Source organism: Ovis canadensis, chromosome 5 (assembly GCF_042477335.2).
Source record: "Ovis canadensis isolate MfBH-ARS-UI-01 breed Bighorn chromosome 5, ARS-UI_OviCan_v2, whole genome shotgun sequence".
Classification (NCBI taxonomy): domain Eukaryota; kingdom Metazoa; phylum Chordata; class Mammalia; order Artiodactyla; family Bovidae; genus Ovis; species Ovis canadensis.
In genome coordinates, this window is record NC_091249.1 from 76,793,145 (window position 1) to 76,865,233 (window position 72,089).

The window sequence follows — 72,089 nt, forward strand, 5'->3', positions numbered from 1 at the left end:
ACTGTATGAATATAAAAACAAAAATTCTCAAGAAAACATTAACAAACTGAATTGAACAGCACATTATGGTATCATACACCAGGATCAAGAGGGATTTATCCCTGGGATGCATGCATGATTCAACATATGCAATGTGATATAAGCCATGCTGCTGCTGCTGCTAAGTCATGTCAGTCGTGTCTGACTCTGAAACCCCATAGATGGCAGCCCACCAGGCTCCTGTCCCTGGGATTCTCCAGGCAAGAACACTGGAGTGTGTTGCCATTTCCTTCTCCAGTGCACGAAAGTGAAAAGTGAAGTTGCTCAGTCGTGTCTGATTCTTCGTGACCCCATGGACTGTAGCCTACCAGGCTCCTCCATGCATGGGATTTCCCAGGCAAGATTACTGGAGTAGGTTGCCATTGCCTTCTCCAGATATAAGCCATATATAGGATTAAAGACAAAAAATCTTATCACAATAGATTAAGTGATACATTTGACAAAATTTAAAATCCGTTTATGAAAAAAACTCAACAAACTGGATATAGAAGTAACATACCTCAATATAATCAAGGTCATATATGGCAAATCCACAGTTAATATTATACTCAAGAATTAAAGTTTAAAAGCTTTGGCTTCAAGGCCAGGAACAAAACAAGGATGTCTACCCCCACCAATTCTATTCAACATAGTTCAGAAAGTCCTAGCTAAGTAATTAGGCAAGGAAAAGAAATAAAAGTTATCCAAATTGGAAAGGAAGAAGTAAAACTGCTGTTTGCTGATGACATCTTTTATATAGAAAATATTAAAGATTAGCAAAATATTATTAGAACAAATAAACTCAGTAAAGTTTCAGGATACAATATCAATATATAAAAATCAATTGTACTTCTATATTCTGACAATAAGATGTATGAAAAAGTAAAGAAAACAATCCTATTTATAATAGCATCAAAATAATAAAATACATAAGAATAAATTGATGAAAGTGAAAGAGGAGAGTGAAAAAGTTGGCTTAAAGCTCAACATTCAGAAAACGAAGATCATGGCGTCTGGTCCCATCACTTCATGGCAAATAGATGGGGAAACAGTGGAAACAGTATCAGACTTTATCTTTTTGGGCTCCAAAATCACTGCAGATAGTGACTGCGGCCATGAAATTAAAAGATGCTTACTCCTTGGAAGAAAAGTTATGACCAACCTAGACAGCATATTCAAAAGCAGAGACATTACTTTGCCAACAAAGGTCCGTTTAGTCAAGGATATGGTTTTCCAGTGGTCATGTGTGGATGCGAGAGTTGGACTATGAAGAAAGCCGAGTGCCGAAGAATTGATGTTTTTGAACTGTGGTGTTGGAGAAGACTCTTGAGAGTCCCTTGGACTGCAAGGAGATCAGCCCTGGGTGTTCTTTGGAAGGACTGATGCTAAAGCTGAAACTCCAGTATTTTGGCCACCTCATGAGAAGAGTTGACTCATTGGAAAAGACTCTGATGCCGGGAGGGATTGGGGGCAGGAGGAGAAGGGGACGACAGGGGATGAGATGGCTGGATGGCATCACCGTCTCGACAGATGTGAGTCTGAGTGAACTCTGAGAGATGGTGATGGACAGGGAGGCCTGGCGTGCTGCAATTCATGAAGTCACAAAGAGTTGGATATGACTGAACGAACTGAAGAATAAATTAAACCAAAGAAGTGAAAGATCTATATACTGATTAATAAAATTAAGAAGACATAAATAAATTAAAACATATCTCATGTTCATGGTTCAGAAAAGTTAATATTGTTAAAATGTCTATACTATCCAAAGTCACCTACAGATTCAATGCAATTTCTGTCGTAATTCCAATGACATATTTCACAAAAATAGAAAAAACAACCTTAAATTTTGTATGGACCCATAGAGGATTCCGAATAGCTAAAGCAATTCTGAGGAAGAAGAACAAGGCTAGAGGGATCACACTTCCTGATTTCAAACTGTACTTCAAAGCTATAGTAATCAAAGCTGTGTGAGGCTTGCATTAAAAGACATGTATACCAATGAGAGAGAATCAAGATCCCTGAAATAAACTCCCACATATATGATCAACTAATATTTGAAAATGGAGCCAAGAATACTCAGTGGTAAAGCACAGCCTCTTTAAAAAATGATGTTGGAAAACGTAGATAAATTCATGCAGAAAAATTAAATTGGATCCCTATCTTATATCAATTACCTAAATTAACTTAAAGTGAATGAAAGACATATATATAAGACTTGAAACCATAAACCTCTTAGAAGAAAACATAGGGATAAAAGCTTCTTGACATAGATTTTGCAACAATTTTTTGGATATGACATGAAAAGCATTTAGCAATAAAAGAAAAAATAAGTGGAATTACATCAAACTAAATGCACAGGAAAAGAAATAATCAATAGAGAATGGAAGAAAATATTTGTGTATCATATATCTAAAAAGGGATCAATATCCAAAATATATAAGCAACTCATACAACTCAAAAGTGTTAAACAAATAAATTAATGAAGGAGCAGTGTGATTAAAAATTGGGCAAAGGACTTAGTCACATTTTTCTGAAGTTGACACACAAATAGCTAATAAGTACATTAAAAGATATTCAACATCACTAATCATCAGGGAAATGCAAATCAAAACCACAATGAGATACCACCACATTCCTGTTAGAATATGGCTGTTTTCAAAAAGACAAGAGATTTAAAATGTTTGTGAGGACATAGAGAAAATGGAACTCTGGTGCACTGTTGGTGGGAATGTCAACTGATACAGCCTCTAAAGAAAATAATATAGAGTGGTCCCTCAAAAAATTAAAAATAACTCCCATATAATCCAGAAATCCTACTTTTAAGTGTTCTCTGAGTACTCTCACACCTATTTAGCTGCTTCAGTAGCCCCTGCCCTAAAGCTGTCCCTCACACGGTCCATATGACTTGCTCACATTCTTATATTTTGTAGCAGTATCACCTCCTCAATTAACACTCAGTTTAAAATGACGATTTTAAACATGACTTCCCTGCTTTGTTTTATAGTATAGTATATATAATCTGTCCAACATTTTACATATATTACTTGTTTCTATATCTATATAGGCAAGAATTTTTAAACTATGTTTTGTGTATTTTTATACTGCCAGTACCTTGAAAAATCCCTCCTAAAGGAAATCAACTCTGAATATTCATTGGAAGGATGGTGTTGAAATTCCAATAAATTGGCCATCTGATGTAGGGAGTCGACTCATTGGGAAAGACTCTGATGCTTGGAAAGACTGAAGGCAAAAGGAAAAGGGGGAAACAGAGGATGAGATGGTTAGACATCATTACCAACTCAATGGATATGATTCTGAACCAAATTCTGGGAGATAGTGGAGGAGAGAGGATCCTGGTGTGATGAGGTTGCAAAGAATCAGACAAGACTGAGTGACTGAACAACAAAGGACAATACCCGGAACATACTGGTGACTCAACAACTATTTGTTGACAACATGATTAATAGACAGCTTAAGCCTTTGTGGTTTTTTTTTTTTAGTAATGTTTCCTGTGTTTCTTAGTTCACATGAAGCATAAATGAATCATTTCAGCATTGCCTCTCTTGTGAGCAGAGTGCAGACCATTTTTTATCTTGTCTGCAGTAACCGAAAAGGAGGCAAATATATTTGAGAGTTACGTCCACAGCTCCCATTCTCGAAAAGCTCTTCAAGTAATGGGAAAGTCTTTAAGAGCTCTCAACCTAAGGTTTTTTCTATTCTTCACTGAAGTCAAAGGGGTTCATAACAGTCCTCCCACCTGAACTGAAGCAGATCATGTTATTACGTGTTGTTCACAGGGTCTAAAAACATGCTGTAGTGTGCATTTATGGATCTATGACAGAGCACGTAGGAGTAACAAGGTTGAGAGAAATACATCACAACAGTTTATTTTAATCCATGTGGCCATATGCTAAACATTAAAAAAAAAGAAAACTAATGCTATTTTAAATTTAAAAATAAATAATATCATTAAAGTAAATCAAACATATTGGGAAAACTCCTTTGTTTAAACTCAATCTCCCATTTCCTTGGAATAATGAAATACATTGAAATGATAATTCTGATCTAGGTAACAGTAATTTCATGCTTTGATTTGCTTACTCCACTCCAAATACATCACAATGATATGCAAAACACAAATGAACAAATATACAACAGGGTCCCAAAACAAGATAAAGAGAAATGGATTTGAAACAAAGCAAGAGAAGAACCAAAGCCATGAGCTGCTCTGGACCCATCATAGATGATGGTGGATGTAGTTCAGCTCTTGAGTGAAAGTAACAGTAGCTATAATGTCTCTTTGCAAGAAAGAACACATAGAATTAATCTTAGGGGATGATTTGTAATAGACTTCAAAATGTATACTATTGTATATTTATGATGTTCAAAATGTAGGTAAGTCACTTTTATTAACATACTAAAATGAATCACAACCATGGAATGAAAGAAATGAAATGAGAGGTAGGTATAAAAGAAGCAATTGGATATCTGTGCAGTGGCGAGTTTATGATTATAATCCTTTTTTGGCTCAGTGGACCGGATTCAGAATACACATGGCCAAGGCAGAAGGGAAAGGTCCCCTGGGTCAGGGAGCAAAGCAGGCAGTGGGAACTCTTTAAAGGTAGTGACCTAGAGGGAGGTTCACAGCTTCTAGCCAGAGCCTGGGATAAAAAATGTCTAATTCTGGAAGATCATTTTTCCCACAATATTCTGATAAAGGTTGCCAATTTTTAACTGGGAAAGCTTTGTCAGATCTAAGGGCCCAGGAGGCAAGGAACATAGATGTGTACTCAGTCTTGGGAACAAGGCCAAGCAGTGCACTAGCTTTGGATCTGACACCATCCTGACATCATGGAAGAGGCAGTAATTCTAAACTTCTAATTGTAAGCGTAAAAGATCACTGTGACCTCTTGCAAGGTAGAAGCTAAGAGGGTTTCCAAGTCTGCTTGGAAAGGAGCTGCCTAATGTGGACTTTGCATGGAAAGAAACTTTTTCAAGTGTGTTTTGTCACGCCACTGAGATTTCAGGATTTGTTTTCTTTATTGTTAGGTTGTGTTAATAATCAAATTAATATGACAACTATTTTTATTTGTTTAGTAAAACAAAAGTAACAAGGTAAAACTGTTAGTTAAAATATGCCATGGGTTCTTTCTTGGCCTGGAAAAGAATAGAAATCCTGAATAGCTATATAATTTTTATATATTTAAAAATTAAATTTTTTGTCAATGTAACAAAAGGCAGAGGAGAGGATAAGAAACACAGAAAAAAGATGGTAACCATGTGGTAGAAATAAGTCCAAATATATAAATAATTGTAGTGAATATAATGAAATTGAACTCACTGGTTAGAAGACAAAAGATAGCAATATATAGCAATGACCTATTTATAAGAAACACATCTGCAACACTCCTGAAATGAAGTTGAAATTAAAATGAGCTGGATAGCAATATTAAAAATGGGAATAACTTATAATACAGGGCAGATCTCATTAACAGGAATAAAGAGGAACACTACACGGTAATAAAAAGAATAATTCACTGAGCAGATATAAAACCCGTGAACTCTGAATGTTCACATCATTCTGGCATTAAAGTATGTGAAGTAAAATCCAACAGCATAAAAGGGAATTGACAAATCCACAATTGTATTGGGATATTTTAAAACACCTTTATGAGAAATTGACAGATGAAGGAGAAGAAAAAATTAGCAAGACTAAGAATCTTAAATGAATAAAAATAGGCATATATGTCTGTAAATCTACACATTTATCTCTACATCTGTTAAAGTAATACTCTAAGATATTCTCTTAAGAGTACAAGAATTATAACGATTTAAAGGAATTGAATGTAACTCCCTATTGCTTCTTACCATGTTGAATTTGAATTTTGAGTATCTTTTGAGCATCAAGAAATGAGAGCTATCATTCATCTTTGTATTTGCATTCTTGTTTTTTTAGTTGGTGGCAATGATAATGTAATGCATCATTTGCACTGCTTTCATTGTTTTTAGTAAATTTTTTTCTTGAAGTTCAGTTATATAAACATGAGTAGCATATGTATGCTTTGTTAGCAAAGTTCTAAGTGATCGGTGTTTAAAAATTAAAAGACTGCTACATGGAAAACTGTGGAAGAGAGACATTATGGAGTAATTTATTTGAAGATACTGTTCTACAGTTTTGGATAATTACATTTAACTTTTCAAGGAGTTGTGTTTGTTGAGATGTGTATTAATACAGTGGTTGTTTTGAGGAGGTGTGCCTCAGGGATGTTTTAAAATGCTTTCTACCAAAACAAATAGTAAATGCATATCTGTATTACAAACACTGGAATTAAATATTTCATAAGGTAGAAATGATTTTAAAGACAATACACTCATTCAGGCATGCATAAACTGGAGCAAAGTCACACATTTGGTTTCAGATTTCAAAGAAGTGCTATCATTTAATCTTCTTTGCCTTACAGGTATTAGTTAGGAATTATTCATGAAAGGGAAGCCCTCCTTATCAAAAAGCAAAGCAATACATTTTAGACACCTGAAATAAAACATTTTATAGACCGCTGAATCTGTAGGATTGACATATGAGAATACTAAATGAAAATTTGTGTCATGCAGCTAAAAAGTATTTATAAATCTATATGTTTAAGTTAATTTGTTACTAAACAAATAGAAAACAAATGCTTTTAAATTTCTAGTTTTTAATTTTAAGACCAACCCTAAGAACAGGAAGTTTACATTAAAGATTTGAAAATTTATAAGAGAGAAAACAAAGGAACAAAAGAGGGACTTTACAAAACTGGAAATTCATTCTTTTAAGATAGTCTAATAAAATACAACATTCTCTAACAAGACTAATTTATGAATTGATGTGGCTGGGGGAGGGAGCAGAGAAAGAGCACAAATAAATAAAATCGGAAAGGAGAAAAAAAAAAAGTATAACTTACTGGTATGCAGAAGGTAGAAGATACTAGAGAGCTGACAATGGACCAATTCCATGTTCACTGATGCCATGCTGATAGCTTGAAACCTACTGTGGCAAAGTATTTACGCCATAGAAACTGACTAATGCTGCAGATTAAAGTTGGGAGAAGGAAACGGCACCCCACCCCAGTACTCTTGCCGGGAAAATCCCATGGATGGAGGAGCCTGGTAGGCTACAGTCTATGGGGTCGCGAAGAATCAGACACGACTGAGCGATTTCCCTTTCCCTTGTCACTTTCATGCATTGGAGAAGGAAACGGCAACCCACTCCAGTGTTCTTGCCTGGAGAATACCAGGGATGGGGGAGCCTGGTGGGCTGCCGTCTATGGGGTCGCATAGAGTCGGACTTAGCAGCAGCAACAGATTAAAGTTACTTTGGGGGTTACAATTTACCAGCATACAGCAATTCAGAGAAGAATCTTTAATCATTATTAATGAATAATTTTATGTCAATAATTTTGAAAAGAAAACAGGATTGTTTTCTAGAAAACTATGAATAACCCAAACCAGTATGAACCAATGGGCACTGAAAAACTGAATACAAGTAAAAGTGTCCCTTCACAGGAGATCCAAAATCCATAGTTATTATGTCAAATTTTAAAAACATTTCAGAAAATAGAAGAGGAGGGGAACTACTCAATTCATTGTATGAGGTGCATATAACCTTAATTCTAAATAAGAAAAGGACAGTACAGAAAAGAATCACAAACCACTCTCCTAAGCACACAGATCAAAAAGACTAAAGAAAATAAATGTCTGCTGAATTTAAAAGCATATTATAATAAATACAATAAATATATAGACATATGTAGAATAAGTAGGCTTTGTCAAGATTGTAAGATTATTTAAAATAATAAAGTCTATAAAATATACCACTTAAATAGATACAGTAATCAAAATGTGATCATCTTATCAGAGACAGATCAAGCATTTGAGTCAAAAATTTTTTATGAAGAAAATAATTCTCATTTAAAAAACAGAAGATGATTTTCTTAGCCTGACAAAGGCTATCCATGAGAAAACTAGAGCAAATATATTTAGTGACTACATTTTAGATGCAATCCTGAAAATTAATAAAAAAAGATAAGGGTAGTCTCTATTTCTTCTCCTTAACATGTACCAGAGGATACAGCACATGAAACAAGAGAGAGAGAGAGAGAGAGAGAGAGAGAGAAGCAATACAGGCACTGAACAGATATTTGAACTAGATTAATAAATAAACTTCATGCAGAAGTCTACACGGCACTGTGTGACCCAACCTATGTACTTCAAGTTCCTTTCATTACACTCTCCTTTCTGCTCTGTCTTCTGGCTACATTTGCTTATTATGAGATTTTTATTTAGGGTCTTTAACACTTTTCCCCTTTTTCTAGAATGTTTTTCCCCACATTCTATTTATGACCAACTCCCTGGAATTTAGTCCCAGCTTTTTCATTATATGGGACTGGAATGCAAACATAGGAAGTCAAGAAATACCTGGAGAAACAGGCAAATTTGGCCTTGGAGTAAAAAACAAAGCAGGTCAAAGGCTAACAGAGTTTTGCCAAGAGAATGCACCAGTCATAGCAAACACCCTCTTCCTATTGGAAGAGAAGAATTTACACATGAACATCACCAGATGGTCAATGCCTAAATCAGACTGATATATTCTTTGAAGCCAAACATGGAGAAGTTCTATATAGTCAGTGAAAAGACTGTGAGCTCACTATGGCTCAGATCACGAACTCCTAACTGCCAAATTCAGACTTAAACTGAAGAAAGTAGGGAAAACCACTGGACCATTCATATATGACCTAAATCAAATCCCTTATAATCATACAATGGAAGTGAGAAATAGATTCAAGGGATTAGATTGGATAGACAGAGTGCCTGAAGAACTATGGACGGAGGTTCATGACATCTTACAGGAGGCAGTGATCAAGACCATCCCCAAGATAAAGAAATGCAAAAAGACAAAACGGTTGCCCGAGGAGGCCTTACAAATGGCTGAGAAAAGAAGAGAAGCGAAAGGCAACAGAGAAAAAGAAAAATATACTCATTTGAATGCAGAGTTCCAAAGAATAGCAAGAAGAGATAAGAAAGCCTTCCTCAGGGATCAAGGCCAAGAAATAGAAAAAAACAATAGAATGGGAAAGACTGGAGATCTCTTCAAGAAAATTAGATACCAAGACAACATTTCATGCAAAGATGGGCTCAATAAAGGACGGAAATGATATGGACCTAACAGAAGCAGAAGATATTAAGAAGAGGTAGCAGGAATAGACAGAACTATACATAAAGATCTTCATGACTCAGATAACCATGATGGTGTATTCACTCACCTATAGCCAGGCATCCTGGAATGCGAAGTCAAACTGGGCATTAGGAAACATTACTACGAACAAAGCTAGTGGAGGTGATGGAATTCCAGTTGAGCTCTTTCAAATCCTAGAAGATGATGCTGTGGAAGTGCTGCACTCAATATGCCAGCAAATTTGGAAAACTCAGCAGTGGCCACAGGACTGGAAAAGGTCAGTTTTCATTCCAATCCCTAAGAAAGGCAATGCCAAAGAATGTTCAAACTGCCATAAAATTGCACTCACCTCACATGCTAGCAAAGTAATGCTCAAAATTATCAAAGCCAGGTTTCAACAGTACATGAACCATGAACTTCCAGATGTTCAAGCTGGATTTAGAAAAGGCAGAGGGACCAGAGATCAAATTGCCAACATCTGCTGGATCATTGAAAAAGCAAGAGGGTTCCAGAAAAACATTGACTTTTGCTTTTTTGCTGTATTGACTATGCCAAAGCCTTTGACGGTGTGGATCACAACAAACTGTGGAAAATTCTTCAAGAGATGGGAATACCAGAGCACCTGATCTGCCTTTGAGAAATCTGTATGCAGGTCAAGAAGCAACAGTTAGAACTGGATATGGAAGAACATACTGGTTCCAAATTGAGAGAGGAGTACGTCAAGGCTGTATATTGTCACCTTGCCTGTTTAATTCATATGCAGAGTACATTATGCAAAATGCTGGATGGGATGGAGCATTAGCTAGAATCAAGATTTCTGGGAGAAATATCAATAACCTCAGATATGCAGATGACACCACCGTTATGGCACAAAGTGAAGAACTAAGGAGCCTCTTGATGAAAGTGAAAGAGGAGAGTGAAAAAGTCGGCTAAAAACTCAACATTCAGAAAACTAAGATCATCGCATCCAGTCCCATCACTTCATGGCAATAAATGGATAAACTATGGAAACTGAGAGAGACTATTTTTTTGGGCTCCAAAATCACTGCAGATAGTGACTGCAGCCGTGAAATTAAAAGACACTTGCTCCTTGGAAGAAAAGCTATGACCAACCTAGACAGCATATTTAAAAGCAGGGACATTATTTTGTCAACAAAGGTCCAACTAGTCAAAGCTATGGTTTTTCCAGTAGTCATATGTGGATGTGAGAGTTGGACTATAAAGAAAGCTGAGCACTAAAGAATTGATGCTTTTGAACTGTGGTGTTGGAGAAGACTCTCGAGAGTCCCTTGGACTGCAAGGAGATCCAACCAGTCCATCCTAAAGATATCAGTCCTGAATATTCATTGAAAGGTCTGATGCTGAATCTGAAACTCCAATACTTTGGCCACCTGATGCAAAAACCGACTCATTGGGAAATACCCTGATGCTGGAAAAGATTGAAGGCAGGAGGAGAAGGGGACGACAGAGGATGAGATGGTTGGATGGCATCACTGACTCAATGGACATGAGTTTGAATAAGCTCTGGGAGCTGGTGATGGACAGGGAAGTCTGGCGTGCTGCAATCCATGGGGTTGCAAAGAGTTGGACGTGACTGAGAGACTGAACTAAGCTGAACTTGCACCTGGCATAGCTGTTTATTTCTTTCTTTGTACTTTTCATAGTCTGTCATCCATGACTTAATTGTACATTCATTATTTATTACCTTCCCTTTTGTCTATTTGGGAAAGGTATAAAGTTTTTTTTGTTTTGTTTTGTTTACAGTCATATCTTTCAAGCTCAATACAGTGTATTGCAGAAAATATACTACTGTGTCATTTGCCAAAGAAATGATGAGTAAATCTATAAATACTGTGACACAGATACTAAAAACTTCTGGGTGGGGTACAGAATCTTCTTTCCTGGATATGTTTGAGAGATATTATCAAACTTTACTCCTCTTCTCTCTACTTTGATAGAAATCTTGCTTGGGATAGCTCATTTATTTTTCAGACAGCATGGTGTCATTATTTGGACATAGTATACTCTTCATTACAATCACAAATACCATTATATCTTGCTGAAAGGCTGACATTAAACCTAGGCCACCTAGGCTTGATCTGGAGGTACTCAATATTTCCTGTCAACTCAGAAGTATTTTTAGTGGGTGGCTTTCCATTAGCACCACAGCTTCCCAGACAGCACAGTGGTAAATAAACTGCCTGCAATGCAGGAGACCCAGGTTCTATCCCTGGGTTCCAAAGATCCCCTGGAGAAGGAAATGGCAACCCATTTCAGTATTCTTGACTGAACAATTCCATGGATAAAGGTCCAGGGCATCCAAAGAGTTGGAAATGACTGAGCATGCACATACACACTGACAACATCCTACTGATAATAGTAGAAAGGAAACATAAATATCCATATACGTGGACAGGTATGCACACACGTGCGTACTAAGTCGCTTCAGTTAGGCCCAACTCTTTGTGACCCCATGGACTGTTGCCTACCAGGCTCCCCTGTCCTTGGGATTCTCCAGGCAAGAATACTCACACACTCACTTAAAATGATCTAAATCTACTTCTTGTATATTTTAAAATTTAAACTAGGATAACATCTTTCCACTTACCTACAGAGCGCTGCTGCTGCTGCTGCTGCTGCTGCTAAGTCGCTTCAGTCATGTCCGACCCTGTGCGACCCCATAGACGGCAGCCCACAAGGCTCCTCTGTTCCTGGGATTCTCCAGGCAAGAAGACTGGAGTGGGTTGCCATTTCCTTCTCCAATGCATGCATGCTAAGTCGCTTCAGTCGCGTCCAACTCTGTGCGACCCTATGGACACAGCCCATCAGGCTCCTCCATCCACAGGATTCTCTAGGCAAGAATACTGGAGTGGGTCTAGATAATAGGTAATATAGTATCTAGAAAATAATATATAATATGTAAAATAATAAATATGCATATCATCTACATTACCTTTACTGTATATTGAATATCAATCCCATTTCAAACAATAGAGTTTTCTTTGGAAAGCTATTATTAAAATGATGATACCCTAGAATCAAGAAAATAAGGCAACCAACTGGAGTTAAATGCTCATTAAAAAAAAACTGGCCACTGAGCTCTGGAGAACTTAGATATCCTCCATGCAATGCCCTCTCCAGTGACCCTGTGATAAAAGTGTCAAATCATTAATACTTGTAAATCAATCGTGTCACTTAGCACTAATGAATTAAGAACCACTTCGTAAAGCCTGTCCAATTCCTGGCTAATGAAGTGACAGCTGACTTGACCAGGCCTGCTGAGGAGGTTGGCATCTTCAAACAGAAACTGACTCTTCAGGTTTTTCTCCTGTCATCTCTAATAAGACTCAGCATCAATGAATTTGGGGCAAACATAAGGGGAATCTACATGACGACATGCTTTGTTCCATTATATTTATTTTGTCTGCCACTTTCTGTGGAATTATAACTAGAGAAAGATCAAGGACTTCCTTCTATGTTCTCTGCTTTAAAGAAACACAGCTATTGGGGGCCACATGGAATAGAGGATTGGAAAGCCTAGAGGTCAGATACAGCACATCTGACATGTCTGGGCACTCACAAGACAGCTTGGCTACCCATTTGGCTACAAGGGTCATAAGAAAAAGCGCCTAGCAATGGACTTGCCCTATATCTTGCACACACTTAAGGGCAGATGTGGAAAATACTGGGACACTACTACTGGTTCTAGAAATCTTGTCAGAGGGACAGATATGAGAACAGGGGACAGAGGTGAACTCTGGTTTCAAGTTGGACCCTAATCATTCATGCCACATTCTATACATTTTGCTGTTATCATAGAGAAGCCTACAAATTTGCTTCTTTTAAGAAAGCCATAGGAAGGCTGCTGATGAAAATACCTTAAGTTATCTGCTGTGGTTAGTTCATGGTTTAACAAAATTACACTGAGTACGAAATTACATCCTGATGCAGGATGACCCTAAACACAATAGGATATGCTGATGTGAATGTTTGGGTTCTGGATTCAGAAGAGAACCACTTGGGTTTAACATCTCTGCTGCTGAGTCAGTTCTTACAAGCTGTTTAGTCTGAATCTTAATTCTTATTTTTCCTTTTTTATAATGCAAATACCAGACCTAGTTCATAGGATCATTGTAAAAATCAGATAATACAAAATATATAATCAGTATACTGCCTCACACTTAGCAAGGACTTTAAGGTTATTATATTATACTAACTGAAGTATTATAGAATCTATTCACTTCCAGTTATTTACCTCTTGCATCTTCATTTTTACTCAGGTTCCTGGGCTTAGTAACCCAGCAACTCTCACTTCAGCTAACAAAACAAACTCTCATTCACTTTCCTCCCACGGAACACTGAGCCTTCACATCTACCTTTGTGAATGTAACAAACAGGAAAACAATTCTTAATCCTATACATTACATGTGTAGAAAACCAGAGGAGGGGGAAAAAGCTCTGTCAGATAATGTTTTATACTGACCATGCTGGGTTCCTGGATTTGGGTTTTTAATTCAGTCCATAATTGACATTCCTGAAGCATATGTAAACAAATCTAAGGTATGACAGTATTTGCATTTTCCCTGTGTTATATTCAGTCATTCACTCAACAACTATTTGATTATATAGTAGAATCAAAGAATTGTGACACTAGAAAGGAGCTTAGAAATGATTACAATGCCTCTTTTTCAAGAAAGAGGTCCAAGGAGGTTAAGTGCCTTGTTTGTAATTCCAGTGTTCCACAGAAAACAAAGAAGAACAAAGCATCCTGCAAAGCAGTGTGGGGAAGAAATTGATGATCTGGAGCTTCCACGTCATCTCCAGGATCTTCAAAAGTTTAATGGGGAAATGACATGGATGCACAAATAACTGGAATGCAAGACAGAAAGCTGTAAATTGCTATGGGGATTTTAATAGAATAAGATGCTACTTCCAGATAGAAGAAATAGTTGAAGTAAAATATCATGTCTGTGCCATCTCAACATCCATTCCCCTTTATTCTGTTAGTAGAATTAGTATTTTGCTCCCAGGATTCATCCTCCATTACTCTTAGTCCCTGTTGTATAGATGGACATAACCTCACCCTCAGGACCAGGTTCAGCATATGACTTTGTCAATCAGAGTACCACATTCCCCAGCCACGGCAGTCACCTTAGAGATGGACACATGATCCATTGGCAGCCATGAGGACCCTACCCAGAACCTTTTTTGGACACAATAACAATAAATAAATTTTACAGATTTTCTCACTTTAGTAGAGCTGGTAAAGTAGTAGAAATTGGAACTATTGGAAGTTTGTTTTTTTTTTTTACTCCAAAAGGAGATCTTGATGAAAAATCTGTTCGGTACAAAAGAAATCAGAGCTAAGAGGTAGGAACATACAGATTTACTGACGATATCCTTTTAGCAGCTAGCAGTTATACCTTAAGTGAATGCAATGTCTGATCTTTTCACTTTTATGGTATAAATTAAACCAGTTTAATGTGGGATTTTAATTTATAACTGTGAACAGTGATATTTTAACTTGGTCTTGATAGACTGGCAGATATTAGATGTGTATGCATGAGAAAGAGTTAAAAGGTGGAGCTCTAGAAAGAGGGTAGAGATATGAAAAATACAGATTAGTCTGAGAAATACAAAGCATGATGTTGGTTGCAACTATAATGAGTGAAGGGACATAGTGAGAGAATGAGTTTGGAAATGCAGGATAGAATTATATTTGGGAAAGTCTTCAATCTTATACCAAAGAGCTGAGCTTAGAGTAGAAATAGGAAACACCACAGACTTTAAAGGAACTTTTGGCACAAGCAGAGCTGTTCTTTAGAAAAATAAGAAGGACATTGTCTCTAGGGTGGATTTATAGGGAAAGGATTTTTTCTCTTGGGTAGAGAAGGCCATGTGATAGACATGTTATTAATGTTCTTGAAAGTCTCTCTTCTTTTTTTCAGATGCAACACTACACTTATATTTCATTCTTGATATAAATTTGTGTTCTGTGAGTTGATTTGTTCCACTGATGTTTTCAATTGCTTAAATATCACTCTTGGTTCCTGGGAAATTCTGGGGGTGTCATTTCACGTTCATGAACATATGTTCACTTTCAGTGATTATTTATAAATTTAATCTCGTTTCCTTGAAATTATCTTCAACTCAACATTCCTCAAACCCATCACCATTATCTTAACATAATATAGGAAAAAATAATTATACCCATCACAAGCATGTCTACATTTTGGAATAAGTTTTCAATAATGATACCTTAAATTCTTATGTATTCTTTTACATTTTTTCATGGTGCCATAACAACCATTCCCTTATTTGATTTTCCACATATCTTATTAAATACCTAGGAAATCTTTGATCCTATTTTAGCCAATTAGATGACTACAGCCCAAAGATGCTAAGCTAGTTACTTACCAAGAAAAGACATGATTATTACAGGGCTAGGCTTTAACTCCAAATTTCAGACTCTACCCCAGAAATCTTTCCATAATTCCAACATAATTCTTCCAAGAAATTAGAGAGTTGAAAGAGGACTGTTCCATCGAAGTGAAAAATAAATTCACTTAGGAACATTTTATATGCTTTGGGATAAAATGTGATGATAAAATCTGTGAGAGCAAACCTTTTATCCTATAACCTTACCAGTGGTGCTTGAGGGTTAGGACTGACATACCCAAGTATTTATATTAAATATAGAAAGGCAGCTCATACCAGAGTCACCGGGTTGACATTGACCTAGAAAAGGAGGTCTGATCACCCTTCCCGCAACAGGAAACTCTTGCCACAGAGAAGTCTCAGAGCAACCAGAACAGTGTTGCTCAAGCTTCAAGAGAGGTCAGAAGCAATCATACAGAGTTCTTATTGATAGGGCCCACGTGGCGTCTCATTGATAAGATGGTTTGTTATGTCGACCTTGTAAACAAAAAATAAAATCACTGTGATCTATGAGACTGACCAAATTGCCCAAATGGCATCCTGTTATCTCACTGGTGCTTATCTTCTCAAAGCTACAAGACTACCGGATTCCAGACCTCTGGCTACGTGACCATCCCTTCAGAGAATTTTTCATTGGTGGGGCATAAGAATGACTCTGTCAGAAAGGGAGAACGCTGGTTCTCCTTAGGAGCCAGTCGCCCTCTCTTTTCCCTCTAATAAATTTCCTTTTCTTGCCTGACTGCCAGGCTCACTCTCTTTTTCTCTACACTTGCCTTGCACTTATAAAAATGCAAATTCCTCAGGCCTACCTTCAGAAATACTTTCACAGTGGGTGTGGATGGAGCCCTGTAGTCTGTTTCTAGCGCCTAAGTCATACTTGAGAACAAAAAGCTCCCTGAACCATACTATACAGGCAGGTTCTGAAGCCATGTCAGCATAGCAAGATTTGTACAGGAGTAGTGTGAAAAGCTGTTGCAACCTAGACATGCACACTACTGCCTGCTCAGAGTTCAGCAACAGAAACTGATGAGATTAGAGGTATGGAAAGTCACCTTAAACAATATTGACAACCAGATATGATATAACAATTTGAATAAGAAATGACTAACCTGAGTGGTCAGGTACAAAAGCGTAAGAAAATGGTCTGCCAGTAGCAAAAAGTAGCAGCAACCATCCAAGGAAATTAGGTCTCTGACTCACTCATGAGAACTCCCAGTTCCCATGGCAGGTTTATTCCTAAAAAGGAAATTAGCTGTGAAAGGGTCTGCTAAAATTTGCTATCACACATTTGAAATCAAATATGTAAATTTCTTATCTGGTTTATGCTGTTGAAGAGAAGTCTTGATTGTGTGTGTGTGTATGTGTGTGTGTATTTGGTTTCGCACATAGCCTTCTGTATAGAAAGGCTGTGATGTTAGGCAAGCTACATAGATACTTCAGCTCATGTAACCCTTTATCCATTTACAATGAGAAACACTGTAGGTATTCTGGAGCCTTTATCAGTTTCTATGATTGTGATAAATGATGAAAACACTCTTGAAAGCTGAGTCTCCACTGTATTTACTAACAAAAACAAGATTTCTAAACTTTCCAGCCTGAATCTTGTTTTGCTTGACAATTCCTCTTCCATTAAAGCACTATTTGTCAAACATTTTTTCATTATTACTGCTTAAATCAGCCTTTTAAACTAATTTGGGATTTTTTTTTCAACCTAACTGCTGCCCTATGAAATTTTAATGTCACAGATATGTTGCATATCAGTTTATATACTATATATATCTGCACTTTATGCATAAGGAGTAAATTATTTTGCCCTACCTTTCAAGGATCAACTTTTACCTCCTTGATGTCAATACTGTGCCAATTGAGAATAGAGGCTCTTGGGATATTGCCAACTTGCTTTCTGTCTTGCAATTAAACTTCAATGTTATACAAGAGATTTTTCAAAAATTCCAGTTTGGTTTCATATATCTGCACAATGATTTTAAAGGGTACTGTCAGAGTAATGCGGATCTCCAAGTGACTCAGTGATAAAGAATCTGTCTGCCAATGCAGGAGATATGGGTTTGATCCCTGGGTCAGAAAGATCCCCTGGAGAAGGAAATGGCAACCCACTCCAGTATTCTTGCATGGAAAATCCCATGGACAAAGGAGCCCGAGAGGCTACAGTCCATCGAGTCACAAAGAGTCAGACACAACTGAGCATGCACACGTGCATACATTACAGTGACACTGTAAAAAGAATTATGAAACTGCATTCATTTCCTTTGTGCAGAATAAACCATTTTCTACATTTACAAATGTGAACTTGAATAGGTGGGCTCATGGTTTAGGCAAATGAACTCATCTGCTCTAAGCTTGTCTCTCGGCTGAAAGTCAGTGGCAAAAGAGAAGCACCTCTTCTGTTTTGTTCCTAGTTCTCAGTCACTAGTATTCAGATACAAGAACTACACATGAGTCTTTCTGGACTTCCTGACTCGACTTTGGCAACACTTGTATTTATTAAACCTCTCCTTGTCCTTTTTCCTGGGACAAGTGTCTGTTGATTTCATCTGTGTCCCCAAACACAATGTGTCTATTCCTTTCTATTTTTACATCTGTTCCTTCTTTTGCCTGAAATGTTTTACTCCTTTCTATCCAAACAAGTTCAAGGCACATTTCTTTAGGTGGTTCCAGTCCATGGTAATCTATTTCTTCTTTCTCCTGGCAACATTTCTTACCTGTAATACTAATTTGGTATATATTTATGCACTCTGATATTCAGAATAGACTCCACAAATATACTGCAACAAACTGAGGCTGGAGGCTTTCTTTGCTCATGCCAGTCATCCATAGTCAAGTCGCTGCAATCCTACTGAACAATGAAGAAGCTCGAGAGACAGACTATGCTCAGGGATAACTATTTCTTTGGTAAACAAATAGAAGAATGCATCTGTCTAATGTGGATGTCTCTGTGAGTGCCGTATGAGCCCATAGCTTAGAGCCCAGTGGAACCTTAAATGAAAAGTCAGAGGAAAGTGAAGACCTAGGTGGGAGAGAAGCCTTAAGTCATGCCTGGCTCACATCTGAGCTCTGAACATCTGTGGATTTTTTTTATTATTATTAATGCTGAGTAATTTATTATAGGATTAAACCCATAAGTTTTCCTATATTTGAATTCTTAGAATTATTATTTCTTATTGGTCCCTTGGACATGGAAATATTTGCCAAGACAAAAGAAGACTTAGGTGAGCCCCAGTCACTGATTTCATATAAGTGAAAAAATGATGGGCTTTCAGCTCCATGTAAAGAAGATAGTTCTTACAGTAAATGCTGATCAAGGTCAGAGCACACTGCCTTTGGAGTTGTGTCCCATGCTACCAGAGGTATTGAAGAATACATCTGACAGCTTGGAAAGGAATTGTTAGAAGAAATTCAAACTTCAAATGGAGCAGGGGGAGACCAGATCATCATTAAGTTCTTCTCTAGCCCCAGGAGATTATAATTCAGATGGTTCATCCAGGGCTGCATGGATAATTCACTGACAGCATCATATTCAAACAGTATAGGCTATTCTCTGAAGTGCCCGATCCCTTTTCCTTCATGAGGACACAAGCTATACTCTCAAACCTTGCTACTTCCTGTGCTCAGTGACAATCAAAGGAATCATCATATTGCAGGGAAAAAAAAAAAGTCTTTTTACAATTACTGTTATTACTGCTGCTGCAAAGAAAAGCATTTAATTTCCACCCTTGTCCTACTCAAAAAAATTACTAAGATGCTCTTCCCAGGTGTGGGGTAGCTGTTTTGATTACAGGCTGTTTGAATATTACATTTCTTCCCAGACAGCTACTTTCTGCTGTAGGCAAATTGAGCTGTTTTCATATAAATACAGCCGATGCTTCAACAATGTTTTAATTACCAACTTGAATGGGTACTTGACTGGCTTGTTGTTTTTTTTTTTTTCCCCCCACATCAAAATCCTCTGAATGACCTCCCTGTTTCAGATAGACCCAGAGGAAGATCATTAAACACAAAGTTGATACATCTCCTAAAATTTCTATTATAATATTTATCATATACATTTCAAATTAAAATCTTTTGCAAGTGACCCCATGCTTCCCTGGTGGCTCAGATGGTAAAGCATCTGCCTGCAATGCGGGAGACCTGGGTTCGATTCCTGAGTCGGGAAGATCCCCTGGAGAAGGAAATGGCAATCCACTCCAGCACTCCTGCCTGGAAAATCCCATGGACGGAGCAGCCTGATAGGCTATGGTCCATGGGGTCGCAAAGAGTTGGACACGACTGAGCGACTTCACTTTCACTTTCCAAGCCTTTTCTTAGTGGAGAAACTTTCATAAAAATAACTAATGTCTGCTGAGCACATACTGTATGCTAGTTACACAATGCTTTCTATTTACTATATAATTTTATCCTCACAACTGATGAAATAGGAGTTATCATCTTCATAATCTCATTACATAATCTCATTACCTGATCTCTAAAAGATCAGGAGGTGATCCAAGAAGATACAGCTACAGGTAATGCAGCTAGGCTTCAAAACTATGCCTGCTCCTGCTGCTGTTAAGTCACTTCAGTCGTGTCCAACTCTGTGTGACCCCATAGATGGCAGCCCACCAGGCTACATTGTCCTTGGGATTCTCCAGGCAAGAACACTGGAGTGGGTTGCCATTTCCTTCTCCAATGCAAGAAAGTCAAAAGTGAAAGGGAAGTCGCTCAGTCGTGTCCAGCTCTTCACAACCGCATGGACTGCAGCCCACCAGGTTCCTCCATCCATGGGACTTTCCAGGCAAGAGTACTGGAGTGGGGTGCCATTGCCTTCCCCACAAAACTATGCCTACCTGATTCTAAAGCCTGAACTCTTCTCAACAATATTATGCTTTAAGTCAATGATCCTCCAGATGTGTTCCCTAAATCATCAGTATCAGCATTACCTGGGAACTTGTTAGCACTATAAATTCTCAGATACCACCCCACACTACTGAATCACTAACTCCACCTTCCAGGTGATTTTAGTGCACTTTGAGAACCCCTTCCCCTAAGACAATAATACATGTTCATTCTGTGTCAAGTATTATGATAGGCACCAGTAGATTCTAAGAGAATGGAAAAGATTGGCTTCTGCTGGAAAGTTTGATTTAAAAAGATTCAGTTCAGTTCAGTTCATTTCAGTTGCTCAGTCATGTCCGACTCTTTGTGACCAAATGAATTGCAGCCAGGCCTCCCTGTCCATCACCATCTCCCGGAGTTCACTCAGACTCATGTCCATTGAGTCAGTGATGCCATCCAGCCAGCTCATCCTCTGTCATCCCCTTCTCCTCCTGCCCCCAATCTCTCCCAGCATCAGAGTCTTTTCCAATGAGTCAACTCTTTGCATGAGGTGGCCAAATTACTGGAGTTTTAGCTTTAGCATCATTCCTTCCAAAGAAATCCCAGGGTTGATCTCCTTCAGAATGGACTGGTTGGATCTCCTTGCAGTCCAAGGAACTCTCAAGAGTCTTCTCCAACACCACAGTTCAAAAGCATCAATTCTTCGGTGCTCAGCCTTCTTCACAGTCCAACTCTCACATCCATACATGACCACAGGAAAAACCATAGCCTTGACTAGGCGGACCTTAGTCGGCAAAGTAATGTCTCTGCTTTTGAATATGCTATCTAGGTTGGTCATAACTTTCCTTCCAAGGAGTAAGCATCTTTTAATTTCATGGCTGCAGTCACCATCTGCAGTGATTTTTGGAGCCCCCCAAAATAAAGTCAGCCACTGTTTCCCCATCGATTTGCCATGAAGTAATGGGACCGGATTTCATGATTTTCGTTTTCTGAATGTTGAGCTTTAAGCCAACTTTTTCGCTCTCCTCTTTCACTTTCATCAAGACGCTTTTTGCTCCTCTTCACTTTCTGCCATAAGGGTGGTGTCATCTGTATATCTGAGGTTATTGATATTTCTCCCGGCAGTCTTGATTCCAGCTTGTGTTTCTTCCAGTCCAGCGTTTCTCATGATGTACTCTGCATAGAAGTTAAATAAGGAGGGTGACAATATACAGCCTTGACGTACTCCTTTTCCGATTTGGAACCAGTCTGTTGTTCCATGTCCAGTTCTAACTGTTGCTTCCTGACCTGCATACAGATTTCTCAAGAGGCAGATTAGTTAAAAAGATTAAAACTATAAAAACAAGTAATGTACAGAAATGCACATGCTACATATTTAATAAATATTTATTCATTAATTCAAAATAGATTCAAATCATAGGCTGATTTTGTGGATTTGAATTTTCCACATTATTTTTGGTTCCCTTCTGCATACATATTCAAGTTTGGGCAATAGTTTACACTTATCAAAAATATTTCACTTTCAGATAACATCATATCTGTATTTCCCAGTCTCCTATGTATTTCTAATGTTTGGATGACATAAACATGCTTTAAGTACCTGCATTTTATTTTGATTTTCAGAAGATTTCCCAGTAGAGAAGGATATTTCTTCAAATCTACTAGCTATGGATATTTCTTCAAGTCTGGGAGTAACTGAAATGGGAACAAATGTCCACAGGTCACATGTTGTGACCCATCTAAAGTCCTCAGTGTGATTTTGACTCTGTTCTCCAAATGCCTTGGCATTATTATTCATATTGTCAGGTCATCATTTTAGATATATGATTTTGTAAAAAACCTAACCAGTAACACTGAAGAAACTGAAGTTGAACGGTTTTATGAAGACCTCCAAGACCTTTTAGAACTAACACCCAAAAAAGATGTCCTTTTTATTATATGCTTTTGAACTGTGGTGTTGGAGAAGACTCTTAAAAGTCCCTTGGGCTACAAGGACATTCAACCAGTCCATCCTATAGGAGATCAGTCCTGGGTGTTCACTGGAAGGACTGATGTTGAAGCTGAAACTCCAATACTTTGGTCACCTGATGCAAAGAGCTGACTCATTTGAAAAGTCCCTGATACTGGGAAAGATTGAAGGCAGGAGGAGAAGGGGATGACAGAGGATGAGATGGTTGGATGGCATCACTGACTCAGCAGACATGAGTTTGGGTAAACTCTGGGAGTTGGTGATGGACAGGGAGGCCTGATGTGCTGTGGTTCATGGGGTCACAAAGAGTTGGACACAATTGAACGATTGAACTGAACTGAAGCTCATTTTGAGCTCAAGACAATCAAGACACAGCCAACTAAAAGTTTTTAACCTCTCCCTTAACTACTAAAAAGAATTGAGATGGTGATCCTGGCTCAAAGAGGAAGCTATTCCTAGAGATAACTTTTACCTGAGTGACTTCTCTATACAGCAGGGCAAATATCTAATTACCAAGAGTCTGCTCTTCTTACTATTCTTTGAATTACCCTTCTACCCTCTGAACTCCAAGTTTTTATCAGTTTCCTTAGCTCAGGATGTTCTATATATTCCCAACTGACTGATTTGACCTTGGGTCACATATTCTTATGGGGACCCCATACATATACAATCAAATCTGTTTTTATCCTGCTAATGTCTTAGGTCAATGTAATTAATAGACCAGTCTAATTAATAGAATCTAGGAAGATTTTTCTTCCCCTAAATCAGAAATGTTACAAATTATACTGCATAAGATCCACCATAAGAACAATTGTCCTTTCCCCCCAAAATTCTTGAATATTCTGAGATTCCTATGGAAGTAAAAAAAAAAAAAACAAACAGTTTATAATTCCCTTACAGCTAGAACCTAATTCCATTTTACCTATGCAAAAAATTATACTTTGGCATGGCTTTTTAAAATGAATTTTCTAGGCCTATAACTTCAAGGTAAGTCATGGGATGATTATATTTTATTTTGTCCACAACTTTGCCAAGAATCATTCACCACTTTGGTAAGGCATGTGATCAACAGTATTGTTGTTCCTAGTATTTGGCTTGCTGCTACAACACACTTGTGTCAGTTTGCATTTGTAGCTGTGACAGTCATTGTGATTCTAAATGTGTGTGTCAATGTGTATAAGCCCCAATTTCAAAAGAGTGGCTGTAAGAAAAGTGTTGATTATACTCATTTAGATATTGTCTTGCTTCTCTCAAATCCAAACACAGTCCTTACAAGTAGATGTGTGTTCTAGTATAATGGTATCCAGGTGCTGAATAATATCAGTTTACTATAAATTGGTTTTCTCTCATTTCTCTTTCATATTTTATTTATAGCATTCCTTTGATTTTATAAAAGTATCCATCAAAGTTGGTTACATTAACTATAAACTCTGTATGAGGATATGAAAGGAGAATATTACAAATATTTTTTAAAAAGTGTCCGTGGGGGGATTAAGTTTGTAAGGTTGACATACAGATCAACAGATTGTCATGTTTTAATGCTTGTTTGTTTTCTATTTTCAACCTTCCTATGATTATCAGTGCCTCAAGCCAGGGATTTTTTTATTCACCATGGCAGCCCTGAGACCTAGGACAGAGCATCTCAGCTCTAGTGGATAACCTACTCCCTTCACAAATACTTCTAACACCTGCTCTCCGTAAGGCACAACCAGGATTATGACCATGTACAAGACAAGCGACAGATAAACATACACGCATACAGCAGAGAAGCACCAAGAGGGAGGAGCAGGGGCCAGAATATGAATTCTGGTGAGGCAAGAGATGGATGGGCCCCAGGCTAAGTAGCCAGAGATCTCCCCCTGTGGACAGATACTCTAGAATAGCAGGAGTGAGAGAGGAGCTGAGCCTTGCCCAGATAGGAGAGAAATGACCACATATTCCTCATTCTTCAAGCAAAGGAGACCTTCCCAACTATACATGAACAGAAGGGCCCTTTGGAGGTCAAAAGAGAGGGGGCGTCACTTCATAGTAAGTGCAGTCAACCTACTCATAGACCTCTTTGCTAGAGTCCATCTTAGCTAAGAGATGTGCACACACACATGGGAAGACCTGAGATATATCAAAGACAGACTCTGAACCTGGCAAAGCAAGATGACTGGCCAAAGGAAATGCAAAAGAAATGCCCCATAAAAGTGATTCAAACTACCACAAAGTCGGGACTCTCACCACTCCTGTGTCTATCCACACATCCTGTTCTCCTTTTCCTCATAATAAACACTTTGTCTCACTAGTTTCTGTCTCTATGTGGAAATTCATTTCTACACAGCTGATAAACCAGGGCCTTGCCACTGGCCACTGGTTACTGGTGGTCTAGTGGCTAGGATTTGGTGCCCTCCCTGCAGTGACCTGACCTCCATCTCTGTTCAGGTACCAAAATCTTGTTTTAAGCTGTTGCAGGTGAGGCCACCCAAAATCAATGGTAGGGTAATTTAGATAGGATGCTAAAAGCAGACCTCTCTGGGTAGTTAGCTTTTATACTAAAGCTAAAACATGAGGAGCCAGCCATGTAAGATCCAGAAGGAATATTCTAGGCAGAGGAAACAGCAAATACAAAGACCTGAGGCTTGGTAGGGAGGGGTTAGTATAACCTGAGGGCAGAGCACCTGACATGTGGCTGTATGTTGGTGACAGGGAGTAGAAGTTGTCACCTCCCTCCCCAAGTATACCCAAGTCACCTTGTTTCTTTAACCTATATGCTGAACACATCATGAGAAATGCCAGGCTGGATGAGTTACAAGCTGGAATCAAGATAGTCAGGAGAAACATTAACAACCTCAAATAAGTGGATGATACCCTAATGGCAGAAAGTGAAGGGGACCTAAAGAACCTCTTGATGAGGGTGAAGGAGGAGAGAGAAAAAGCTGGCTTAAAACTAAATACTGAAAAAAAAAAAAAAGACCACTGATATCCTGGTTGGATCTCCTTGCAGCCCAAGGGACTCTCAAGAGTCTTCTCCAGCACCACAGTTCAAAAGCATCAATTCTTTGGCACTCAGCTTTCTGCACAGTCCAACTCTCACATCCATACATGACTACTGGAAAAGCCATAGCTTTGGACCTTTGTTGACAAAGTAATGTCTCTGTTTTTCAACATGTTATCTAGGTTGGTCATAACTTTCCTTCCAAGGAGTAAGCGTCTTTTAATTTCATGGCTCCAATCACCATCTGCAGTGATTTTGGAGCCCCCCAAAATAAAGTCAGCCACTGTTTCCACATTTATTTCCCAAGAAATGATGGGACCAGATGCCATGATCTTCATTTTCTGAATGTTGAGCTTTAAGCCAACTTCTTCACTCTCCTCTTTCACTTTCATCAAGAGGCTTTTTAGTTCTTCTTCACTTTTTGCTATAAGGGTGGTTATCATCTGCATATCTGAGGTTATTGATATTTCTCCCAGCAATCTTGACTCCAGCCTGTGCTTCTTCCAGCCCAGCATTTCTCACGATGTACTACTCTGCACAGAAGTTAAATAAGCAGGTGACAATATACAGCCTTGATTTACTCCTTTTCCGATTTGGAACCAGTCTGTTGTTCCATGTCCAGTTCTAACGTACTTCCTGACCAGTAGGTCATGGCAAATAGAGGGAGAAAAGGTGAAAGCAGTGATAGATTCCTCTTAGTTTCTAAGATCACTGCAATGGTAACTGCAGCCATGAAATCAGAAGGTGATTGCTTCTTGGAAGGAAGGCTATGACAAGTCTGGACAGTGTATTGGAAAGTAGAGACATTACTCTGCTGACAAAGGTCCCTATAGTCAAGGGTATGGTCTTCCAAGTGGTCACGTACAGTAGTGAGAGCTGGACTGTAAAGAAGTCAGAGCATGAAAGAATGGATGCCTTCAAACTGTAGTGCTGGAGAAGACTCATGAAAGCCCTCTGAACAGCAAGGAGATCAAACTAGTCAATCTTAAAGGAAATCAACCCTGACTTCTCATTGGAAAGACTGATGCTGAAGCTGAAACTCCAGTATTGTAGTCATCTGATGTGAATAGCTGACTCATTCGAAAAGTCCCTGATGCTGGGAAAGATTGAGGGCAGAAGGAGAAGGGGGTGGCTGACAAAGGATGAGATAGCTTGATGGTATCACCTTGCAATGGACATGAACTTGGGTATACTTCGGGAGTTGGTGAGGGACAGGGAGGCCTGGAATGCTGCAGTCCATGGAGTTGCAAAGAGTCAGACAAGACCTGGGAAAGAACAACAACAGCAACAACAAATATACCTTACTGGCATAAGATGATTTTAGGCTGATTATTTTCTAACAAATAGCAGATGTAGGTGAAGCTCTGACAATCAAGCAGAAGTTATCCATTTGTAAGAGATATTTACATTTGTAAGAGAAATCTCCATATGTAAGGATGTCTCCCTCTGTGTACCAGAAAGGAGAGGACTGAACTTTATAAACTCTTATCTCTTATCAACAGAGAAGACAGAGAGTGAAATTCTGCATAACTCCACACCCTTGTTTACTATGCTTTGCCTGAAAACCCCCACAAGTGTCTTTTCATTCCCAACATCTGTTGTCTTTAACTGGAGATGGTATTTAATGTGGTGGCTTGGGCCACTTCAGGTTTCCCTTGTGGCTCAGATGGTAAAGAATATGCCTGCAATGCAGGAGACTTCAGTTCAATCCCTGAGTCAGGAAGATCCCCTGGAGAAAGGAATGGTGACCTACTCCAGTATTTCTGCCTGGCAAAATCCCATGGACAAGGAACCTGGCAGGCTACAGCCCATGTGGTCGGAAAGAGTCACATGACTGAGCGACTAATAGTAACACGGACCACTTCAGGGAGTCACTCAGTTTCCCAAGTAGCTTGTTTTTTTCTCTTGCTTGTATCTTCTACCATGAGCCTTTATGGGTTATGGCTGAGTCTTTTAATTCTCAATCAAGAACCTAGAAAGATATCCTTTTCATCATTGCTATTCCAGCTGAGCTATTTCAAATCCTGAAAGATGATTCTGTGAAAGTGCTGCGCTCAATATGCCAGCAAATTTGGAAAATGCAGCAGTGGCCACAGGACTGGAAACGGTCAGTTTTCATTTCAATCTCAAAGAAGAGCCATGCTAAAGAATATTCAAACTACCATACAATTGCATTCATTTCTCATGTTAGCAAAGAAATGCTCAAAATTCTCCAAGCTATGCTTCAACAGTATATGAATCAAGAACTTCTGTAACAGGAGAGAAAAGGGCAGGGCACAACTTCTGAAGAATGACATAGCCCAAGAACACAACATAAACCAATTAGAATTAAATGGGACCAAAGTGGCAGACAAGAGTAGACCTTAACCCTCGATCAACAAGTGAAATGACATGCCCAGAGGTGCCATGACAGTTCCATGGCACTGTTAAAAGATCAAGGAGTGGCAGTGGCCCCACTCCGGGAAATCTCCACCCCTTTCCCGAAATAGTTGGAATAATCCTCCCATTTATTAGCATATGAAATTACCCAGCCGGTAAAAATTAACTGCACCAAATTTTGCGGCCACATTTGCTCTGTACACCCACACTCTGTCCCTGGAGTGTGCTTCTCTCTTTATTTGAATAAATCCACTTCTTACCTATCACTTTGTCGCTCAATGAATTCTTTCCACGATGGAACATCAAGAACCTGAGTTTCATTAGGTCTGGAAACCAGATACTGTGGGTTTTGGCTGGGTTCAAGTCCCAGCCATGTAGGTTCAAGTCCCAAGCAGGGTTTTGGCTGGATTTGAGTCCCAGCCATATGAATTTAAATCCCAAACTGGGTTTTGGTTGGGTTCAAGTCCCAACCAGGTGGGTTTGAGTCCCAACCTGAAGTAAATGGTTTCACTTCCAGAGGTACAAACTAGATTTAGAAAAGGCAGAGGAACCAGAGATTAAATTGCCAACATCCATTGAATCATAGAAAACCAAGAGAATTCCAGGACAACATTTACTTCTGCCTCACTGACAATGCTTAAGGCTTTGACTCTGTGGGTCACAACAAACAGAAAATTCTTAGAGAGAAATGGGAATACCAAACGATATCACCTGCCTCCTGAGAAATCTGTATGCAATCTCAGTTCAGTTGCTCAGTCGTGTCTAACTCTTTGTGACCCCATGGACTGCAGCATGCCAGGATTTCCTGTTCATCACCAATTCCTGGAGCTTGCTCAGAGTTATGTCCACTGAGTCGGTCACACCATCCAACCATCTCATCCTCTGTTGTCCCCTTTTCCTCCTGCCCTCAATCTTTCTTAGCATTAGGGTCTTTTCCAATGAATCAGTTCTTCGCATCAGGTGGCCAAAGTATTGGAGTTTCAGCTTCAGCATCAGTCCTTCCAATGAATATTCAGGACTGATTTCCTTTAGGATGGACTGGCTGGATCTCCTTGCAGCCCAAGGGACTCTCAAGAGTCTTTTCCAACACCACGGTTCAAAAGCATCAATTCTTCAGGGCTCAGTTTCTTTATAGTCCGACTCTTACATCTATACATGACTACTGGAATAACCACAGTTTTGACTAGATAGACCTTTGTTGGCAAATTAATGTCTCTTCTTTTTAATATGCTGTCTAGGTTGGCCATAGCTTTTCTTCCAAGGAGTAAGCATCTTTTCCTTTCATGGATGCAGTCACCATCTGCAGTGATTTTGGAGCTCAAGAAAATAAAGTATATTATGGTTTCCATTGTTTCTCCATCTATTTACCATGGAGTGATGATACCAGATGCCCTAATCTTAGTTTTATGAATGTTGAGTTTTAAACCAGCTTTTTCACTCTCCTCTTTCACTTTCATCAAGAGGCTCTTTAGTTCCTCTTCACTATCTGCCATAAGGTGGTATCATCTGCATATCTGAGGTTATTGATATTTCTCCTAGCAAACTTGATTCCAACTTGTGCTTCATCCAGCCTGGCATTTCACATGATGTACTCTGCATAGATCTAGAAGCAACAGCTAGAACTGGACATGGAACAAAGGACTGGTACCAAATTGGGAAAGCTGTACATCAAGGCTGTATATTGTCATCGTGCTTATTTAACATATATGCAGAATACATCATGTTAAATGTCAGGCTGGATGAAGCACAAGATGGATTCAAGATTGCTGAGGGGAAAATATCAATAACCTCAGATATGCAGATGACACCACTCTTATGGCAGAAAGTAAAGAGGAACCAAAGAGCCTCTTGATGAAGGTGAAAGAGGAGAGTGAAAAAGCTGGCTTAAAACTCAACATTTAAACAGCAAAGATCATGGCATCCAGTTCCATCACTTCATGGCAAATAGATGGGGAAACAATAGAAACAATGACAAGACTTTATTTTCTTGGGCTCTAAAATCACTGCAGATGGTGACTGCAGCTTTTGCCTTGGAAGAAAAGCTATGACAAACCTAGAAAGTGTATTAAAAAGCAGAGACATTACTTTTCCAACAAAGATCCCTGTAGTCAAAGCTGTGGTTTTTCCAGTAGTCAGGTATGAATGTGAGAGTTGGGCCATAAAGAAGGCTGAGTACTGGAGAACTGATGCTTTTGAACTGTGGTGTTGGAGAAGACTCTTGAGAGTAACATGGACTGCAAGAAAATCACACCAGTCAATTCTAAAGGAAATCAACCCTGAATATTCATTGAAAGGACTGATGCTGAAGCTCAAATACTTTGGTCACCTGATGCAAAGAGATGATTCATTAGAAAACACCCTGATGGGAAATATTGAAGGCAGGAGGAAAAGGGGACAACAGAGCACGAGATGGTTGGATGGAATCACTGACTCAATGGACATGAGTGAAGGAGATGGTGAAGGAGATGGGAAGTCTAGGGTGTTGCAGTCCACGGGGTTGCAAAGAGTCAGACACAACTGAATGAGTGAACAGCAACAAGAACTTAGAAGGGTAGAGGGAAAGTTATTTTTCTTCCCCAAGAGTAGTGATGGAGATGATGAGGGATGAAAGTGGTACAAGATGACTTAACAGAGGCAAGCGAGGAACAAATCCTATTTGGCTTCACAGGTCTTAGTAATAGCATTGGGATTATATTTAAAGAGCAATGTGAGGCTACTGGAATGTTTTAGGGAGAAGAGATGTAAGAATTTTAAAAGATGATTTTAGTTGAGTGCCAGCCAACATGGGAGGTCAGATCTGCCCTCATGATGATGTCTATACTTACGACGTTTGATTGAATCCATGTGAATTCTGATTATGATTTGAACAGCACCCACATATTTTGGAGTTATCCCTGGTGGCTCAGCTGGTAAAGAATCTGCCTGCAATGCAGGAGACCTGGGTTTGATTCCTGGGTCAGGAAGATCCCCTGAAGAAGAAATAAACAGCAACCTACTCCAGTATTCTTGCCTGGGAAATCCCAAGGATAGGGGAGCCTTGTGGGCTACTGTCCATGGGGTTGCAAAGAGTCGAGCATGACTGAGTGACTAACACTTCAATTTATTTTGATTTGGGAATGAGTTAAATCCTATTTGCTACCCTATATCTAACCTAAAATTAAGGAAATAAAGAGATTCCATGAAATCTTTTACTTGATCAATCAATAACCTCAGATATGCAGATAATACCACTCTTATGGCAGAAAGTGAAGAGGAGCTAAAAAGCCGCTTGATGAAAGTGAAAGAGGAGAGCGAAAAAGTTGGCTTAAAGCTCAACATTCAGAAAACGAAGATCATGGCATCCGGTCCCATCACTTCATGGGAAATAGATGGGGAAACAGTGGAAACAGTGTCAGACTTTATTTTGGGGGCTCCAAAATCACTGCAGATGGTGACTGCAGCCATGAAATTAAAAGACGCTTACTTCTTGGAAGAAAAGTTATGACCAACCTAGATAGCATATTCAAAAGCAGAGACATTACTTTGCCGACTAAGGTCCGTCTAGTCAAGGCTATGGTTTTTCCTGTGGTCATGTATGGATGTGAGAGTTGGACTGTGAAGAAGGCTGAGCACTGAAGAATTGATGCTTTTGAACTGTGGTGTCAGAGAAGACTCTTGAGAGTCCCTTGGACTGCAAGGAGATCCAACCAATCCATTCTGAAGGAGATCAGCCCTGGGATTTCTTTGGAAGGAATGATGCTAAAGCTGAAACTCCAGTACTTTGGCCACCTCATGCGAAGAGTTGACTCATTGGGAAAGACTCTGATGCTGGGAGGGGTTGGGGGCAGGAGGAGAAGGGGACAACAGAGGATGAGATGGCTGGATGGCATCACGGACTCGATGGATGTGAGTCTGAGTGAACTCTGAGAGTTGGTGATGGACAGGAAGGCCTGGCGTGCTGTGATTCATGGGGTCGCAAAGAGTCAGACACGACTGAGCGACTGAACTGAACTGAACTGAACTGAACAATGAGCAGAATGAATCACCAGCATTCAAAAGATACTTATTTAATAATTAAGTGCCCAAATACATTCACGCATGAATGAATGAATAAATCTATGAATTCAATGATGCAAAGAAAACAAAGAAAATGCCAAAGGCTGCACCCTTATGCTGGACTCACACCTCACCTCCCGCCTCTCCTACTTTGCCACGTGATCTCCCATTAGTCCCTTCCTGAGCCTCAGGATCCTCACAGAACAATCCTCCTTGAAGATCCCCCTCCAGTTCTGAAATAATTCAGCAACTCCTGCCAGCCCCGCCCTACTGCCAAGGCTTTCAAACTTCAAGCAGCTGAAAAGAAAAGCTGCTAAATGTCTCTGCTCTGTTTATCAGCATCAGTTTGGCATTTTGTCTGCAGCTGGGGCCCTCTCTATAAGACCACTCAGCATCTATAAGCTGACTAATTTCCATGTTGATTGCAAAGCTGGAAATGTATACACTTGTCATTCTTATTCTTGGCCCAGATGCTTTGTGGCAGACAGTAGCTCTGACGATGGGGCGCTGACACCACTTGCTAGTTATTGTCTGATGTGCAATTGACACGAGTGCGTTCAGAAGGAGGCACAATTTGATAATCAGAGTGCATCTGCAAAGCAATCATGAGCCGCATTATGAAGAAAATGCAAGTAAAACTGGGGATGCAACTGACTTATTTTTGACTTCCCTTATCCTAGCAAAGACGGAATAAAGAGGTATTGATGTGTGAGCCAACCTTTTTTTTTTTTTTAAATATAATGAGCCTCTCTTAGAGCTTTGAATTTCTGTAAGTACAGCAAGTGACAGGCTATAAAACAGTGCTATCACATATATGATTTCATTTTGCAAATGCATTGTATTAGAGTTATTAAGTAATATGTGTTTGATGAAGATATTCAAACCTCATAGAAGCATACAAAATTGAAAAAAAGTATTTCTGAAGTGAATGCCCAGTTTACCCCGTATGATGCAGTGACTTAGGTAAGACTCTACATAGTCCGACTAAATGAACTTGTACCCTGTTTTCACCTCTTTGGGATAATTTTCTGTTTTAACTCCAGACATGCGATTTCAATTCTCTTTACCTCATCTCTGTTAAATGGAAAAAACAGTAGGACCTCTGTAAAAGAGTTATGATAGGGATCACTTTATGACTGTACAATTTAGAATAGTGCCTGGTACATATAAGAGCTTCATCAATATCAGCTATTCTTTTTATCCATTTCATTACTCCTCCACTCAAAAGCCAACCACACCTGGTGGGTACCCTAAAGTTCTCAATCTAAACATTCATCCACTTATGAACATTTTATCTCTATTTTATTTAAATAAGACTATAAGCTACAACAATTTTTTTAAATTTTATTTTCAAATAAAAAATACATCATAGAGATTCTCCTTATCAATATATAGATCTGCACCATTAATAATCACATAGTCTTGAACATGGGTGGGCTAGCACTTGTTTAAATTCCTTGTCAGTTTATCCTTGCACATTCCTGAGTTTTTCTACAGGACAGATTCTGAGAAGTGCAAGACCCTCTCGGCTGTATTTTTGCAGAAACTCTAAGGGGAAACAGGGTAACTGAGTGCTACAAAAGAGATTAAATTCCAGAAATTTAGGAATTTCCCTAACATTTCACAGAGAGTACTTACAGCACATAGTGGAGGTCAGGCAAATACTCAGGTCTTCTGATACCAAATTGTAGCTCCCTGGGTATGTCTGATAAGCTCTATAGCCTACAGTGTTTTTCATGTTAAAAACCATCATAGATTTATTAGCTCTGGCTACAGACGGGCCTGTTAAGCCTAACTATAAACTGGACATGGAAAGTCAGCCAACCCTGCTTTTTATCCATGCCTGTAGAAAGATCCCCAATCCTTAAACATGGATTAAGGATAATATTTACTGAGAACTTAATACAGTAAACATACTGCACAAAGGATTAAAAGGAAACAACGTTGAATCAGACTCTGTAGAGAGATGTCCTAATTCAGCTCATAGTCTAGCAGGTAAAATCACTGTGCCCACGTAACTAAAATACAGAGTAGCTTAATTATTTGGGGAAATTGACAAAAACAGCCTTTGAGGGTTTAGTAAAGGAAAGACTGGCTATTCCTAAGTACAGCCTACCTGTTTTTAACTTTACCCCTTAAGATTCCCAATACCACATCACTAAAGTAAATTAGGTATGGTGTTAATCCTATAGCCTCCAGTATCCTTTAAGATTAAATTGAACCACAAAATAATCATTCAGTCATGAATCAACAGCAACCTTGAACTCAGCCACAAAGTCTTAGCCTCAGTCAGCCACTTGTGAAAGTACTTTATAAGGTATAAGAATTATTAAGATTAAGTGGGTAAATGAGATGGTCTACCTCTAAGGTTTCACTTTTTGGTCAAATTTATATCATATTCTGGGAATATTCATCCATGTGAATTACAGGAAATTTTTCTATTCAGTTGTCATTTTGATATTTTTGAGAAAACAAAAGTAATTATAGTTCCTGTCTTGCAGGTCATTGTTAAGCAGTTAACAGAATCTTTTCACAGAGTTTACTAGTCATTATTCTGGAGCTTTTATAACCTTGGTTTGAATCTACCACAATGAAATAAAATTCTGTTTCTTTTTGGTGTTTGTGGTTATTTAAAATAGACAAATGGACAGATGAAGTGCTCCTTACCACACTTAAACCTCAGATGACTCTGCTTTTTTTCTACAGGCACAAAACTAAACACCAAGAGCTTCAGGTATCTTTGCTATCTATCAGTATTAGTTATTAGGGAACTGAACATGTTAGATATCCTCCTTCTAGCAGTTTCAGATACAAACTTGATTGCTGGTATTCTTTGAAACTCTTATTTTCCAAAAGACTGATGCCATTAGCATTCATTCAATTTCCCAGATGGAAACAATCCAACACAGAGAACTGCTGCTTTATAATTCCACCTCCTGTGCGATCAGTAATTAAACTACGGAAAAGAAGGAGGTGGAGGAATTATCACCAGTATCTCAGTTAATAGCAGCCAACTCTAGAACACCAAAATAAAATATTTACTGAAAACCTTGCGAGCATTTATGAGTTGGGAAAGGATAAAATATTAATTTGATTGATTCAATGCAAATGAATCAGAAGCATATGTCTTGATTTTCTGAACATGGCTGACAAAATTCATTTAAGCTTTACAGATCCTTGAAAAGGGATTTGACAGACTGAAATTGTATGTGTGGTATTCTATAAGCAATGAAAATAACTTTTAAATTAACCACAGATTTTTTTTTCCCCTCCAATGGGTCAGGAAACCTAACTGCATAATAACAGCTCCCATTTCTATAGTTCTGCTTTCCCTTGCTCAATAATCCTGAAATGGTGTTAGCAGAGTGATAATTTTTCCCTTCCGTACTTATAGCAAGATTGCTCTATGAAACAGAACACACACACGATATGTCTAGTATGTATATACTGTATCTAGTGTGTGCATATATATACAATTATATGTGTGTATATATACATATGTATATATTTCCAAACATACATAGAAAGAAAGAGAACACATACATGACATTCAGTTAAGCATAAATTTCAGATTAACACCAAATAATATTTTAGTATAAGTATAACCCATGCAGTACTTGTGGGCATGTTTATACTAAAAATAGGATTTAAATTTTTCTTTTTAGTAGAATCATGTGCCATGCAATTTTTGGCATCTGCATACATTAAAATGTATTTTTTGTTTATCTGTATTTCAAATTTAAATTTTAACCAGTCATAGAATACATTACAGGGATGTAACATAAAGCATGGTAACTAATAATACTGTATTGCACATTTGAAAGTGGCTAAGAGAATAGATCTTACAAGTTCTCACCACAAGAAAAACATTTGTAACTATATACAGTGATAAATATTAATTAGTCTTATTGTGGTGATCATTTTGCAATGTATACAAATATTGAATCATTATGCTGTCCACCTAAACCTAATATAATGCTATACATCTATTACATGTCAATTAAAATAAACGTTTAACTGGATATTCTGTATTTTTCCCTAAATCTGACAAGCTATTGCCTCTCCAAACTAGATAAATGAGGCAAGAATTACAGTTTGTGGGCTAGGCAATTTTTCTTTCAAAGAAGAAAACATCTAGAATAAGAACAGGCTAGAACAGCAGAAATTTCATCAATATGGGTCTCAGAAAAGAAAGGCTCACCACTACAATTACATAAGGAACATGACCATGGCTTATCTACCCATGACTCTCCTGGTGCTCTGCTAGAAGCTCCTACCTACTTTCAATCATATTATGGAGGAATTAAGTACGCTTAGAAGGTGTATGGCACATATACTTTATTTGGGGGACCTAACAGGAAGGCAGAGAATATGAGGTTACTGCCCACTTGAACAGGAGAAGAAAAGGGCAAACACCGAGGAATGAGGGCAGCCTGACACATGTATGGGTACTAAAGGGGGCACAGTATACTAGAGAAGGATGCGGACTAAAAGTCAGTAGTCTGTGCATTTCATCCTATATTTTGTTTACTATTGTATTCTCAATTCTAAACATTGTGCTTGATGCTGTGGCTACTCAATAAATATTTGTGGAATAAATGAATGAATGGACTTTCCCATTGCTAAAATCAAAGGATGAAACCAGGTCATATAGAAACTCTAATATTTCAAACTATGTCTAAGTATCTCAAGATGTATCTCTAGGGGTCAGAGGCAGGCAGAGAGATCTAGGCACACCCATAATGCTTCAATCAAAGAAATTCCTTGCCATTCTTTTTTTTCTGCACTGAGGTTAAGATGAAATTTCATCTAAAAATGATTCACTGGGGGCTTCCCTGGTGGTCCAGTGGTTAAGAATCCACCTGTCAATGCAGGGGACATGCACTCAACCCCTGGTTTGGGAAGATCCTACCTGTTGTGGCAACTAAGCCCACAGGTCACATCCACTGAGCCTGTGCTCTGCAATGAGAGAAGCCACCACAATGAGAAGTCTGAGCTGCTCACCACAACTAGAGAAAGATCATTTTCAGCAACAAAGACCCAAAGATAAATCATTTGCAGCAACAAAGACCCAACAGAAAAATGATTCACTGGAAAAATTAAATAATCATTAAAATATAATATTTAGAAGATATACCTTCATCTTAAGTTCTTTGACTCCATCCATAGCCTGTCTCCAAAGGAGAATGTTCATGCATTTGCTCCAAGCTAGCAGAAAGTGGCTGAAAACACACAGTCCTGAAAGACAGGAGAGCAAAAGCAAACTTGAAAAAAAAATGTTTCTTACTCTCAGTAACAGCGATTTTTGCCTGTTGAATTACAACACAAAAATGAGGAAGAAAAAAATCACATGCAATCTCTCCAGCAGTTTGTTATATTGAAAATACAGCATAATTGATTTGACAAATGCACCAAGGGAATACAAAGCCATAATCAGTTTTTCTGTAGTGTTTGAATCTATACTGACAGAAGCCTAATTGCGTAATTTATTATTATGAAATAAACTGCAGAGATTACAGGTAAACATGGTAATCATCAGGATGTGTTACTAGCTTTTGTGTAAATCACAGTTGGCATTTTTTTGTTCAATACATAATCTAGTCTTCATTTTGACCATGTACAACTATATTCCAATTGCCATGCTAAGTGTTTCAATGACCTGTGTAATACATTCAGTGTTATATTTCTGTCCCCACCTCCACCTCCACCTCCAGGAAATTTGGACCTGTCTCTAGCTTATTGGCCCAGATGAGGATGTTACTGGGGATGGAAGAAGGGAACTTTGAAAGTGTCCTTGAGCTTTGTTCTTCTCTAAGAAATAGGCTTCCATGACTGCCCATGAAAAAGAATTCCAAATTCTTCAAAGTCCTTATCTCTAGCCACTCTCCTTTGGCATTACCACATATCTACTACATCACAGCTACATATGATTACTTGCCAGTCACTGAAAACTTGATCAACTTTTCCTTCTCTGATCCTTGGTTGATCAGGTTCTACAGACATTAAAAGGTCTACATGTATAGATCATTTTAACATTAGACCTGCTTCTAAGAACATGCCTGTCATTAAAAGGACAATAGGCTTCTGATGGTAGGAGAAAAGAATAAACATTTCCCTATTTTTCCTGCTAACTACAAATGAAGCTTCTTATATCAAACAAATATAAGAAATTCTGAAAGGTGAGGTGGAGGTGGCAGCCTAAAGTGGAAACCGTGGCCTGAATGGAGGCCAAGTGGGAAACCTGGACTGCTACTTCTAACTGGCTGCAACAAGGTAAAACCCTCCTACACTTGCACTGCCAGATAAAGTCAGAAAGTGCCAGTAAAAACACAAGCTATAAATATGATCTGGAACGACACTATCCCATATATCTAGGTTTTAATAAAAAGCACTCAACATATGAAGGAAGAACCACAAAGACCTCAAACAGAATGAAAGAAACAATTAATAGATGCCAGCATTGAGTTGAAAGAGAGGCTAGGCTTTTCTGAAAAAGGTTTCATAGCAACTATCATCAAAATGCATCACCAAGTAATTACGAACATATTTGAAACAAAATAGAAAAATAAAGTCTCAACAAAGAAATGGGTATAAAGAAGAAATACATAGAAAGTATACATCTTCAAATATAGTAGCTACCCCTCTCCAAAAAAAGTCAATGAATAGGCTCAAAAGAAAATGTAGGGAAAAGAAAGAATAGAAATTATGCAATATGAACAAAGAGAAAATGAACAAAAAATAAACAGCCTCAGGGATTTGTATGCCTATGAAAAGAAAAAAAAACAAAAAACAAATGAAAGTTTTAACATTCCCAAATAATCCATGGATCAAAGAGGAAGGCTCAAGAGAAATGGAAAAAATGTATTGAAATAAGTGGCAACAAAAATATGACATATCAAAGAAGACATACAGATGACAGGCCTATGAAAAAATGCTGCACATCCTGTGTTATGAGAAAAATGCAAATTAACAAGTATTAGAATGGTCAAAATCCAAAACACTGAATCCATCAAATGCTGGTTAGGATGTGGAACAGCAGGAAATCTCACTCATTGATGGCAGGAATACAAAATGGTGCAGCAACTTTGGAAGACAGTTTTGTGGTTTCTTATACGATTAAGCTCCAGTATTTGGCCACCTGATGCAAACAGCTGACTCACTGGAAAAGACCCTGATGTTGGGAAAGATTGAAAGCAGAAGGAGAAGAGGGCAACAGTCAATGAGATGAATGGATGGCACCACTAATTCAATGGACATGAACTTAGGCAAACTCTGGGAGATGGTGAGGGACAGAGAGGCCTGGTGTGTGGCAGTCCATGGGGTTGCAAAGAGCTGGACATGACTTGGTGACTAGACAACAACTATAAAACAACTAAACATTCTCTTACCTCATGACCCAGTAATCATACTCCTTTGTATTTACACAAAGGTGTTGAAAACTTGTGTCCACACAAAAATATGCACACATATGTTTACAGCAGCTTTATATTTATAACTGCCAGGACTTTAAAGCAACCTACCTTCAGTAGGTGAATAAACAGATGAACAGTGGTACATCCAGACAATGGAATACTATTTAGCACCAAAAAGAAATAAAGGATTACGACTTGAAAAGACATGTAAGAATCTTAAATGGCTATTACTGAGGGAAGGAACCCAATCTGAAAAGGTTACATACCATAAAATAATTTTAAGTATATGACATACCAGAAAAGGCAAACCATGGACACAATAAAAGGATCAGTGATTCCCAGGGGTTAAAGGGGAGGGCAGGATGAATAAGAAGAGCACAGAGGATTTTTAGGACAGCAAAACTATTGAATATGATAGTAAAATGATGGACAATTGTCATTATATGTTTATCAAAACACATAGAATGTAGAACACCTAGAATGAATTCTAAGACAAACTATGGATTTGGGGTGATTATGATGTGTCAATGGAGGCTCAATCAATTTTAATAAATGTACCACTCAGGTGGGGATGTTGATAAAGACAAAGGCTTATACCTATATAGAGGCAAGGGGCATTTAGGAAATCTCTACATTCTCTTTAATTTTGTTATAAAACTTAAACTACTTAAAAATAGTTGTAAATAAACAAAGAAACACACACTATATAAAAATTCATGTGGCACTGCTAACACATTGCTATGAGAAAAACTTACAGTACTAACATACATTGAAAGTGAAAGTGAAAGTCACTCAGTTGTATCCAACTCTGCAACCATGGAATATAGCTCAGGCTCCTCTGTCCACAGAATTCTCCAGGATACTGGAGTGGGCAGTCATTCCCTTCTCCAGGGGATCATCCCAACCCAGGGATTGAATGAGGTCTCCCACATTGCAGGTGCATTCTTTACCACCTGAACCACTAGGGAAGCCCAGAAATACTGGAGTGGGTGGCCTAACCCTTCTCCAGTGGATCTTCCCAACCCAGGAATCAAACTGGGCTCTCCTATATTGCAAGTGGATTCTTTACCAGCTGAGCTACAAGGGAACCTCCCAAATACATACATTAGAAAAGAATAAAATTCTCATGTTAATAAATGTAAGAGCAGAAATAGATAAAAATGTAAACAAAAATAGAGAAAAATCAATGAGATAAACAAGTGGCTCTTTGAAAAAAATCAATAAAATTGACAAACCTCTCACAAGACTGACAAGCACAAAAAGGGAAAAGATGTAAATTATTATTATCAGTAATGACAAGGGTTATTATCACAAACCCTGAGACATAAAAGAGATAATAAAGAAATGCTATGATCAATTTTATACACATAACTTGGAAAACAGATGAAATGGACCAATTTCTGGAAGCTACCGTAATACACTAAATATGAAATATTAAGACTAGCCTTTTAACTATTAAGGAAATGAGGCTTATAATTTAAAAACTCCCATCAAAGTAAAATCTCCTAGCCCAGAATGTTTCACTGAAAAATTCTATCAAATTATTAAAAAGAAGTAACACCAATTCTACACAATCTCTTCTGGAATGCAGAAGAGGAAGCAGTACTTTCTAATTCATTTATGAAGATAGCATCAAGGTGATTCCAAATCAGACAAAGACAGTTTAAAGAAAGAAACTATAGACCACTAACTTTTATGAATATGACCACAAAAATCCTTAACAAAATATTAGCAAAACAAATAATATATAAAAAGAATTATAAAGTAGAATTTGTTCCAGAGATGCAAGGCTGGTTCAACATTCAGAAGTCTCTTGGTGGTCATGTAGGAAGACCCTGAACTTACTTCCTCCCACTGACATAACAAATCTATAACTAAATATAGAGTAATTCTCTCAGAAAGGGACCTGAAAATTGGATGAACAAAGCCTCCACAAAAACAGGTAAAAGGACAGCATCAACACAGTTAGAAGAGGCAAAGATATGGGCTGGTCTAGGAAAACACACACCATAGCTGCAGCAATCCACAATTGAGAGCAATCACAAAGGTACAAATATTCCCTGAGAAATGAGTGATTTGAGCTCCACATCAAGCACCATAACCCCTAGGTCCTTCACTGCAAAGACAAGCCCCATGAAACAACTGAATTTGTAAATCAATAGGGAATATGCCCCCCCAAATTACATAACTGCAGTGAATGGAAAATTTACTCATAAATGGTTTGTGTACAGACTCACTTGACCTGAAAACCAGTGCAAAAACATCAGCTAAAGGTGCATGGATCATAGGCAAAGGGAACTCACATACTAATCTCGAATCATCTGAGGATATGCAGCAATCAGGTGGGACACCACGTGAGGAATTGGCAGGAGCCACTTATGTGATCTCAGCTTAACTTGATAATATCAATGCTAGTAGGTGTCATTTTGGAATTCTCCATTTAACCTGTTAGTGTCAATTGGCATACCCACTGAGAGCCCTACTCACAGCTGCACTTCTGCTCAGCCCCACAGCTGGCTGAGCATTAATACCACATACCAGCCCTCTGTGACCCCACAAAACAGGAAGGCAAACACAGCCTACACAGGGGAACATCACTGAGTACCTAAATCTGGAGGTCATTTTTCATTTTGCTCTTCTGTTTGGGTGAATTCTACTGTTTTATCACTATTTCACTCTTATACCTCATTCAGTGTCTGTTGAACTCTCTTGTATTGTGCTTCTGAGCCCTACAAGACATATCCTAAAAAAAAGGTCACTTTTTTTAAGATTGGGAGAGGAAGTTGATATATTTAATTCATAGAAATAAACACATAAAATGAGGCAAAATGAGGAGACAGGGGAATATGTTCTGACTGAAAGAACAAGGTAAAACTCAGAAAAAGAACTAAACAAAACAAAGATAAGCACCCTATCTGATAAAAGTTCAAAATAATAACCATAAAGATGCTCACTGAAATTGGAAGAATAAGGCATGAACATATGAGAACTTCAACAAAGGGATGTAAAATATAAGAAAGTACCAATGCAAGTGATAAGAGTACTAGAAAACACAAGAAGGTTTCAACAGAAGAAGTAAAAGGTACCAGAATGAAGTAGAAGAATGAAACAGTGAGCCATAACAGAAAACAGTAGAATTCACCCAAACAGAATAGCAAAACCAACAAATAAAGAGATAAGATACCCTAAGGATTTTAGGAGCAACCTTAAGCATAGTAACACTCACACTGTAGTTATCTCAGAAGGAGAAGAGAGAGATAGAGGGCCAATAAAATTATTTGAAGAAATAGTATCTGAAAATTTCCCTAATATGGAGAAAGAAGCAAACATTGATGTCCTGGAAGGGCAGAGAATTCCAAATAAAATGAACTCAAAGAGATAACTATTAAGACATATTATAATTAAATTGGTAAGAGTTAAAGATAAAGAGTTCAGTTCAGTTCAGTTCAGTCACTCACTTGTGTCCAACTCTTGGCGACCCCATGAATCACAGAACGCCAGGCCTCCCAGTCCATCACCATCTCCCGGAGTTCACTCAGACTCACGTCCATCAAGTCTGTGATGCCATCCAGCCATCTCATCCTGGGTCGCCCCCTTCTCCTCCTGCCCTCAATCTCTCCAAGCATCAGAGTCTTTTCCAATGAGTCAACTCTTCACATGAGGTGGCCAAAGTACTGGAGTTTCAGCTTTAGCATCATTCCTTCCAAAGAAACCAGTCCATTCAGCCCTTAATGGACTGGTTGGATCTCCTTGCAGTCCAAGGGACCTTCAAAAGTCTTCTCCAATACCACGGTTCAAATGCATCAATTCTTTGGTGCTCAGCCTTCTTCACAGTCCAACTCTCACATCCATACATGACCACAGGAAAAACCATAGCCTTGACTAGGCAGACCTTAGTCAGCAAAGTAATGTCTCTGCTTTTGAATATGCTATCTAGGTTGGTCATAACTTTTCTTCCAAGGAGTAAGCGTCTTTTAATTTCATGGCTGCAATCACCATCTGCAGTGATTTTGGAGCCCCCAAAATAAAGTCTGACACTGTTTCCACTGTTTCCCCAACTATTTCCCATGAAGTGATGGGACCAGATGCCATGATCTTTGTTTTCTGAATGTTGAGTTTTAAGCCAACTTTTTCGCTCTCCTCTTTCACTTTCATCAGAGGCTTTTTAGTTCCTCTTCACTTTCTGCCATAAGGGTGGTGTCATCTGCATATCTGAGGTTATTGATATTTCTCCCAGCAGTCTTAATTCCAGCTTGTGTTTCTTTCAGTCCAGCATTTCTCATGATGTACTGTGCATATAAGTTAAATAAGCAGGGTGACAATATACAGCCTTGATGTACTCCTTTCCCTATTTGGAACCAGTCTGTTGTTCCATGTCCAGTTCTAATTGTTGCTTCCTGACCTGCATACACATTTCTCAAGAGGCAGGTTAGGTGGTCTGGTATTCCCATCTCTTTCAGAGTTTTCCACAGTTTATTGTGATGCACACAGTCAGAGGCTTTGGCATAGTCAATAAACCAGAAATAGATGTTTTTCTGGAACTCTCTTGCTTGTTACATGATCCAGCGGATGTTGGCAATTTGATCTCTGGTTCCTCTGCCTTTTCTAAAGCCAGCTTGAACATCAGGGACTTCTCAGTTCACGTATTGTTGAAGTCTGGCTTGGAGAATTTTGAGCATTACTTCACTAGCATGTGAGATGAGTGCAATTGTGAGGTAGTTTGAGCATTTTTTGGCATTGCCGTTCTGTGGAATTGGAATGAAAACTGACCTTTTCCAGACCTGTGGCCCCTGCTGAGTTTTCCAAACTTGCTGGCATATTGAGTGCAGCACTTTCACAGCATCATCTTTCAGGATTTGAAACAGCTCCACTGGAATTCCATCACCTCCACTAGCTTTGTTCATAGTGATGCTTTCTAAGGCCCACTTGACTTTACTTTCCAAGATGTCTGGCTCTAGATTAGTGATCACATCATCATGATTATCTGGGTCATGAAGATCTGTTTTGTACAGTTCTTCCGTGTATTCTTGCCACCTCTTCTTAATATCTTCTGCTTCTGTTAGGCCCATGCCATTTCTGTCTTTTATCGAGCCCATCTTTGCATGAAATGTTCCCTTGGTATCTCTAATTTTCTTGAAGAGATCTCTAGTCTTTCCCATTCTGTTGTTTTCCTCTATTTCTTTGCATTGATCGCTGAAGGCTTCCTTATCTCTTCTTGCTATTCTTTGGAACTCTGCATTCAGATGCTTATATCTTTCCTTTTCTCCTTTGCTTTTTGCCTCTTCTTTTCACAGCTATTTGTAAGGCCTCCTCAGACAGCCATTTTGCTTTTTTGCATTTCTTTTCCATGGGGATGGTCTTGATCCCTGTCTCCTATACAATGTCACGAACCTCATTCCATAGTTCATCAGGCACTCTATTTATCAGATCTAGGCCCTTAAATCTATTTCTCACTTCCACTGTATAACCATAAGGGATTTGACTTAGGTCATACCTGAACGGTCTAGTGGTTTTCCCTACTTTCTTCAATTTGAGTCTGAATTTGGTAATAAGGAGTTCATGATCTGAGCCACAGTCAGCTCCTGGTCTTGTTTTTGTTGACTGTATAGAGCTTCTCCATCTTTGGCTGCAAAGAATATAATCAATCTGATTTCGGTGTTGACCATCTGGTGATGTCCATGTGTAGAGTCTTCTCTTGTGTTGTTGGAAGAGGGTGTTTGCTATGACCAGTGCCTTTTCTTGGCAAAACTCTATTAGTCTTTGCCCTGCTTCATTCCACATTCCACATTCCTAGGCCAAATTTGCCTGTTACTTCAGGTGTTTCTTGACTTCCTACTTTTGCATTCCAGTCCCCTATAATGAAAAGGACATCTTTTTTGGGTGTTAGTTCTAAAAGGTCTTGTAGGTCTTCATAGAACCATTCAACTTCAGCTTCTTCAGCATTACTGGTTGGGGCATAGACTTGGATAACTGTGATGTTGAATGATTTGCCTTGGAGAGGAACAGAGATCATTCTCTCGTTTTTGAGACTGCATCCAAGTACTGCATTTCTGACTCTCTTGTTGACCATGATAGCTACTCCATTTCTTTTGAGGGATTCCTGCCTGCAGTAGTAGATGTAATGGTCATCTGAGTTAAATTCACCCATTCTGGTCCATTTTAGTTAGCTGATTCCTAGAATGTCGACGTTCACCCTTGCCATCTCTTGTTTGACTACTTCCAATTTGCCTTGATTCATGGACCTGACATTCCAGGTTCCTATGCAATACTGCTCTTTACAGCATTGGATCTTGCTTCTATCACCCGTCACATCCACAACTGCGTACTGTTTTTGCTTTGGCTCCATCCCTTCATTCTTTCTGGAGTTATTTCTCCACTGATCTCCAGTAGCATATTGGGCACCTACTGACCTGGGGAGTTCCTCTTTTGGTATCCTATCATTTTGCCTTTTCCTACTGTTCATGCAGTTCTCAAGGCAAGAATACTGAAGTGGCTTGCCATTCCCTTCTCCAGTGGACCACATTCTGTCAGGAACAGTGGCGGTAAGGAGATACCCCTTGTCCAAGGTAAGGAACAGCGGCTGTGCTTAGCTGGAGCAGCTGTGAAGAGATACCCCATGCCCAAGAGATACCCCAAGGTAAGAGAAACCCAAATAAGATGGTAAGTGTTGCAAGAGGGCATCAAAGGGCAGACACACTGAAACCATACTCACAGGAAACTAGTCAATCTAATCACACTAGGACCACAGCCTTGTCTAACTCAAAGAAACCCACCCATGCCTGCGGGGCAACCCAAGACGGGTGGGTCATGGTGGAGAGGCCTGACAGAAAAGATAAAGAGAGAATCCTAAAAATAGCAAGAGAAAAATAACTTGCTATATACAAGGGAAATCCTGTAATATTATGAATAGAATTCCCCCAGAAACTTTATAGGCCAGAAGGTAATGACATAATGTATTCAAAGTGCTGAAAGGAAAATTAATTTCCAATCAAGAATTCTCTATCCATCATGTTTATCATTCAAAGTTGAAGGAGAAATCAAGAGCTTCCTAGTTAAGCAAAAAGTAAAGAAGTTCACCACTAAACTGGCTCTTATGAGACAAATTAATGAGACTGCTTTAAGCTAAAAACTTTTCATCTTTAATCTAGATGTTATCTGTGGTATAGAAGGAGAAGTCTTGAGACTACTGTAAAAATAAGACTGAAAACCAGAAGCTGGAGGCTTAAGTCCAAATCCTGAGAACATCAGAGAACTCCTGACTTCAGGGAACATTAATCTACAGGAGCTCATCAAATGCCTCCATACCTACACTGAATCTAAACACCACCCAAGGGCCAACAAGTTCCAGAGCAAGACATACCACACAAATTCTCCAGCAACACAGGAACACAGCCCTGAGCTTCAATATACAGGCTGCCCAAAGTTACTCCAAACCCACTGACATCTCATAACTCATTGCTGGACACTTCATTGCACTCCAGAGAGATGAAATCCAGCTCTACCCAGCAGAACACCAACACAAGCTTCCCTAACCAAGAAACCTTGACAAGCCACTATACAACCCCACCTACAGTGAGGAAACTCCACAATAAAAAGAACTCCACAAACTGCCAGAATACAGAAAGGCCACCCCAAACGCAGTAATATAAATAACATGAAGAGACAGAGAATACCCAGCAGGTAAAGACACAGGATAAATGCCCACCAAACCAAATGAAAGAGGAGGAGAAAGGGAATCTACCTGTTAAAGAATTCCGAATAAGGATAGTGAAAATGATCCAAAATCTTGAAATCAATATGGAATCACAGATAAATAGCCTGGAGATTGAGAAGATGCAAGGAAGTTTTAACAAGGACCTAGAAGAAATAAAAAAGAGTCAATATATAATGAATAATGCAATAAATGAGATCAAAAACACTCTGGAGGCAACAAATAGTAGAATGACGGAGGCAGAAGATAGGATTAGTGAAGTACAAGATAGAATGGTAGAAATAAATGAATCAGAGAGGAAAAAAGAAAAACGAATTAAAAGAAATGAGGACAATCTCGGAGACCTCCAGGACAATATGAAATGCTCCAACATTCGAATTATAGGAGTTCCAGAAGAAGAAGACAAAAAGAAAGACCATGAAAAAATCCTTGAGGAGATAATAGTTGAAAACTTCCCTAAATGGGGAAGGAAATAATCTCCCAAGTCCAAGAAACCCAGAGTCCCAAACAGGATAAACCAAAGGTGAAACACTCCAAGACACATATTAATCAAATTATCAAAGATCAAACACAAAGAACAAATATTAAAAGCAACAAGGGAAAAACAACAAATAACACACAAGGGGATTCTCATAAGTATAACAGCTGATCTTTCAACAGAAACTCTTCAGGCCAGGAGGGAATGGCAAGACATACTTAAAGTGAGGAAAGAAAATAACCTACAGCCCAGATTACTGTACCCAGAAAGGATCTCATTCAAATATGAAGGAGAAATCAAAAGCCTTAGAGACAAGCAAAAGCTGAGAGAATTCAGCACCACCAAATCAGCTCTCCAACAAATGCTAAAGGATATTCTCTAGACAGGAGACATGAAAAAGGCATATAAACCCGAACCCAAAACAGTAAAGTAAATGGCAACGGGATCATACTTATAAATAACTACCTTAATCATAAATGGGTTGAATGCCCCAATCAAAAGGCAAAGACTGGCTGAATGGATACAAAAACAAGACCCCTATATATGTTGTCTACAAGAGAGGTACCCTGAAACAAGAGACACATACAGACTGAAAGTGAAGGGCTGGAAAAAGATATTCCACACAAATAGAGACCAAAAGAAAGCAGGAGTAACAATACTCATATCAGATAAAATAGACTTTAAAACAAAGGCTGTGAAAAGAGACAAAGGACACTACATAATGATCAAAGTATCAATCCAAGAAGAAGATATAACAATTATAAATATATAAGCACCCAACATAGGAGTACCACAATATGTAAGATAAATGCTAACAAGTATGAAAGGGGAAATTAACAATAACACAATAATAGTGGGAGACTTTAATACCCCACTCACACCTATGGATAGATCAACAAAACAGAAAATTAACAAAGAAACACAAACTTTAAATGATACAATACACCAGTTAGACCTCTTTGATATCTATAGGACATTTCACCCCAAAACAATGAATTTCACTTTTTTCTCAAGTGCTCATGGAACCTTCTCCCGGATAGATCACATCCTGGGCCATAAATCTAGCCTTGGTAAATACAAAAAAATTGAAATCATTCCAAGCCTCTTTTCTGACCACAATGCAGTAAGATTAGATCTCAATTACAAGAGAAAAACTATTAAAAATTTCAACATATGGAGGCTGAACAACACGCTTCTGAATAACCAACAAATCACAGAAGAAATCAAAAAAGAAATAAAAATATAAATAAAAACAAATGAAAATGAAAACACAACAACCCAAAACCTATGGGATACTATAAAAGCAATGCTAAGAGGAAAGTTCATAGAAATACAGGCATACCTAAAGAAATAAGAAAAAAGTCAAATAAATAACCTAAATCTTACCCCTAAAGCAACTAGAAAAGGAAGAAATTGAGAACCCCAGGTTTGTAGAAGGAAAGAAATCTTAAAAATTAGGGCAGAAAAAATGCAAAAGAAACAAAAGAGAGCATAGCGAAAATCAACAATGCCAAAGCTAGTTCTTTGAAAGGATAAATAAAATTGACAAACCATTAGTCAGACTCATCAAGAAACAAAGGGAGAAAAATCAAATCAATAAAATTAGAAATGAAAATGGAGAGATCACAACAGACAACACAGAAATACAAAGGATCATAAGAGACTACTATCAGCAATTATATGCCAATAAAATGGACAACGTGGAAGAAGTGGACAAATTCTTAGAAAAGTACAACTTTCGAAAATTGAACCAGGAAGAAATAGAAAATCTTAACAGACCCATCACAAACACGGAAATTGAAACTGTAATCAGACATCTTCCAGCAAACAAAAGCCCAGGTCCAGACGGCTTCACAGCTGAGTTCTAACAAAAATTTCGAGAAGAGCTAACACCTATCCTACTCAAACTCTTCCAGAAAATTGCAGAGGAAGGTAAACTTCCAAACTCATTCTATGAGGGCACCATCACCCTAATACCAAAACCTGACAAAGAGCCACAAAAAAATAAAAGAAAAAGAAAGAAAGAAAGAAAGAAAACTACAGGCCAATATCACTGATGAACATAGATGCAAAAATCCTTAACAAAATTCTACCAATCGGAATCCAGCAACACATTAAAAAGATCATACACCATGACCAAGTGGGCTTTATCCCAGGGATGCAAGGATTCTTCAATATCCGCAAATCAATGTAACTCACCACATTAACAAATTGAAAAATAAAAGCCATATGATTATCTCAATAGATGCAGAGAAGGCCTTTGACAAAACTCAACATCCATTTATGAAAAAACTCTCCAGAAAGCAGGAATAGAAGGAACATACCTCAACATAATAAAAGCTATATAGGAAAAACCCACAGCACACATTATCCTCAATGGTGAAAAATTGAAAGCATTTCCGCTAAAGTCAGGAACAAGACAAGGGTGCCCACTTTCACTGCTACTATTCAACATAGTTCTGGAAGTTTTGGCCACAGCAATCAGAGCAGAAAAAGAAATAAAAGGAATGCAAATTGGAGAAGAAGAAGTAAAACTCTCACTGTTTGCAGATGACAGGATCCTCTACATAGAAAACCCTAAAGACTCCACCAGAAAATTACTAGAGCTAATCAATGAATATAATAAAGTTGTAGGTTATAAAATCAACACACAGAAATCCCTTGCATTCCTATACACTAATAATGAGAGAGTAGAAAAAGAAATCTAGGAAACAATTCCATTCACCATTGCAACGAAAAGAATAAAATACTTAGGAATATATCTACCTAAAGAAACTAAAGACCTATATATAGAAAAGTATAAGACACTGGTGAAAAAAATCAAAGAGGATACTGATAGATGGAGAAATATATCATGTTCATGGATTGGAAGAATCAATATAGTGAAAATGAGTATGCTACCCAAAACAATCTACAGATTCAATGCAATCCCTATCAAGCTACCAGAGGTATTTTTCACAGAGCTAAAACAAATAATTTCACAATTTGTATGGAAATACAAAAAACCTCAAATAGCCAAAGCAATCTTGAGAAAGAAGAATGGAACTGGCAGAATCAACCTGCCTGTCTTCAGGCTCTACTACAAAGCCACAGTCATCAAGACAGTATGGTACTGGCACAAAGACAGACATATAGATCAATGGAACAAAATAGAAAGCCCAGAGATAAACCCACGCACCTATGGACACCTTATCTTTGACAAAGGAGGCAAGAATATACAATGGAGTAAAGACAATCTCTTTAACAAGTGGTGCTGGGAAAACTGGTTAACCACTTGTAAAAGAATGAAACTAGAACACTTTCTAACACTATACAAAAATAAAGTCAAAGTGGATTAAGATCTTAAAGATCTAAATGTAAGACCAGAAACTATAAAACTCCTAGAGGAGAACATAGGCAAAACACTCTTTGACATAAATCACAGCAGGATCCTCTATGACCCACCTCCCAGTATACTGGAATAAAAGCAAAAATAAACAAATGGGATCTAATTAAAATTAAAAGCTTCTGCACAACAAAGGAAACTATAAGCTAGGAGAAAAGACAGCCTTTGGAATGGGAGAAAATAATAGCAAATGAAGCAACTGACAAATAAGTAATCTCAAAAATATACAAGCAACTCCTGCAGCTCAATTCCAGAAAAAATAACCCAATCAAAAAATCGGCCAAAGAACTAAATAGATATTTCTCCAGAGAAGATATACAGATGGCTAACAAACACATGAAAAGATGCTCAACATCACTCATTCGCAGAGAAATGCAAATAAAAACCACAATGAGGTACCATTTCACACCAGTCAGAACGGCTGTGATCCAAAAGTCTACAAGCAATAAATGCTGGAGAGGGTGTGGAGAAGAGGGAACCCTCTTACACTGTTGGTGGGAATGCAAACTAGTACAGCCACTATGGAAAACAGTGTGGAGATTCCTTAAAAAATTGCAAATAGAACTGCCATATGACCCAGCAATCCCACTCCTAAGCATACACACTGAGGAAACCAGAATTGAAAGAGACACGTGTACCCCAATGCTCGTCACAGCACTGTTTATAATAGCCAGGACATGGAAGCAACCTAGATGTCCATCAGTAGATGATAGGATAAGAAAGCTATGGTACATATACACAATGGAGTATTACTCAGCCATTAAAAAGAGTACATTTGGATCAGTTCTAATGAGGTGGATGAATCTGGAGCTGATTATACAGAGTGAAGTAAGCCAGAAAGAAAAATAGCAATACAGTATACTAATGCATATATATGGAATTTAGAAAGATGGTAATGATAACCCTGTATGCGAGATAGCAAAAGAGACACAGATGTATACAACGGTCTTTTGGACTCTGTGGGAGAGGGAGAGGGTAGGATGATTTGGGAGAATGGCATTGAAACATGTATAATATCATATAAAAATGAGTCACCAGTCTAGGTTCGATGCAGGATACAGGATGCTTGGGGTTGGTGCCCTGGCATGACCCAGAGAGTTGGTATGGGGAGGAAGGTGGGAGGGGGCGTTCAGGATTGGGAACACGTGTACACCCGTGGTGGATTCATGTTGATGTATGGCAAAACCAATACAGTGTTGTAAAGTAAAATAAAGTAAAAAGTAAATAAATAAATAAAAATTAAAAGTAACTGAAAAAAAAAGAACACTTAATACAGTAAAGACATCAATTCTCCTCACAGTGATATATAGATTTAACATAATTGCCATTAAAATATTTTTTTGCAGAAAGATTTTTTTTTGTACTTAAATGCTCCACAAAGGAACTATGTATTAATATATGGAATGCAAAGGAACTTTAATAGGTCCTAACATTTTTTTAAAAAAAGAATAATACAGGGAAATTTTCTACTTGATTTCTGTCTTTAAAATATAGCCATATAATCAAGACTGATATAGCGGCCAACATATAGCCATAGAGATCAATGGAACAAAAGAGAGAACTCAGAAATAGATGCAAACAAATATGTCTAACTCAATTTGGATAAATATACAAAAGCAATTTGACAGAGGTAAGAGACCCTTTTTAACAAATGATGCTGGAAATCAGTAGCCAAAACAAACAAGTAAAAAACCCTAAATATCACTCCCAATAAAAATTTACTCAAAACAAATCATAAATTTAAATATTATTTTGAAAATCTATATATATTTTAGAGAAAAGTAAGATAAAATCTTTAGAATCTAGTTCTAGGCAAAGAGTCTTTAGTCTTGACATCAAAAGCATAAGCCATAAAAGAAAGAAACTGAACTTAATTTATATTAAAAAACTTGCTATATGAGAGACTGTGTTGAGAGATGAAAAGACAAGTTACAGAGTGGGAGAATACATTTATAAAACATGTATCTGACAAATGACTAGTATCTACAAAATATAAAAAAATTCTCAAAATGTAATACTGAAAAATCAAACATTAAAATTAGAAAATAGGCAAAAGACATGAATAAGTATTTCACAAAAGAGGATAAACAGATGACAAGCACGTGAAAAATGGCTCATACCATTAGCCTTTGGGAAGTGCATGTCAAAACCACAGTGAGATATCATTACATACCTAGAAGAATAGCTAAAATAAAAAAAAGAAAAGAAAAATGAAATGAAATCTCCAAATGTTTGAAAGGAGCCAGACATTTTTGATCACTTGATCATATTACTGGGAAATGTAAAATGATACAGCCACTCAGGAAAACAATTTGACAGTTCCTTAAAAAATATATAAAACATGAATATGATGGGACCAAAAAATTATAATCCTGAGCTTTGTCCCAGAGAAATGAAAATTTATGTTCACACCTAACCTGTACACAAATGTTTATAGCAGCTTTATTCATAATATCCCCAAACTATTCCATCAAAAACAATCTAGATGCCCTTCAACATGTGAATTATTAAAAAAAAAAAAAAAAACAAAACTAGTACATCCCACCCCTCTAGGGGGTGAGAAGGAGGCCCAAAAGAGAGGGGATATATGTATATGCATAGCTGATTGACTGTGCTATACAGCAGGAGAAACACAACATTGTAAAGCAATTATACCCCTATTAAAAAAAAAGAGCTGCACCACTTTTGAAGTGGTGGAATTTTTCTGTATCTTGACTGTATCATTGTCATTATCCCAGGTGGTAATATTGTATTATAGTTTCACAAGATGTTATATTGTGGTAAACTGAGTAAACAATAAGCAGAAGCCTTCTGTATTATTTCTTGAAACTGCTCATCAAGGTATGATTATCTCAAAATTTTAACAAAATTACATATTAAGTGGTATGGAGGAGAAAGAGGGGTGTATTTTTAGATAAAAGTAAATGAGTTGTACAGCAATTGCTTAAATATTTGAAGCAATCTGCAACGCAACTCCTGTCTTACTAATTGCAAGACACTAGTATATTATTTCAGAGAAGGCAAGGGCAACCCACTCCAGTGTTCTTGCCTGGAGAATCCCAGGGACGGCGGAGCCTGGTGGGCTGCCATCTATGGGGTCGCACAGAGTTGGACATGACTAAACCATCTTAGCAGCAGCAGCAGCAGCAGTATGTTATCTGGTACCTCAGACCAACATCAGGCTGTATCATTTGATTCTTTTACTATATTCCCCTGATCCTCTTCATTGCTGCTCTCTGTTTTCCATCACCACCTATCTTCCCTGTATCTCTTAGGCCCTCAATATTCCTTTCCTTATCAAAAGATACTGCAATGAATGGATCTAATTGATCCAGTCAACTTCAGAAAAACAGAAATAAACATTTTTTATCATTTCTTGCAGAAGGAAAAAAATCACTAGAAACAGACAATCTGGGGTTTAATTTCAGCTTGATACTTCCTTAAGGAGTGATCATGGGTGAGTGACTTGACAGCAGTAAGTCTCAGTTTCCTTTTCTTTAATATGGTTAGACTTCCTATCTGTTCTACATCATAATGCAATGATTTTAAGGATAAACAAAACAATATAATTGGTGATGGGTGGTCTCCAGACAGCTTACATGTCCCTGACATTCAAGCAGGGCTCCTGGATATATGAGGACAAGGTGGCCTGACAGCATCAGGGGTACCAATTAATAACCATTCTTTGAGCTAGAATTATTATTAGTCTCAGAATAAACACTGAATGGCTAATGAAATTTTATCTGTCTTCAGCAGGATTTTAATTTGCATGCTTTATGACATTAATATCTGTACAGTAGCCAGCAGATAGCTTTTAAAGTCTGTCTTTCTCTCTAATCTTTAAATGCAGTATAGGAAGAAATTAGTTTTTTCCCCCTCCTTGCCCCTAATATTTCTCTTTCCTCTTGGGATTTCTGTGCATTTTTCATATTTCTGTTAATATTTTCTTATTAATTTAACATTTGTTTAGGTGACTATGAGCAGAGACCATGGCAGAAACTATGGTGGGAAGTGCCTCTCAGAAATGAGGCATGCTCACAAACTAAACAATCTCTTTTCTTTTACCCTGAAACAAGAATCAACCCATATTTGCAGTTCCCCAAGCCCATAATGTTATACCAGTTTTCATGTCTTGGACCTGTTATTCCCTTTGCCTGGGTCTTTTGTAACAGACCTTGCCATCTTTAAGATTTGGCTTAGTCTTCATCTTTGAAGCCATGAATCACTCTTGATTATTTTGATTGCAACTGAGAAAACTCAATTCTAACTGGCTTATATTTTAAAAGGACATTTATTGTCTTATGTAGCTTATGTATATTTCCCTTAGCATTTCTAAGGGAAATCTGGCTTTAAGAATAGCTTGCTTGGGGAGGGAGATGGGAGGGAGGTTCAAGAGAAGAGGACATAGGTATACCTATGGCTGATTCATGTTGATGCTTGACAGAAAACAACAACATTCTGTAAAGCAATTATCCTTCAATTAAAAAATAAATAAAATTTTAAAAATAGCTTGTTTCAAGAAAATATCACCAAGTTCCAGGTCTCTTTGTTTCAAACATTTGTTCTTCTCCATGAACTCTAGACCCTATAAACAGACCCTATGGTCTATCTATCTATCTCTGCTTATATCTATCTCTGTTTCATGGACTATGCTAAAGCCTTTGACTGTGTGGATCATGACAAACTTGAAAACACTTAGAGAGATGGGAATACCAGACCATCTTACCTATCTCCTGAGAAACCTATATGCAGGTCAAGAAGCAACAGTTAGAACCCTGAAAGGAACAATTGATTGGTTCAAGATCAAGAAAGGTCTATGACATGGCTGTCTGTTGTCACCTTATTTGCTTAATCTATACACTGAGCATATTATAAGAAATGCCAGGCTGGATGAGTTACAAACTGGAATCAAGATAGGTGGGAAAAACATCGACCTCAAATATGCAATGGTACTACCCTAACGGCAGAAAGTGAAGAGGAACTAAAGAGTATCTTGATGAGGGTGAAAGAGGAGAGTGAAAATAGTTAGCTTAAGACTAAATATTAAAAAAAACCCTAAGATCATGGCACCTGGCCCCACTACTGCATGACCAATAGAAGGGGAAAAGGTGGAAGTAATGACAGATTTTCTTTTCTTGGGCTCCAAAATCACTGCGGATGGTGACTGAAGCCATGAAATTGGAAGACAATTGCTTCTTGGCAGGAAAGCAATAGTAAATATAGACAATGTGTTGAAAAATAGAGACATTACTATGTTGACAAAGGTCTGTATAGTCAAGGCTATGGTCTTCCCAATGGTCATGTATGGTTGTGAGAGTCGGACTGTAAAGAAGGTAGAATGCCAAAGAATTGATGCCTTCAAACTGTGGTGCTGGAGAAGACTCCTGAAAGTCCCTTGGAAAGCAAGGAGATCAAACCAATTAATCTTAAGGGAGATCAACCCTGAATCATCAGTCACTGGAAGGACTGATGCTGAAGCTGAAGCTCATCTGATTTGATTTTGGTCATCTGATCTGAATAGACAACTCATTGGAAAAGTCTCTGATGCTGGGAAAGATCAAGGCAGAAGGAGAAGAGGGTGCCAAAGGATGAGATGGTTGTTCGGCATCACCAGAGCAATGGACATGAACTTGGGCAAACTCTGGAAGATGGTGAGGGACAAGGAGGCCTGGTGTGCTGCAGTCCATGGGGTCACAAAGAGTCAGACATGACTGAGCAACTGAACAACAACATGGTCTGTTGATTTCACACCACAGGGAAAACAAGAATGTATTCCTATAAATCTCAGAGAAAGGTGCTATTGTTTCTTGTTGGTTGGAATTGCATCTTATGACCATTCTTGACACATGAGTGTTTTCAGGCATGTTGTCATGCCTAATCAGATGATAGTCTTGTTGACCTGTGAGTACCTTGAGAACCACTTTATTCCAAGATGCAATCCTGCTTTCCTTTATCTCTAAGAGAAACTTTTCACCTGTATCTACTAAATGCTTAGAAATTCACTGTGGCGGTGAGATCGAGAAATGGTAGAGACATGGTGATAAGGATGACAGAATCCATAACAGACTTACTTGTAAAGATGTTATATATGTGTGTGTGTGTGTGTGTGTGTGTGTATACAGACGCACACACAGAAATATGTGTATATGTTAATATTGTATATGTATATACACACAGGTATATATATGGGCTTCTCAGGTGGCACAGCAGTAAAGAAACCACCTGCTAACACAAGAGACTCAGGAGACGTGGGTTCAATCCATCGGTTGGGAAGATCCCCTACAGGAGGGCATGGCAACTCACTACAGTATTCTTGCCTGGAAAATTCAACAGACAGTGGAGCCTGGCAGGCTATAATCCATGGGGTCACAAAGAATGGGACACAACTGAGCCCACATGCACATACATATACACTATATACGTATGCACTGTATATACATATGTACTTCCCTGATGGTTCAGCAGTAAAGAGTCCATATGCAATGCAGGAGATGCAGGTTTGATCCCTGGGTCAGGGAGATCCCTTTGAGGAGGAAATGGTAGCCCCACTCCAGTATTCTTGCCTGGAAAATTCCATGGACAAAGAAGCCTGGCAGGCTACAATGTAAAGGCTCACAGAGTTGGACATGACTGAGTGACTAAGCATATATACATGTGTACACTATATGTGTGTGTGTGTATGCATACATATATATATATATATATGCACATTGTTTGTGGCTTTCTCTGATGAAAGTATCACAAGGAATACACAAAATTAGACTTTAAAAAAGGAGATCTGGTCTATATCCAAGAAACTGGGTGGTAAGTGTCAAACATGACTACAATTAAAACATCATTAAAAAATATTTATTATGTTGCAGATACTTCGCTGAATATTTTACTAACATTTTGCATTTAAATTGCATGACAATATAATAATGTACAGATAGGAAAAAAAGCTTATTAGCTTTAAGCTAATAGTTTTTGGTCTTTCATCATTTTAAAATATGAATGTATGAAAATATGAATCCATTGTGTGAAGAGATGAGAATATACTTATGTACAAAATGCCAAAATGTATTGCCCTTATAGAGAGATACAGCCTTAGCAGGAGAGAAAGACATTATTCAAATAATGTACCAGGATCACATTACATAGAGAATGGCTTATAGTCAAGGAGCACAGGGTACTATGACAACACAGAGCAGGGCATCTCTGAGGCATCAATAAAAGCTCTTCTGGAAAAGTTTATGTTTCAATTAAGACTCTGGGGACAGATTTCAGGTTAAGAAGATGGAAAAAAGAGGAATATTTCATATGGAGGACATAGTGTGGTCAAGTAATTTCAGGGACAAAGAAGCATGGTCTATTTGAGAATCTAGAAGGACAGAGTGGTTAGGATACTGAGAATTAGTCTGTCCTTTGGATAGGCTAACATGGAGTCAAATTGTGGAGATAGTGGCCAAACTTATAGGGCTTTGGTGGGCTATGGCATGTATTCTGATTTTATAGTAACCAAAACACTAGGAGCATTTCACCAATGGCTCAGTGGTAAAAAAAAAAAAAAAAATCCACCTGCAATGCAGTTACCTAAGAGATGTAGGTTCAATCCCTGGGTCAGGAAGATCCCCTGGAGAAAAAAAATGACAACCCACTCAAGTATTCTTGTCTGGAGAATCCCATGGACAGAGGAGCCTGGAAGACTACAGTCCCTGTGGCCTCAAAGAGTCAGACATGACTAAGCAACTAAATGACAAGGATAAACAACAACAAACATTTGTAGGGTTTTAAGCATAGGATAGGAAAACCTTTATTAGATTGTACTGCAGAGCAAGCAAGAATCTAGTGGGAGACCAACTAGGAATGCATAGTCAAGTCCAGGAGACAGTCTGCTGTGCTGTTAGCAATAGAGGTTTGAGAAATTGACTTTTAAAGTGATTGAAAGTGTTAATCCTTCAGTTGTGTCCGACTCTTTCGACCCCATGGACTGTATCTCACCAGGCTTCTCTGTCCATAGAATTCTCCAGGCAAGAATACTGGAGTAGGTTGCCATTTCCTTCTCCAGGGTATCTTTCTGACCCAGGGATCAAACCCAGGTCTCCTGCAATCCAAGCAGATTCTTTACTGTCTGTGCCACCAGGGAAGCCCATTAGAGTGATTACCAGGGGATAAATTCAGAGGTACTTAGTCATAACAGGAGGTTTGGATTGGATGTAGGAGCTTGGGATGAGAGAGGGAAGTGTTAGGATCAAAGGCAAGTTTGTGCAGTTATCTCAAAACAAACAAAAGGTAATAGGAAAGCAGGAAAGTAGGGTAAATGTTTCAGTAGGAGAATTGGGGAATGCAAACAGGAGGTGAGGCAAGTGTAATCAAAAGTAATCAAAAGGCAAGAGGCAGGCCAATGGGGAGGGGTGGTTTGGGTAAGCAGAAAGTCAGCAAAAGCCACTTGTTGACATAAATAGTAAGAAACTAGGTAGAAACAGCTGGAAACAGATCAATGAGAGTCTCAGGATCCAGGCTAAGGTGTTTATGCATAATCCAGTAGCAAGTAGGAGCCAAGAATGCTTCAAAAAAGAGGAAGTGCATGACTAAGTAAGAACATCAGGAAGATTCTCATGGCTGCTTATAAAAGATGGATTAAAGGGCAGAGTCAAAGAGAATAGAACTGATTAAACAGAGGGGGAACAATTAGGAGGCAATGCCACATATTCTGAGAAAGACATAAAGGGTTGGGAACAGGTCAGTGGAGATAGGGAAGAAAAGCAGATTCAAATTCTAAAGTTATGTGAATGTGCCATCATGCTGATTACCATGATATTCATGAATAATTAATACAGTGATCCTCTCTCTCAAAGTATTTATGACTTAGATGGGGGTAAAACTTGGTTTCATATCAATAAGCCCAAATAAGTAGCATGAGATATAGGAGAATCTGTAGAATTTCACAAGACAGAGAAGTAGTTCTCTTTGAAGGGATCAAGGAAACCTCAAGAAAGAGGGGTCTCTAAATTGTCAAGAGTACAGCTTTAATTCAGTAGACAGAGTTAAGGAAAGCATTTCAGAGATCCTGATCTCAAACGTCTATGTCCCTAGAAGAATTTGGTTTTTATGTGTGCCTAAAATTCCACTGTAATCTGTCTGATTTCTTGCGATAATTTTGCATCTCTGTTTACAGCCCCTGCCAACTAAGAATCCTATGCAAATTTCTCTAGGAAAACATGCAGCCCTTTTCTAGAGTAGTTAATGAAGATGGTAATGAGATTTCACTGAACTCTGATCCCAGAAACCCCTCTTCTAGACACCCTGACCTTCTTGAAGCCTGTGATGCCACCCATTGTCACCCTTGTCATGTTTTTTTGACAATGTTCAATCCTGATGACAGTGTTCATATCCAAGCCAATTTACAATTAATCTTACAGGCAGGCTCTTATCAAACTGTATCACACAATTTCCTGAGATGTCAACATTTAACACCCAATGCATTCTTTTCATGTATTATAATTATAATTCTATCAGAAAACCAGCCAAGGATTTCTAACATTTTTATCCTCATAACTCTAAGTAGCATATTTATAGCTACGGGATTGATGACTTTGTTAGGAAATGAAGTTGTAATTACCCACAATTTCCCAGAAATGATAGGGACAAAATATTTCACAGTAGGAAGGGAACCAAGGTCATCTGACAATAACTGTAATATTTGTTCAACAGTTTTACAGTTTTTCAACCAGTCTTCTCATTTATCCCATGAGACACCACTGGGCAGGAATTGCCATCTCTATTATGCAGTTGAAGGAACTGTGCTTTAGAAAGTAAGATGATTTTCTCAAGATGACACAGCTAGAAGGGGCACATGAGCCAGAAACTCAGATCTTTGGATTCTTCCACTATTATTGTTTGTACTTTAGTGTGCTGGTCTATAAAGTATGAACACCCTCAGAGAGTTGTCAAAGTTAACATCAGGTGACTTATAAGTAAAAATACTGGAAGCACTCAGGTATTAAACGTTGAGAATAATGGAATGATGGCTGAAAGGGAGAGTGCATGCCCAATATAAAAGCAGTAACAGAAAACATAATCCAAAGCACTGTGCCAAACAGATCACATGTCTGTGTAGCCTGGTCTTTGGACAGCCAGGTTATGATCCTTCAATATATATATGGAAAAAATGATTACACAGTTCTAGTTCCATCAACTTCTAGATTTTTAATATTTTATGTATCTTTGTGAGAATGTTTGACATTTTCCTTCTCATGTTTTTTGTCAAGTGCTCAATCCCTCAGATTTTTATATGTGGTTTTTTTAGGATCATATTTATATCAGGAAATTTATTAGGCAAATGGTTATAACAAACTGTGGAAAATTCTTCAAGAGACAGGAATCCCAGACCACCTAACCTTCCTCTTTAGAAATCTGTATGCAGGTCAGGAAGCAACAGTTAGAACTGGACATGGAACAGACTGGTTCCAAATGGGGAAAGGAGTACATCAAGGCTGTATGTTGTCACCCTGCTTATTTAACTTATATGCAGAGTACATAATCTGAAATGCCAGGCTGGATGAAGCACAAGCTGGAATAAAGCTTGCCAGGAGAAATATCAATAACCACATATACGTAGATGACACCGCCCTGATGGGAAAAAGCAAAGAAAAACTAAAGAGCCTCTTGATGAAAGTGAAAGAGAGTGAAAAAGTTGGTTTAAAACTCAACATTTAGAAAACTAAGATCATGGAATCTGGTCTCATCACTTCATGGCAAATAGATGGGGAAACAGTGGAAACAGTGACACACTTCTTTGGGAGGGCTCCAAAATCACTGCAGATGGTGACTGCAGCCATGAATTTGAAAGACGCTTGCTCCTTGAAAGAAAAGTTATGACAAACCTAGATAGCATATTCAAAAGTGGAGACATTAGTTTGCCAACAAAGGTCCATCTAGTCAAAGCTATGGTATTTCCAGTAGTCATGTTTGGATGAGAGAGTTGGACTATAAAGAAAGCTGGGAACCAAAGAATTGATGTTTTTGAACTGTTGTGTAAGAGAAGACTCTTGAGAGTCCCTTGGACTGCAAGGAGATCCAGCCAGTCTATCCTAAAGGAAATCAGTCCTGAACATTCATTGGAAGGACTGATGCTGAAGCTGAAACTCCAATACTTTGGCCACCAGATATGAAGAACTGACTCCTTGGAAAAGACCCTGATGCTGGGAAAGATTGAAGGCGGGAGGAGAAGGGGATGACAGAGGATGAGATGGTTGGATGGCATCACTAACTCAATGGACGTGAGTTTAAGTAAACTCAGGGAATTGGCGATGGACAGGGAGGCCTAGCCTGCTGCAGTCAATGGGGTTGCAAAGAGTCAGACATGACTCAGTGACTGAACTGAATTGAACTAAGACAATCAAAATAGTATATGTATAAAATCAAAGGCACAGTAAAATTAATATATAATTTTGGAGAAAGGAAGTTTTCATGAGGACTCATGGGATTAGCAGAAGTCTCCTAGAAATGATGCTGCTTTGGCTAAATTTAAAGAAGGGGTAGTCCTTAGTTGATAATGATGTTCAACTAGTGATACTCAATTAAAGTATCCAAGACAATTCACTGGCAAACAATGAGGATACTATATTTTAATTAATTTTATCTCTTCCTATTTAAAATTTTGTGTATGCTTAGCATGTGCAGATAGGTGTAGACTAATACCTATACATAATCTATAAACAGTAAATACTCATATATTTGAGTACACTCAAAAATGTTCTAAGAAAAATAAGGTCAAAAGAGTTTGAAAACCATTGAATAAATAAGGATGATAATTACTATTTTTGAATGAATATTATGAGGTAGGTACTTTGTTTTTCCATTTCATTTGTTATTGTTCTTCTATTTATTATTTCCATCTGTCTGCTTGCTTTGCCTTTAATTTGCTATTCTTCTTCTGAGTTTCTGTGGTTGGACCTTAGATTATTGATGGGAGAGTTTTCCTTGTTTCTTATATATGTATGTAGTGTTTTAGCTGCTCCTCTCAGCTGTGCTTTAGCTAAAGTTTTTTCTCTTGAAACTTCTTTTTTGAGTTATTTAGACATACTTGATTTAGTTTCCAAGTCTTTGAATACACTGCAGTCACCTTTCAGTTAATGATTTCTAATTTGATTATTTTATAGTTATTTCAGTTCATTTAAATTTGCTGAGGTTTGTTTCATGCTCAGTATATGGTCTGTCTTGGAATATGCTCTCTGTGCACTTGAAAAGAATTTATATTTTACTTTTGTTGGGTAGAGCATTCTATAGATAATAACTAGATTTTGTCAATGGATGGGCTTGGTAGATTCTTCTGTATCCTTCCTGATTTTCTGTCTAGTTGTTTCATCGATTGTTGACAAACGTATGTTAAAGTTTTCCGCTGTAAGTGCAGATTTGATTGTGTGTATGTGTTCTGTTGTAATTTTTATTGGAGTATAGCTGATTTATAACGTTGTGTTAGTTTCAGGTGTACAACAAAACAGATCAGTTATATATATACATGTCTACTCTTTTTCAGATTCTTTTCCCTTATAGGCCATTACAGAGTATTGAATAGAGTTCCCTGTTCTATATAGTAGTAGGTCTTTATTAGTTATCTATTTTATATATAGTAGTATGTATATATCAATCCCAATCTCCCAATTTATTCCTCCCCTACTTCATCCCCTGGTAACCATAAGTTTGTTCTGTAAGAGTGGATTTGTCTATCTCTCCTTGCAGTTATAAACTGTTGTGTAATTTGCAGTTTTATTATTTAGAGTTCCGTAGGTTCTTAATATTCCATTATACTCTTGGTAATTTTCTCTGTGGGGAAATCTGCTTCATCAGATATCAATATAGGCACTCCTCCTTTCTTTTGATGACTACTTGAATGAGACATTTTACTGTCTCTGTCTATATCACACTTGAAGTGATTTTCTTATAGATAGCATGTTGATATTTTTTCATTCTGTCCATCTATGTCTTCAAATAGGTATGTTTAGACCATTTTAATTTAATGCAATTATTGATATAATAGGGCTTAAGTCTGCCATTGTATTTTTGACTTATGTTTGCTCTCCATTTTTTATTTCTTTGTTTTTTTCTTCTGTTTTTCTGTAGATGGATTGAATATTTTTAGAATTCCAGTTTGATTGATAATCTCCAGTGCTCTGCAGTATATTTTTGTATAACTTTTATAGTGGGTTCTCTGTGTGTGTATAACTTAATAGGCTACAATGTCATCTGTAATAGTTTAAATGAAAGATACAGATTTTTCCTACTTTTATGTCCTTTTTTCTTCTTCCATTTGTGGCTTAGTTCAGGCTACTGTAGCAAAAATGCCACAGACTTAGGACATAGACAACAGAACTTCATTCCTCACAGTTCTTAAGGCTAGAAGTCCAAGGTGAGGTTGCCAACATGACCTAGTTGTGGTAAGCACTCTGTTTCTGACTTGCAGAAGGCCATCTTCATACTATTTTCTTTCATGGTGTGGGGAAGGAGTAAGAGAGGGGAACAAGGAGACATGGAGAGAGAGAAAGCACGCAGTTTGCAGTCTTCTTATTATATAAGGGTACTAATTTCATCATGAGGGCACTACCCTCATGACCTCATCTAAGCTTAACTGTCTCCCGAAAGTCCCATCTCCAAATATCACATTAGGGGAAGGTTTCAACATCTGAATCTGGGGGAGTACAATTCAGCTCATAGCATTTAAAAAAGTATAGTCGCCTTATTTATATTTTCAAACACATTTAGGGTCACATGAAAGAGTACTAAAACTTTTGCTTCTATTGCCAAACAATGAAGACTCAGAAGAAGACTCACTCACAGAGCTGAGCACATAGTAAGTAGGTGCTCATGGACTTTGGCCAGTAGAGCTACGCATTTTCTCCTCTGTGCTCCTGGAGTCCCTCAGTCTTGTACTGCAATCCCTCAATCTTGTACTGCAATCCTCTTCTTCTTCTTTTTTTTAAAATATTTGTCTGTTTATTTGGCTGTACTGGGTCTTGCTTTAGGCATGTGTTTGTGCTCAGTTGCTCAGTCATGTTCGACTCTTTGTGGTCCCATGGACTATAGCCTGCCAGGCTTCTCTGTCCATGGTATTTGCCAGGCAAGAATACTGGAGTGGGTTGCTATTTCTTCCTCCAGGGAATTTTTCTGACCCAGGAATCAAACCTACATTCCCTGCATTGTAAGCAGATTCTTTAGTGCTGAGCCATAAGGGAAGCCCCTTTAAACAATGAAGAAAACTTGAGACAGACACTTACTATATTTATCCTTATTTTTGGCTTACCTGTTCTTCCTTTCTAATGTTCCAAGAATCCTTTTTTATTGTGTCCTTTCTGTTCAGACAACTTTCTTTTGCTATTCTTTTTTCCCTCCATTCTTTTAAGGTAAATTTGCTGGAATAAATTGTTTTACTTCATCTGAGAATATCTCTCTCTTTTTCTTTTTTCTTTTTTTAGAGAAAGGACATTTTTGTTGGATATAGAATTTTGAGTTGACATTTCTTTCAGTAACTTGATAATGCGGTGCTAATTCCTCCTGGCATCTATGGTTTCTGGGGGGAAATCTGCTGTCATTTGGAGTGTATCTCAATAGTTAAGCTGTCCTTTCTCTTAATTCCCTTCTTCCCATGATTTTTCCTTTGTCTCTAGTTTTCACAAGTTTGTGTACAGTGAGTCGTGAAGTGTATTTTTTGAAGTTTATACTATTTGCTAAGATCCTTGAATCTCTATGTTTAATCTTTTACCCAATTTTAGAAGCTTTAATTACTTTATTAGCCATGCCTTTTTCATCCTCTCCTTCTAAGACTTCAGTAATAAGAATGTTCTATCTTTTCTTCCCACATGTCCTTGAAGCTCTCTTCATTTTTTTCCCCCAGTCTACTTTCTCTCTGTGTTTCACACTGTATCACTAGTATCAAGCTTCCTGATTCTTTTCTCTGTCTTCTGTATTTGCTATTTATTCACCCATTAAGTTTGATTTGGTTACTGTATTTTTAAGGTTAAAATTTTCCATTTAGTTCTACTTTCTTTTTTTTTTTTTTTTGCTGAAACTTTCTTTTTACTTGTTCCAAGGATGTTCATAATTGTTTATCTTTCATTTTTCCAGATGGTTGCTTTCAAGTCTTTGTCAAATGATTCTAACATTTCTTTCATCTTGGTGCTGGCATTCAATGTTACCTTTCATCATTCAGTTTTAGATTTTCCCAGTTCTTGGCATAATGACTTATTTTCAATTTAAACATGGATATTTTGAGTATCATAAGACTACAGATTTGGGGTGACTGGTGTAGGAGAAAAACCATCAGCATATCATAATAATAGGGCAGAAGCTGGTTTCCTTGACATGAGTCAGTAGTCTATTGTTTGATGTGAAACTCAGTGATCTCTCTCTGGGAATGGATGTTTTACTCTACTCCATAATACTATTTTTTTTTAATCATAATATATTATTTCCTTAGTCCCTGCTCATTTTTTCTATTGTAAATTTTATTGCATTTTGTCATTCATTGTGAATCTTTAAAAGATTATAAAAATAAAACATGTCTAGGGCAGATAAGAATATGGAATTATTAGAGGCAAGTATTCTTTAAGAAAACACATGGCAGAGTTCATGCTTGGCAACCATAGGTGGCCCAGATGTCATTTCTTTGCTCGGCTTTCTTTTGTTTGTTTTGACAATTCTATCACATACAGCTGCCATTAAACCTTCAATGACAGTAGGCAGTTGCCACCTCAGGAGAGTTGATGTGATAACCTACTTTCAAGAACACCTGCTTGCTTGACTGAAATAGTGTGCTGATTTCATACAAACTGTCCGTCTCACTGAATCCAGGGCCTGTGACTCAAGCAGGAAAAAGAACAAATATTTTACACAGAGAACTAGAAATTATCTTCATAGTTGTATACTCCCTAGAGTTAATATTGTGAATTCCCTTGCACACTCAGATTGTGTCTCACTAGCTTTGAATTACATTATTTTCATTTTAATACCCTGAAATTTGTAAGGTTGTGAAATGCTTTAAAAATTAGTCTACACCCCCAAATAGCTTAAATGGAAATATAATCCAAAGTGTCAAAATTAATTTTAAAATCTTACAATATTTTATGTTTTTCAAGAGACATTCCTCATATGACTTTTTTCTCCTTTCCAAGCCTCTTGTATGCAATGCTGCACGCAATGCTTTTCATAATCTGTGTGGTTTTCTCTTTTTTTCTTGAATATTATGTCAGTGAACCTAACATGTTTTATTAAACCTTATTCTCTCCTCTTTCTCCTTTTTGGTTTTGTCTTTATTAGTCTATGCACTTACTTCTATATTAAAAAAAAAAAAAAACTTTGAGAATACATCTATAAAGGCAAGACATTCTTCCAGAGAGGTTCAGAACGAATTGGGGAGAAACTGTGAAGATACTTCTTGATTCCATCATAGCTGCCAATGCTTTTTATAGACTTAGCTTTTTAAAGAATGATACCTAATGTAATAAAAATCAACATTATTTAATCTGCCAGCATCTCTGAGCTAATTAGACCTCATTAAAAGAATTTCTCAAAGCCTCATTTCACTGCGTAGGCGAGGACAATGTTCATGTCATTTTGTATGCAAGATCCAGAGGGTGGAAACAGCACATTTAAAGCTGGACAACATGTATCCAGCTCTAAATATTTCCCAATAGTTGTATGAACTGGAAATGAGCTCAGAAGACTATTAAACCCTGTGTTTCTGAACCTGGAGTGTATGTATTTCAGTGGTGCACCAGAGGATATGCAAAGCCATAAGGCAACTGCACATCATTCTAGAAAAGAATTGTATTCAATTGTGAGTAAATGAAAACATACATTTTAGAGTAAAACAAGCATAGATTTTAAACAATAAAACAGTTGCAAACTACTCTTAAGACATATTGTGACACTTCAAAGAAATTGAGATCTTGCATTGCTTCAGACTATCCCTCTATACTTCTATGTGTGATCAGTCACTCAGTCATGTCTGACTCTTTTGTACCCCATGGACTGTAGCCTGCCAGGCTCCACTGTCCATGAGATTTCCCAGGCAAGAATACTGGAGTGGGTTGCCATTTCCTTCCCCAGGGATCCTCCACACCCAGGAATTGAACACATATCTCCTGCTTTGGAAGGCAGATTCTTAACCACTAAGCCACCTGGGAAGCCCATTCCCCTATACTTATTGCAGTATATATTCACTCCCTCTTCATTTGGGACAATTGTTTCCAAATTTGTTTGTATACTGCAACAACATGGGGTGCTTTTTAAATGATAGTGCTCTGGTGCACATGAATCCCAGCCCCCACTTCAAACATGCTGAAATCAGAATCTCTGGACAAAGAACCTAGGCATCTGGGTTTTACTTTCGTTGTTATTCATTTTGTTTTTTAAATTAAAACTCCTTAGACACTCTGATGGGAAACCAGCATTGGGAAGCACTGGTTTAGAAGGTACTTTAGTAGAACTATAGAAAAAGTACTGCACAGATTATTGTTTTCCTTTTATACTTCAGGCAGCTAAGGCTCAGAAATAGGAAGGAACTCACTCAGGTGACAGAGCACATTATTGTCAGAGCTCAAAGTAGAATGCAGATCTCCTAATGTTTATGCAGTGTTTTTCTAACTAAATTTATCTTTGCAACACTTGTAATTAACCAATGTCAGTTTTATAGACATTAGTTACACCATGGCTAATTAGAAAACGGACCTCAAGGCTAAATCACTGAAGAAAGTACTTTCTTAATAATAATAATTTAAAAAAATACCCATAGATTATTTACATGGGAATAGCCTGATTGCAAAGAGTCAGACATGACTTAGCAACTAAACAACAACAACAATAAGCCTCCACTTAGAAGAGCTAGGATATTCTCCCATTCCCAAGTGTGTATATGTGTGTGTGTGTGTGTGTGTGTGTGTGTGTTTTAGCTCAATAAACATGTATTCAGCGATAGTCCAGTGTTGACCATCCCAAGCAAAGTAAAGAGAACCACAGTTTCCCAGTGCCCTCAAGGAACTTTCTGGTCCAGTGGAAAAGCGAGACATCACAACTGCTATCAGCTGAGGCAAGGTAGAATGAGACGTATAATTAGATGCCAACACAGATGCTGGGGGGTAAACAGAAGAGGAGTGATGTTTTAGGCTAGGGGAACTAATAGTGTTTTATGGAAACAGCCTTGAAGGCTCAGAAACACTTGATTAATGTAGAAGAAAGTGTGTACCCCATCTACAGTAACTTGAGACAAAGTAGTGGGGTGGTGATATATAGGACATACAATGGAATTACTTTTAACAGAAAATGTAGATCTCATTTAGGGATAATGAGAAAGCCACATATAAACAAAGGGACACTTAAACATTCTTCAAATCATCCATAGACTAGAATACATACTCAGCTTATGTAACCAATCTCACACTGAGGGCAAGGACAATGCCTTATGATTCTTGGCATCAGGGGCATGGTACATAAGAGGTGAACTATAGATGATGGAAAGAGAGGACAGAGATAAGAAGATTAGATGACTGAACACCTGCTTCACAGGGTTGTTATAAAAATTTTTGTTAAAATGTTTTCTACTGTGCTTTTTACACAGCTTTGCCCATAATAAAAGTCTGCTGAATTTGAAACTGAGCAGTTCCCTAGAAAAGCTAATCAGAAAGCGAATTGTGCTGTTTCTCTGGAAACTTGGAAACAACTTATTTCTCTTCAAGGCATCTTCACATGGCTGAAGGGATCAAGTATAAACTGTCCATATGTTCCTGGGCTTCTGAACAAAAAAGGTAGATCCCGTGCCTTCTTTCTTGTACTTTCCTCCTGAGCACAAGAATTATGTTAGCTCATAAAAGAGTGTTTTCTCACTCCACCTTCCAAAGTGCTCTTCTGCCTAACTAACTTGTACCCCTTGGATATCATCATTTATCACTGTGGCTTCTTTTCTATTTCACAAGAAAAATAATGCAAAGCTTCCTAAGAGACAATTCAGAAAAACTCCATTTAAAAAATGTGATTCTAACACATTTTGATCAACTGTACAATGCATCATTTATCCTTCCCACTTTCTGTGCTTCTTCTCTTCTGTAGAGTTTGGCAGCTATATACATGTCTATTACACAGAATGCCATGGGCATGGCTATGACATATGTAAATAAAGACTGCTAGCTTCTCAGTTTTTATAGCAAAACCTGAAGGATAATAAAGAGTGCTGCTTTACAGACAATGGGGGAGTGTGGATCATCAGAAGGTGAGGGGGGGAAATAAAAGGATGGCTTGAGTAGTAAAGGAAGATGGAGAGTGTGGACAAGTAATGAGTGTCAATAAGCATCTCAGACACTGCATTACAGGTTCATGACTGGTGGGTGTGGGAAGGGAAAAAGTATCTCACGTACAAAACTGTCCTGAAATGTGGGAGCAAAGGAAACTCTTCTTTTGAGATCACTGTATGAGATGTTAGTATCAGACTGTATATGGAAACAAATTAGGGGATGAAAGAAACTCACTCAATCACATTTTAGCAGAATATAAACAGCTCAAAGCAGAGACATTACTTTGCTGACTAAGGTCCGTCTAGTCAAGGCTATGGTTTTTCCTGTGGTCATGTATGGATGTGAGAGTTGGACTGTGAAGAAGGCTGAGCGCTAAAGAATTGATGCTTTTGAACTGAGGTGTTGGAGAAGACTCTTGAGAGTCCCTTGGACTGCAAGGAGATCCAACCAGTCCATTCTGAAGGAGATCAGCCCTGGGATTTCTTTGGAAGGAATGATGCTAAAGCTGAAACACCAGTACTTTGGCCACCTCATGTGAAAAGTTGACTCATTGGAAAAGACTCTGGGATGATTAGAGGCAGGAGGAGAAGGGGATGACAGAGGATGAGATGGCTGGATGGCATCACTGACTTGATGGAGGTGAGTCTGAGTGAACTCCGGGAGTTGGTGATGGACAGGGAGGCCTGGCGTGCTGCGATTCATGGGGTCGCAAAAAGGCGAACACGACTGAGCGACTGAACTGAACTGAACTGAACCAGCTCATGGTATATTAACTGTAATTGCAGCCAGGATTAATCAGGAGGCTACTGCAGAGATGTAAGTGGCTCACACTAGGACACTACTTCAGTTCAGTTCAGTTGTTTGGTCATGTCAAAATCTTTGCGACCACATGCACTGCAGCACGTCAGGCTTCCCTGCCAATCACCAACTCCAGGAACTTACACAAACTCATGCCCATTGAGTCAGTGATGTCATCCAACCATCTCATCCTCTGTCATTCCCTTCTCCTCCTGCCTTCAATCTTTCCCAGCCTCAGAGTCTTTTCAAATGAGTCAGTTCTTCACATCAGGTGGACAATTATTGGAGTTTCAGCTTTAGCATCAATCTTTCCAGTGAATATTCAGGACTGATTTCCTTTAGGATGGACTGGTTGGATCTCCTTGCTGTCCAAAGGACTCTCAAGAGTCTTCTCCAACACCACTATTCAAAAGCTTCAGTTCTTTGGAACTTAGCATTTTTATAGTTAAACTCTCACATCCATACATGAGTACTAGAAAAACCATAGCTTTGACTAGATGGAACTTTGTTGGCAAAGTAATATCTCTGCTTTTGAATATGCTGTCTAGGTTGGTCATAACTTTTCTTCCTCTTTTAATTTCATGGCTGCAGTCACCATCTGCATTGATTTTGGAGCCCAAGAAAAATAAAGTCTGACCTTGTTTCCACTGTTTCTGCATCTATTTCCCATGAATTGATGGGACCAGATGCCATGATCTTAGCTTTCTGAATGTTGAGTTTTAAGACAACTTTTTCACTCTTCTCTTTCATTTCATCAAGACGCTCTTTAATTCTTCACTTTCTGCCATAAGGGTGGTGACATCTGCATATCCGAGGTTATTGACATTTCTCCGAGAAATCCTGATCCAGCTTGTGCTTCATCCAGCCCAGTGTTTCTCATGATGTACTCTGCATATAAGTTAGATAAGCAGGGTGACAATATACAGCTTTGACATACTCCTTTCCTGATTTGGAACCAGTCTGTTGTTCCATGTCCAGTTCTAACTGTTGCTTCCTGAACTGCAAACAGATTTCTCAAGAGGCAGGTAAGGTGGTCTGTTATTCCCATCTCTTGAAGAATATTCCATAGGTTTTTGTGATCCACACAAAGGCATTGGCATAGTCAATAAAGCAGAAGTAAATGTTTTTCTGGAACTCTCTTGCTTTTTTGATGATCCAATGGATGTTGGCAATTTGATCTCTG